Source organism: Porites lutea, chromosome 4 (assembly GCF_958299795.1).
Source record: "Porites lutea chromosome 4, jaPorLute2.1, whole genome shotgun sequence".
Lineage (NCBI taxonomy): Eukaryota > Metazoa > Cnidaria > Anthozoa > Scleractinia > Poritidae > Porites > Porites lutea.
In genome coordinates this window covers 39,654,248-39,717,322 of record NC_133204.1, presented here as the reverse complement: position 1 = coordinate 39,717,322, position 63,075 = coordinate 39,654,248, and the positions used below count along the sequence as shown (strand labels likewise).

Genomic DNA, 63,075 nt, shown 5'->3' with positions numbered 1-63,075 from the left:
AAGGAAATTAATATTAGCCGGCTTGCAAGATATCATTCTATAATCTTCGGCTCGGGACAAGAGCCATTATGGCTCTTGGGTCGGGTGAAACGAAGGCTAGAGTTTCACTGGTGTCTCCAATGCAAGGGATGGTCAACTGGAGGCTGGATTTTTTGTCAACTTCCTCCTCGGTTAACTCACTCAGGGACAAGGTATAAAAATCACCTATCCTTTCTGAAACGGGTTCGAATTTTCCACGCAAACCTTTATTATTCACGGCTAAGAGCGGAAAGGGTGGCAAATTCATCTTTGACTTGCCTGAAACGGCACCAGAGTCTCGGAGAACCAGCGTAAAATTCCCGTATGAGAAAACCGGAATAAGGTAAGAACAAAAAATTCAGTTTACATTGTTAAGGAAAGTGATTGGCTAGAACGCATCACTCTTTACCACTCTTAGCCAATAAGAAAAATCAAAACCAGATCGTAATTGCTCCAAACCGATCTCCAGCGGTTTTGCAGTCGTCCAAACAGGGTGGGGAAAGAAGCGTACAATTTCACTTCGTCATTTAACTTCATACCCAAACGTTCCCAAGAAAAGAAAAGGCGGAAACAAATCCAATAAAATATTCGGGGAAACTTCAAGAGCGTTTATTTAACAAAGTCATCATTAGTGAATAGAACTTCAATGTAGAAATGTTCATACTGCAAAACAACTCAAATGGAGAAAAAAAGGTGAAGACTGCCCTTATAAAATTATAAACTTATCAGATAATGAGATGTGAACATGTTTTCCGCTGTCTGGTGTGAGCCTCAAGGATCAGCGTAAAATGACAGTTCTCTATGCCTAGAGTATGAGAAGAACTTCAACTGTCTTTGAATAAAATACATGTAACAGAGACCATACAGACGCACCATAAAAAGGGGTGAAGTTAAACTTGTAACTTTCCGTAACCGTCAAGATCACTTCGGACAAAATGACTTGTGTACCGACAACACCTTAAAAGGCTACGTTGAATTTGCTCACTGCAAAATCATCGCATATTTTTCCTAACCATGACCTGTGCGAAATTACTTCTCACGACTTTCTTTCGATAAAAAAAAAAAAAAAAAACATCTATCCAATGATGTCTCGCGTCGTTGTGTCGTATTACAGACATTAAACAGAAAACTATTCCCATAGAAATACAAGCGTGATACAAAAAGAACACAGTGGCCCCTGGACAAGACAAGCCTCCGTGAGATTCTAGCCAGTGATGGCTTTACCCCAACCAATCAAAAGACATTCCCTCTGAGGCCTGGTTCAGTAATGTCATGTTACGTACGGCGACTGAATCAATTCGAAACAACAAACAACGACTTTGGATCGGCCTTAATTTACCTACATTTTGAAGCTAAGAGAATGAATTTTTTTCACCCAGAATAAAGATCAGCGTCTGAATTAATTCAGTGGGACTAAATTAAATTTGGGTCGCGCTAAATTCGAATTCAATTCGGTTCTTGTAAAGTATGACGTCTGCACCGGGACAAAGACGAACAATGTTGGGACTGCCAATCAAAGAAAATGACTGAGTCAGGAGCGTCAGGGATCAATCTAAATTCTTCTAGAAGTGCTTGTTAAGAATACCTTAACTGTGTATAATTCGTATATTTGTTTTAAACAAATAGAACAAAAAAATTCAAGTGAGCGCGAGTATTTTTTCACTTGGTGCACAGAAAAAGGAAAAAATTATGAATAAAAGCGACAGCGATAAAGATAAAGATATACAGTGAAACCTTCGGTCCGCTTTATAGAGCTTTAACATTCAGCGGTTACCCTGTACTGTGATTAAGTTCCATGTTGTTATGGAAGCAAAGGAGGAAGCTAAAGAAGCTGTGCTGTACTTTGTGAAAGACTTTTAGGTGAACTTTGATAGAAATTAGCCAAATACTATAGAGGCTGTCCGCTTGATTGGGGGTCCGCTTAACAGAGGTTTCACTGTACTCTTTCATGAAGAACAAGTATGAAAAGTCTGGACTCCCGCCGTTTGTGTACAGAAATTGAATTAAAACACAACGACGACACAACAGAGAGGACAGCAAAATAACGATGCCTCAGCGAGGAAACCGGTCGTTTCGATACAAATCGTTTCGATACGAACTCAAGCAGTAAAATTGCCCAAAAATTTCGTTGACCTAAGTACAGTCTTGTGCTTGAACAAGAAAAACATTTGGGGTGAATATTCTTCGGTTCCTTACGTCAAGTACGTGGAACTATTTACACCTCGACTGAATAAACTTGTAACGAAACGGCTGGTATCGAAGCGACCGGTCACCCTCAGCACAAGTGTCTTTTGCATATTCGGTACATCTCTCGCCGTTTTTTATATAAGAATAATGTGAAACGGTAAATTTAAGTTTTTGTGAAGCGACAGGACGGTAGATTTTACTCTTCAAATTTACACGCCGGACAATTCAGTTACACAACAAAACGCAGACAAATTTAAACAGTTTTCAAATAATTTTAAGGAACTATTTTTTAAGCGAGGTTTTCTCTGCCGCAGCCGTCGTGGTAGCCTAAACCCCCGGACGTAGGTCTCTAATGAGTTCGGAGGTGAAAGAAAAATGACCATACATGTCCATCCACTTTCTGACAAAGCAGTCGAACAACGGCTCGCTGCTACATCATGTCACAGCTCTGAAACTCAAAGAGCAACTCCCCTCTTGTCTTTAAATGCGATGACATTACACGCTTGTCAGTCCAGTTCAAAAAGTCTTTTTCACAGCTCCTCCGTCCCTGACGCTAGTCTACTCCATTCTTCTCCACTTCCGCAGCAACAGCGGGTGCCTCGTCCATTGGTATTTCACCTTCGCCACCATTGAAGGACTAAGAAATTAAAATGTTATTTGTTAAAAACATGGAAAAAAGAAAAACAAACAAACAAACAAAGAGTATCATTAACAGGAATGCTGAACTTCCCTTGTTATTCAGTTGCACACGACAAGTACGGTGAATGAAAAAAAAAAAGGAAACTTGAGTTAGACTCGCCACAGCTAGGGGCGTAGCCAGCCCACAGACCTGTAGGCCTGGGCCAACAAATTTTTGGTTTGATCACTCTACTGCTTGTAATAAATTATGCGTTGTTGGTTAAGAGCTCAAAGTGTTGGTGAGGTCAGTGCTTACTAGTAATGCATGCAATTTTTAGGTTGTGTAGAAATGAAAGTCAGCCAGGTCTACAAATAGTCGAAAAGCTGGTTAATCCCCTGACAGCACATGTAATTAAGGGTTACAAAAAAACTGAACGTTCAATACATTAACTGACTAGCCAGACCGGTTAAGTCGTTAAGGGAATTTCATTATAAACCATGACACCACGACTCTCCCACCAGATCAGTTTGTTTACAGCTGAAAAGTATGCAGGGAAGTGATAGGTAAAAACTCTCGAGAAAACCCTATCTCACTCTAAAATTACCGGTCCGGCCTGCCAGGCTCTAACTTTTGTGAAGCACCCTCAATAGAATTAAAGCAAAAATGGTAAATTTCCGTCTCACTACAAGCTAGCCCAATCGATTTTGAAACGCAAAATTTCCCTCCGTACATAAACCCCCCGTATATAAGCCCCTCCAAAAATAAGCCCCTCTAAAAGGGCCTTTGAAAAATATAAGCCTCGGGGCTTATTTTCGGAATTCTACGGTATGTGGTTTCTTCTTTTCTTGAATAGGGGGGTATCCTGTGCACGACCGAGGAAATTCATTCTTTAAATGGGTATGTTGACCAAATATGGGAAACCATAAACACTGTCACAGGAACTCCAATCATTGGAGCTAATTTTCAGCTGAGTTCAGTGATGACTCAGGTCTTGTCAGGTGCTGTTTTAGTTTTATCTGCTGCAAGATAACTGTACGTAAATACGTCCTCATGAGTCATGGACAGCAAGATTCAGGGGTAATGTAAACTTCCTTCCCTATTTTTTAGTTTTGATCTCGAAGTATTTTTAGAGTTCAGCAAGAGTGAAATTTCAAAATGGCGTATGGTACATAACACTCTAAATTCGAGATTTCTCTGAGAAAAAAAGGTTAAAACAAATCATAGAATAAGAGTTTGTTCTCGTAAATTCAAACTGCCGGTTTAAATTACAGAAAGAAGAGTTCTATGAATTGTTTTAATTTTTTTGTAAAATAACAAAAGTAAATTGAGAGATTCGAAGCAATCTCTAATTTAGGGTGCGTAAGGTGCTATTTTAATAATAAAGAGGGTCTTTTTCTCGCATTAAAAGCGCAGAATCAGGCTTAAGCGTAAACGTACACGGAAATAGAAAATACCATCTATTCACATATATTTTATTTGATCCTTCAAGGTTTTCAACTTTATATTATTTGTAGTTTAGTGCACACATTATTCCCTTGCCCCACTGAGACTCCATCAAGTCAGACCAAAGCAAATCATGCCTTGTTCACATACGTTTATCCATAATAAGGGCTGGCTATATATCTTTTCTCCACATTGTTGAGGGCAATTCCTTTGGTTTTGAATTTACAACACCTATGAGAAAAACATTAAAATACCCATACTTGTGATATCCATTGCATGCAACAACTCTCTTTGGAGGTCACAGTAAGTTTTGTGTAGTAACGCTATAGTACAACTAGCAACAGGCTCGGATCGAGGATAAATACTGGCCAATTTCCTAAATGGACGCCAAAGGCACATGCTTCTAGAGGGGTCCTTCAGACAGGATAAAATTTGGCCAGTTCTATTAAACTCGGATAATTAGCCAAGCAAATGGATGGATTATTATTTTTTTAATGCCCGGAAATTGGAAAAAAGCAGTTGTCCAAACCATTTACCGGACTTCAACTTGGAAAGTTCCTTGTTATTAAAAATATATTTATTATGAAAAAATCTGACCGATTTTCATAAAACGGTGGAAACTGGTGTGGATCTGCACCTGAGCGAGCCTGGTCAACCATGGGAACAACAGAAACAAGAAAATAAAAAAGCAACAGGTTAAAAATTGATAAGGAAAACAAAAACTCTGAATGTACAGCATACTTTTTCTGATATTTCTTTTCCCTTATTGCATGGCTTATGTTATCATCATTTCCTCGATAGCAATCATTGCGACTCCTATTTCTTTGGAAATACCCATTACAATGTAAGAGTCTCAAATATTTAAATACATACATTATTGTTGGCTTATACAGTGCCTGAAAGCACAAAACATCCACAAAATTTGCTGTCAGCGGATTTGGATGTTTTAAGAAAGTTTTACAACTCAATTGTAAAACGCAGTTAATGGAGCATGACGCCCTCAATCAACAACATGTAACGCAGTGTTATGCTATAGCCCTTATCAAATCTCATAGAAGTTTACTCGTGGTGGGTAAAACTACTGGGTAGTACGTAAAATCACGGCTATAGCTGGGAAACTACTGATACAATAGCAATCCTTGTTTTTTGTTGCAGTTGAGGCTAGTTTCTGATGTATCGCTCATTTTGTATGGCTAGTAAAAATAATTTTCCTCATGCATATCTCGTGGAGCACTTTAGGTGCACGTTCTGTTCTGTAGAACAGTATTTTTCATTGGCTTACCTTGTGATAGCACTCGGACTATAAAAGGGCTAGTATTAAAAAGTCCTGTGTCTCATTCCGAGCTGTATTGCGAAGTTGGTTACTTCAACCGTCCTAAAGTTTTGTAATTCCCACCCTTCCCTCCCTTTGGAGGCTTTGTTGCTGTTACTAATAAACACAGGCTCACCGCTTTCTTCCACCTTTGGTTTAAGTCTCACGGCGACTTCCCCAAGCTTTGATTTTAACGCAAACTTTTATATTTGATTGTATTCCAGCACGTGCTGGCGGAGTCGGCTCGTGGTGCTGCTAAGATAAAGTTCCTAGAACAAAATATTTGCCTACGCCGTTCCATTAAGTTGCATGATGCTGGCCGGAGGTTTCAGCTTGTAATGCCGTGGAGTGTTAGGCCGTATCAAGTTTGTTTCTTTCGGACCTACCTGAACTTGTCCGATCCGGCGCATGTAAATTAGCGCCGGGGAGATAAGTAAGGCTTATGGTCACGCTATGGAAGTCGTCCACCACGCCGATCGCAGAGCGGTGTTCCCCCCATTACGCCATCTGTTTGTTGTCTTATTTTAATACACTTTATTGTAAAGTCTAGCTAAAGGAACTACGACATTAACACAAATTAAGGTATAAAATTTCTGTCCAGCAATGATCTGCTGGAGAATACTACTCCTAGCTGTGGGTGGTCCATGAATAGTTGGCTGGAAATTCAAGCTTTGAGAGCAACTGCAAAGACAGTTATAGTGTAAATTCCCAAACACTGCTGAAAGAACGTTGTTTTGCTTAAATTATTTTGCAAGGGTAAGTATTTTTAATTTGTCTTCCAGCTCCAAACTATCAGCTACAGTTCCTGCATTCATTCCTGGGAAGACATACACAGGAGTAACATCTGGCGGGCTTTCCAGTGAGTTGGTTATCAAATCCACTCTTTCACCTTTTGTGCCAGAGTTCCGTCCTTCGGGGTCCTTTGCTCCTCTGTTGTCAGCACCCTATCAACCCACCTGCAGTTTATTACAGCACAACAGTAAACAAGCATATCTCAAGCATCAAAAGGTTGATTTAAAAGAGGTATGTAGGTCAATAATGGAAATGTTCTTGAAAACTTTTACTGCATTGAAAAATGGAAGTGGTTATTTCCAGTGTTACTAGGAAAACCATAAACACCTTAAATATGTCAGGAATGGTTATTGACTTTGATCTCTTGCCAATCATATTCAAGGACTTTCATGCTCCAAAACCACAGACAATTCAACAGTTGTCATTTGGGGTTGATTAAAATTTGCGGTACACCTTGTGACTCCCACAAAATGTAAACTGAAAAAATCCTGAAATTAGCAACAGAATAAATGATGCAGACAAAGGCAAGAATCTCACCCACAAATAACAGTTTCTTTATCAATAATTCTTATGAAGCTTTGTCCTCAGAATAGATGGTTCTAATCTTTACAATTTCCTTGAGTAGTGGTTGGTTTTGTACAAAGTTCCAGCTCAGTCGGTAGAGCATTTGACTACAGAGCTGGAGGTCGTGGGTTTGATTCCTGTGGCTGGACCATTTCTCAGGGTCTCAAAAATAACTGAGAAATGAAGGTACTCCCTTTTCACTTCAAGCGGCTAGACCTTTGCGTATTAACTTGGATGGCAACATAAAATGGCAGTCCCGTCTCCAGTTAGGGATGTAGAAATAGTGTCCCCAATTAGAACTTTCCTGCTAAATACACTAACACTCAAATAAGGTACTTTATTTAAAATTATTGTTTAGCACTGACAGTTGGTATTAACACGCTCTGTCACAAAAGGCAAAAAGGAAAGTCCTAAAATTAATATTGCTTTTGAGCATCCATTACTTTTGGAGGAGACTGATGTTTGGTTTGGTTGCTACTTTTCGAACTCTATGTTATTCTTTTTACAATAACTTTCCACTGTGATGAAATATGCGGCTACATTGTATAACTTTATTATGCACCGTTTTCTGCAGAATGTATCTCATGTAGCACACCAGACAAGTTTCCAAGCTACAGCCAACAAGAGCACAACCAAAGTTAAAAAGCCTGATAGTGCGGAGAAAATTGGAGAGTCCCAAAATGTATCAGGAAGCAACTCAAGTGAATACCTCACAGAAAACTGTGCAAATGTGAGCAACAAAAAAAGACAGAAAAAGAGGGAAAAATCTAATAGTCTCTTTGATTATCAAGGTAATGATGAAAAAACAGATGGAACTACAGAAAAAGCTGTGCATCAGGAGAAAGATGTTTCTCCACAGAAAGTCATAGATGACATGGTCTGTAGTAAGGAAAATGGGGTCACCACTTCACAACCAAACTGTAAATCATTACCTTCCTCTTCTAAAAGTACCAGCTCTTCTGAGGTTAATACTAAGGATGAGAAAGCAAACATATCCTCTACAAATCATGATTCACATAATAATAAAGCACAATATCCAGCTCCCCACTTAACTGTAAGTTTCAGTGACAAAGTGAAGAACTCATCATTAAATATAAACAGTAGTGCGAGCAAACGTGCACTAGGAGACAAATCTTGGGTAAAGAATTTTACTGTGGAAAATTCCAATAAAATTGTTGATACTGTTGATCTAGGGCATAGTTCTAAGATTAATGTTGACAAAGACAAGAGGACATCTAACCTGGGTAGCAAAAAGAGAATGGCTTCAAATAGTGGACGTTTAAGTAGTGCACCTGTTAAACCTCTGGATTCAACTTCAGGGGGAGATGGGGAACATTATCAACAAAAGTACTGTAATTCATCAAACTCAGAGACTTCAAACTTAAAACAAATACCAAGGACAGGAAAGTTCATGGGAAGAAACAACAGTTTTAAGAAAAATGCATGTGATGATGATGATAACTGGAGAGTTAAAAAAGAATTTTTGCCTGTGGCAGATTCTTCAACTTCACAAAAAATAGATTCAGTTAAAAAAGTGAATACCGAAAATCCCAATGTTCAGTCTTGCAAAAAGATAACAAGCCATCAAAAGGGGGAAAAGAGAGTTATGGACGCAAAGAAATATAACAGTGATAATAGCAGAAAAAAGTCCATGGATGTCATGGATAAAATACCCAAGACTTCAAGTAATCAGCAAACGTCTTCTGACAATAATGGTTCAAGTTTGACAGAATCAAGTGCCAAACATCCAGTTACTAAACTTGACAGTGAAGTTGCAATTATTAGCTCTCATGAACCAAAGATAAATCAGTTGCCAGCTGCTTCAGTTAACACTGCTTCATCTAATGTTGCGGCAATGAAAGGTGAATTTCCTGACTTAATGGAGAGCACTAAAATTAAAAGAGTTCCAATTACAGATGGGTTAACAGTTGGTTTTAAAGAGACAGTGACCCCTTCAAAGCCACCTGCTACTCTGTCCTACAGTGCTGTGTTGAGGTCAATACCAAAACCAAAGGTACGTTTTAGACTCTCAGTTTACAACTTTAGTATCCCCAGTAGGCAGAGAGAAGGACATAGTAATGTTTTGTATAATTTTTAGCTATAAACACTGTAGGCCCTTTTCAGCTGGATGCCACACAAACTTTCTCATGGAAAATTTATGGGATACAACTTTAAAAATTTCAGAGATGGAAAGAGCACAATTTTGGGGTTTAAGACTCTTAATTGTTATATTTCCTGACAGTTTGAATTATTGAGAAGTTACATACTGAGCATATCTTTGGAAAAAGAAGTCACTGGATAGTGCACCTTGCAGTTGAGCAATTTTTTGCATACAATCCTACATCACTTTTCATACTCTCCTATGCCCATAAAAGCTTTATCTCATGGGCCAGTCAGTCAGGCCCTCTGACCAATTAACTATCCATGCTCTTCTATCCATAGTATGTTTAAATTGTGTCTTGTCAAAGTAACTTTGACCTAACGTGTTAATTCTTGGCTTACGTGCAAATCTGCATCGCAACTGATAGCTGGTCTCCTTTGCCTAATGTAACGTACGGTAAAGCAGGTAGTCTTGTGACTTTGACTCCTTGTTATAGATTAAGAGACGAGTGATCATAATTTGAAGTGAGAGAAAAGTACATGAACCTGAGCCTTGCTATCTTTTATCCTTGTGATTTAGCAACTAATATAGTCTTTTCTTCTTGGAATAGTCAGTCATGGTCCCTACCGCATGGGAAAATGAAAAACCCACAACACGAGGTGGCCTACTGAAGGTTCCATCTCACTCAGGAGCAGATCAGCCAGAAAGTGAAGCGGGGCAAGAAAATTCACCAACAAAGAAAAAGAAAAAAAAGAAAAAGAAGACAGCAGAGAGTGGGGGGCAATCTCAGGAAGGTGGTTCAGCTAAACGCACTCAGAAACCCATCCAGTTTGACCTTGGAGTTATGCTTGAAAATATATCAGTAAGAATCTTGAAAATCTTGTAACTTTTGCACACCAATTCCCTCTTTTCTCATCCTTTATGTCAATAATGCATTTTAGTGGTGTCTCTGTTGTTTGTTTGTATTCTTTTTAGCATGGTATTTTCATAAAGTATGTTAATTCAGTAACATGTTTGAGGTTTCAGCATCCATCAGTCATAGTTATATGTTTAAGGTTGCTGTTTACAATTTTGTGACTACATATCAAGTTATGATAATGAAAAAGAAGTCATAATTTCCAGTATGTATTTCGGAAATAGTAATTGATTACATTGTCATATGACTTCATACCGATTATTGCAAATTGAAAATACTACACAATGCTAAGAAGTATAACGTAATAGTGAATAAAATATATTAATACATGTTTATGTTGTGGTTCAGTTTATCCTTGGTTTAAGTTTTATTTTATTTTCTCTTTGGGTATGGTGATGTATGCCATAATGAATGAGTTGAAAAAAAATGAAAGTAATATTTAAACCAAGGGTGAATTTCAACCACAACATATATAATAACTAGGGATACAGAAATTAAAAACTGTAGAAGTTAAAATAACAAGGAAGACTGATAATAAGTAGTCAAGCAAGAGTGGTAAATGTTGACATGTTTTGCATTTACCATGAGCTTTCCTAGCCTGATTCTCAGACGTCTGAGGTCGTTCGCGGTCCCTTTCGCTTCCAGGGAGGGAAGCAAAAGGGACCGCGAATGACTCGGACGTCTGAGAATCAGGCTAGAGCCTTCCCTGTTATCATTGCCACAGTTTTAATTTATTTTTACTTATTATTTAATATTCTTTACATTATGTATCTGTATCACATCATCTGTTTGCACTTCTTGGTATAATTTATGTAATATTTTCACAGATTTGTATCCTATCAAGTTACCTGTAATTTATTAATATTTCCACAATTCTTAGAACTTCTTTGTCATTAACTTTATTTTATGGTCACAAAAATAATAGGAAACATCCTTGAACTAATGATAGGTACTGAAGAATCTGAGATACTTTTCGTAAACTCAAGTGTTGTGCCGTTGCTTTGCAATGTTTAAAATGGGTATTTTCTTACCAGAAAACATTCATAGTAACTACATTCTATTTGTGTCTTTTTAATTGTTATTGTTTATTGCCTTACTTTGTTTAGAAGAATAGCCCAGAGAAGACACAGCAAAGTGGCAAGAAGTTGGTGGTAGCTACTGGTGTATTACCAACTCAACTATCAACAGCAGCATCATCTTATGAGGAAAAACCTGCAGTCATTTCACCATTAAAGAAAAGCGAAAACAAGGTAAAAATTCCAAGATGATCACTTTGTATTTTGCAAGCACAAACAACAATATTTAGACAGAATCCATTAGGAAATTGAGTTAATTTTTCAGAGGACAAAAACCTTGTACCAAAATATTTTAAGCCATATTGCATATTGCACAAGAAAGAGAGGAAGACCAGCAACAACATATGTAGACCAGCTGCGAAATGATACTGGTTTGAGCATTGCTGAACTGAAGAGCATCATGGGAAACTGGAAGGAATGGATGAAGCTAGTTAATGGAGTCCGAGTTCATTCGAAATAAGCAACAAAAAATAAGCAAACATTCTTTTTTACACTGTTCAAGGGTTGTAGATGTAATTAGTTACCTGTAATAACACCAAAGACAATTTCTTATGGGGGCCCATGAAAATATATTTCATCTTTGAATTTCACCAGAACTGAGAAAACACTGGTAACATTGTCATGCATAAGATTTCATTTTGTGAAATTTGAGGCTTTTGAAGTTTGTTTTCCTGGGCTCCAATAAGAACCTTTTCTTCAGAATTATTTTATACAACTTATTACATTTATAGCCCTTGAAAAGTGTGAAAAAGAACACAAGAAGTAAGATTGAAATTATTCTGGTACAAGGTTTTTGTCGACTGAAAATTAAAATTACTCAATTTCGCAATGGATTTCTTCGTAATCATGACTTCTCTTTAGATTCCTCATAACAAACTGGATTCAACTGCTCCTGTGATCAAACGAGGCAAAGAGAGAGAAACTCCAGCCAGAAAAAAGCCCAGTGCTCTAAAGAAGGTAATTGCTCACTTGAGAAACTCTAGGAAGAATAAGTACAAGCTTTGGATACTGTGATTTCTGGGCTCATTTGGGTGGGCAAGCGTTTGTTATGATTGGTCGATGGTATTCAAGGCAACTATTAACCAATCATAAGTAACGTTTGTCTGCCTAAATAATCCCAGAAATCATTGCGCCAAAAGATTGTACCCATCTTATAGTTTCTAGAGTGAAAAATTATTTCTTACAATAAAACAGTAATGTCCTTGGTGCTTGTTAAAGCTGCTTCACAATATTATTGCTGGTATTTACTGTCATACGGTCAAATATAAAAATATGAAGCATTCAATGAATGAAGTCAAGAATGTGCGAGATGATTGAATTAAAGATACAAACAATCTCACCAAGATTCAGTTCAGGCAGTTTTTCATGACTATTTGAAATGTTTGAAGAGACAAATTATAAATAATGGTAAGTGACCCTTAATTTTTTTTGTCAGGAAGGGGAAACGTTGGGATTTGAGGGGGGGATGCAAAAATATAGCTTAAACAGGGGGAGGGGGCCAGGCAAAATGTATAGGGCATAAAGGGGAGGTCACCATATAAAATTCCTTTGGTCAACAGCGCTAGCTTGTTATGAAGAATATTATTGGCCATGGGATTTGAGCCAATCAGAAACAAAGGGAAATTTTGAATGCATAATAATAAAACTTATTTTGATACTTTTTAGATATAAAAATGTAAAAGAAATCTGCATCTTTTTAAGTATTTTTCTTGTATACTTGCAAAGAACCCAGTCAATCTGACAATTTTTAAAACTTTGTGTTCTGAAGCTCCCCTTGATATCTTATTAAAATTAAAATTTACAGGAATTGGTAATTTTTGTTTTCATGTTTGATTAAAACCAGAATAGATCATCCATGGCTCAAATTTAACAGGTGCCCAATTGTGGGGGGCAGGTAAAATTCGTTGTGTTCACGTAAAATATTTAGCCCTGTTGCCTCCAGGGCAAGAATCACATCAAAACTGCTAACAGTTATTTTTATTTCATGCTGTATGTTAGATCATACTGAAAGAGAGAGAAGAGAAGAAGAAGGCGAGAGAAACGTCTGAAAGTGGTGATGTGGAAACGTCAAATGACAGTACAAATAGGTAAGAATAAATAAATAAATAATAAATAATAAATAAATAATGATTTGCAGGTAGCACATCCACATAGTGGTTCTTCGTCTACCTGATTCCTGGTCAAATTGGAATTTGGTAGTCGTTCCGGACCCAGTTCTTGAGATAAGGAGGTGGGGGTTGGGCAGTCATCCAGACCCTGAGATAACAGGGGGGGCTTGGTCTCCAAAAAATTTTTTTCGGGCCTCAGTTTGGTCTAAAAGTAAAGGGGGGCTGGCCTCCTCCCCTGGATCTGCCACTGAGTAGTAGTTCATTATTTTTAATAGCTACCCACATAGCATGCAGTTTGTACTTCAAAAAGGATAAAAGAATAGGCAAGGCTTGTAGAAGATACAAATAAAGAGGTCTGTGTAAACAAGGCACAAACATGAGACAATTTGCTTATTTAAAAAAATTGCTCAAAAGATGCATTATTATTTTTATGTCAGTAAGTCTTTGTCAGTTTCTGTCTTTTGATTAATCTAATAGAAGGATTTATTGTCAAGATAATTGACTTTAAACAATAAGTTGTTTCAGAATCACTCTTTTAGGAGGAATACAAGAAGACTTGCTATTTCTCGTTTTTGTTGTTCTCTCTTTAAGAGCATGTGAATCTGAAGGAGAAAATATTGCACACCAAGAAGTACAAGACCAGTCAGAAGGTATAGTTGAATTGATGGCGTCAATCCACATATATTTTACATTTAATATTTGGTTAACACATCGAGAAAAGGGCAACTTTTTTGGTTAGATTGTCTGGGAAATCAACCATCATGTGTCTCATATTGAGTTGTTGGTCATGATTTGTACAGGATTTAATGAGAAAATGCTTTACGTTGGTTTGAGTGTAGTGAATTACACTGTAGAACGTAATTTAATGGTAAATAATGTGATCTTTCATTCACTCAGTATTTTTCAGCACGTTGTCTTTTCCATGGTTTTAATGTATCAATAAATTTCGTGCAAGTGATAGGATGTACATAGTTGTGTTTATTTCACTTTTGTTTAAGTTTTCCTACCTCCATAATCTACCAACACTTTTGAGACCTTTTTCCTTTTGTTGGTCGAAATTTATGGTGATTGATCTACAGTTTTTGCTATCATGAGTGACACAATATCATGAGCAACATTTTTAATTATCTCAGCTGAAACAGCAGAAGAAGTTGAGCCTTCTTCGCCAACAGACCAGGAAATCGCTGCTGAAATACACAGTCGTCGATTTAGAGAGTAAGTTTTAACCAATAACTGTTTTAATGTCGCTTATATAGGCCATGAGAGCCAGAATTCGATATTTTTGTTAAGTTTAAATTTTTTGTTTCAAACGCTAGTGAGAAGTCCAGTTTGCATTTTTGTCAATGTTCAAAGAACTACATCACCAACGAACTCAAGAGGCTTCTCTCGCCTTCCACATTGTTTATTATATTGAATGGAATGTGAATTTGAGCGAATTATCACGAAACTTCGTGTTGGAATTTATGACAACAACAACTAACTGCAGAGTTATGCCCCATTCACACCAAAGCTTAAGCACGTTTAAAAGCTGTTTAGTTAAACATGGTATAAAATTGTTTTTTTCATAAAAGCTGCTTATTAACTTGTGGCTATTGCAAATTATGTTCAAATCACAGAGAATGTTAAAATTCATCTGAATCTTGTTTAAATGTCTGTGCTCCAGTTTTCCATTTATGTTTTTTTTTTTTTTTTTTTGAAACCTGGGTTAATAAAACTTGTTATAATATTTTATTGGTGTGAAGGGGGCATGAGTTTCATTGACTTTTATCTAGTATTTCCTACAAATTTTAGGATCGTAGTTTTACCCCCTGACAAACAGTGTAATTATACTGAAACCGCACTGTGGTACTATCAAAGAGCCTGGCTTACCATTGCAGGCCCCGGTTGTTCAAACGTTGGATAGCGCTGTTCACTGAATAAATCATTATCTATCGGATAAGTATTAGTAGGGAAACCAATTGTATTATCCACTCCGACTGGATAGAGATTTATTCATTAGCTCGCGAATACAGCCGTTTCTCCTTGCTCCTCTCCGCTAAGGACGTTTCCTTCAGACGAAACGTCCCTGGCGCCGAGGAACGAGGAGAAACGGCTGCATTCGCAGGCTATTTATCCATGGGACAGCGCTATCCATCTTTCGAACAACCACAATCCTCGTCACGTTGAGTTGGGACACCCCTTGCAACACCCATATTCCAACAAAAAGTTGTGTTCCAGGTTTCTGTGAATTTTGAATTTCAGGTTTCTGTGCTGCCAACTCGCAAAAATCAACATTGGGAGGGCAGAAAACATCATAGGCGCTGTTAAAGGACGCGTCTTGATATTGTAGCTTGTGTTGAATTTACAGGTACTGTTGGCAGGTCCCTGATAAAGAGGTAGATGCTGTAGCTTCTGAGCTTTTGAGAGAACTTGTGCGGTTCCAAGACAGACAGTTCCATAAAGATCCAATCAAGGTTAAAAGAAAAGTTCTTTCTAGTTCTAGTTTGTGTTCTTAAAGTAATAGCACTTTTCAAGATTTGTCATTGAAACATTTTTCTTTGAATGAGGTGTTTTCCGTCTCAACATGGATGGTAAAAACATTTACTTTATTCATGAATTACAAACTTCAGGTAAAACCCCGAGAAACTACGCCGTAAACGAACAATATATATTTGACTATAAATTTAAGCATACTGCCTTGAAGGGGGAACGTATTTTTTTAACATATATACTAAATCAATGGTAGCCTGCGAAAACATCCGTTTCTCCTCGCTCTTCGCCGCCGGGGACGTTTCGCGAAACGTCCCCATCGGCGAAGAGCGAGGAGAAACGGATGTTTTCGCAGGCTAAGTCAAGGAGGGTGCACACTTTATACATTGTTTGTGTAATTTACAGTTTTAGTTCTTATTGCTCTGTGTTAAGTTTTGGTTTTTGTTTACTTCGCAGGCTAAGGCTAAGAGAAGGTTTGTACTGGGCCTCAGAGAGGTTCACAAACATCTAAAATTAAGGAAGGTTAAGTGTGTGATCATATCTTCCAATGTTGAGCGCATCAAATCGGCAGGTTAGTGACACAAGCTATTTAAGTGGACACGTCAAAATCAAAATTCTCATTTGTCGCCTCTACTCATTTACTTCAGAAGTAGTGAGGAGAAGTTAATACAATACCAAGCAAATTCATCGTGTGTGATCATGTCCGTAATTGTCATAACCACTCTGTTTTACAAAGCATTGCTATTACAAGGAGAAATTTGATACTGATCACTCTTCGAGTTTAAAGGGTTAATACAAATTCAGCTTTATGCCTCAAAACCAATGGTTTTTTGACGGGCATGATCGCTTGCAACAAAGTCTTTGCTTAAAATCTTTCCTTTTTTTGTGAGATCCAGTTTCATTTAGATAGATAGATAGGTACTCTATTAAATACATTGCAGCATAAGCTGAATTGCGTATTTACATAATGGTAATAATTTATACTAACAATTGTAAAAATGGACAATAATTGTAATAGCTAAAACTAAAAACGTATAATAAGAAACCTAAAAATTATTTACAATTCTGCCTGAGGCCATAAAAAAACTGTTCTTAAATCTATTTGTCTTGTAACGAGGCCAAGTGAAAGTGCGCGCGTGCCTTAGATTATAGTTGCTCTTATATGGAGGCGGCAACAACTTTCTTAGCTTGTGGTTCGGGTCGCTCATTATGCTTTCAAACGTGCGCGTGCAAATGTTGTGGTGATGCTCCGCAACCGTTGGTAAACTCATAAGCGCTAAAGCTTGCTGATATTCTATACCAGGACATATGATTCGCATTGCTCTTTTCTGAACGCGTTCTAATTCTTGCGAAAGGTAGGCTGGTAGCGCGTGATGGAAAACTGGCGCAGCATAGTCAGTGACGGAGCGCACGCATGTGATGTAAAAAAGGCATAAATCTTTCTGTGGAACACGAGCTCTTTTTAGCTGAACAAGAAAATAGAGCATCTTAGCTGCCTTCTTAGTAACTTCCGTGATGTGCGCATTCCATGTTAAGTCACCAGTGATAGTAACACCCAAAAGTTTAGCATCTTTAACTAATTTGATGCACTCCTCTCCTGTGACTACTGGAGGAAAGTCACAATCTGATGTAAAACTAATGCAGAGCTCCTTGCATTTGTCTGTGTTTAACTTGACTCTGTTTCTGATTGACCAATTTACTACCTCATTTACAATACCTTGAGCCCCGCTATGCTGTCCTTTCTTTATTACCTCTGATTTAGTCGCTTTTCCCTTCCCTGGTGAAATTATCTCTTAGTAATACCTCCTGTATCAGGAAGTCCCATAGTATGACATACAACCTTTTACCCAGTTTTGTTGATGCCTTAAAGTACTCTTTTTTTGGCCGTTAGCTTATACCTATGTGGAACAGTCTTCCATCCACTGCTGTTAACGCTCCGTCTTTGCCCGTGTTTATGGCCACAGTTAAAAGCTATTTGCCATCACCTATAGTCTGAATTTTAGACGATTACTTTGAGTCGTCTTCTCCTCTCAGCAACGTCTGAATCGACCGGCCGTTAATGCCTTCCAGTGACGTCAACGTCACTACCCGAAAACCGGGTAGTCATTTTGATTGGTTGATTGTCCAAACATTCGCATAATTATGTAAAATTATGAGAAATTTTAGTGGGATTGTCGTTTGATATTCAGCGGATCGCATGCGTGGAGTTGACGAATTTGGACAATCTTTATTGTAAAGAGCAAAATTGTCCTTGTCTTCGAAACTATGAATTGTTAAATTGAACTACGAATGAAGAATCATTGCGGAGAGTCGGTAGTTTTTTCATTTAGAGCCGAGGTCTATTCAGACGTTACTGAAATAGTATAAACGACTTGAAATAATCGACGACTGAAATTCAGGGCCGAGTTGTTCAAAGCTGGGTTAAGATAACCCAGGGTTAGTGCGAGATTTGAATTCAGATTTGAAAGCTTAAAAAGCATTTCAGTTTTAATTCTTTTTGTCCACAAGTTGATGATTGGAAGTTCTAAAAATTACAGAGAAAATTATCCGAGAAAATGCTTTTGAACATAAGAAAAAGAAACCCGGGTTAAGCGCTAATCGGCCTTCGAACAACTGGGCCCAGGCTGCCATCACCTACGCCTAGCAAGTTGTGACAACCCATTACCACAATAAGTCTGTGCTATTAGCCTGTGCCTTAATTTAGGTCGCGTCAATTTCAAATACCTTAATTAACACAAGCCTTAATTTCAAATAATAAGTTACATTGTATTAACTATTTTTTCCCAATAGGAGGTTTAGATGACACGGTTGGTAGCATAATAAGATTGTGCGAAGAAAATCATATTCCAGTGGTGTTTGCTCTTAAGCGCCAGTTGTTGGGAAGAGTTCTGTTAAAGAAAGTTCCAGTCAGTATTGTTGGGATATTCAACTATGATGGGGCACAGGTTAGTTAAGACAAAACACAGCGAGCCCAACGTAGACTCTTTATTGCAAAACATTGTTCTCTAATTTTCTTAGGCCCGGTTCAAACGTCGAATTTCACATGCAGTGATTTTAACTCCTGTTTTAGTCCACTAAAATAATTAAATACGGTAGTTGATTCAGACTTGGGATATAATGGTGCCGAATTTAACTTCATTTGCTGTAAAACTTCCCTTTCTTTAAAACAACTTGTTGTCCAATATGAATAAACGGTTCTATAATTAGTGCATTATATTTGGCACGTGTGAAATTCTTCTACCTCTGAATCAAATGTCGAACCTTATAATTCGAACGTTGGCCTGTTTCAGTCGCAGATTGGGCAAAGTGGTATTTAAATTAAAACTGTCAAATTTACTTAGTTCAGACATGGAATCTCACGTGCACTTAATTCTCGAATTTAATTCGGCACACGTAAATTCGACGTTTGAACTGGGCCTTACGTTAGGAGGCAAATTTTGTTTCTTAAATGCAACAGACATTGTGAGGAATAAAATCAAAAACAATTCTTCTCCCTCGATGTAAATTTTGCTCTCAGGGCAATTTTTTTCCTGCCTTAACCAACGGACAAGTCACAATGTTTTTGCAAAAAAAAAAATAATAATAACTTTATTAATCTCCTCAAAAAGGCTTTTCAGCTTAATTTACAATGTCAAATATCTAGAACTTAGTTTTCCAAAAATACCCTTAAAAAATGCTGTTTTATTTTAACTGTAAATACATCTAAATTAGTGATAGACTGAAACTCGTCTGGGAGACTTTTCCACAGCCTTTGGCCTCTGAAGGTAAACGCGCGCTGACCTGCAGCCGTCCTACCTACAGAGTGGTATATGTAGGCGGTCCCTATTCCTAGTGTTGCAGTTGTGCACTTCCGATCTGGTTTTAATTTCTGACAAAGATATGGAGGTGCAAGTCCATTTAAGCATTTAAATACCATGGTAGCATCCCTAACCTCAAGTTGTTTAATAATTGGCAGCCACTGTAACTGCTTAAGAATAGGTGTAACAAAAATAGAGCGATCAAAACATTTCGTTAACAGAAAAGGCAGAGACCAGGTGACCATCTTCCCGCCAATTATTATGTTTAAACACGAGAAGGATCATTGCAGTTAAAAGAAAGCGTGATAAAAGTTTCATTTCCTGCGTTTGCCATTTCCCGTTTTAAAGGTAAAGAGGAGTAGTGTGTTCGCGCTCATTAAAGGTTTTGCCTGCGAGCACTGGGTTCTCCGGGGCGCTCTGATAAAAACGTAAAAAAATGGCAGAAGCGCGCGAAGAAGCCTCCCACGCAAATGTTCTTTTGGCTCGTCACGCAGTCCTCCCCAAAGTGGGGAAGGAATGCGTGACGAAGCCCCAAGAACGTCTGCGTGGGAGACTACATCAGAAGAAATCCACCTAAAACGAGAACCAAGTCCTTAGTTTTCTTTCGTCTACAAAACGGTAGCTAGGTCAAGCGCCGCGTTTACGTAAAATTTACGGCAAATGACAAACGGTGAAAAGCAGAGAGTCTCATACGAGTGCTAAAGTTTTGTGATAGGTGCCTCTCACTGTGTTCATTGATTTCCTTTCTGTTCTAGGAACATTTCAAAACACTGATGGATCTAACTCAGAAAACAAAGCAGGCCTATGATGAAAAGTGGCAAGAGGCTAAAGAAAAACTTGAGTTACAACAACAAAAGACATTAGGTACTAATCACTTTCTATGTTACTTTAATAAGTTTCATAACCGTTCGCAATCAACGTATCTGCGTCTTACCTCAGTGGCGACCAAGCTAAGGTTGGAGCACAGCTGTGATAGTACCACGTTTCTATTTCAAGTAGCCTAAAGTAGAGAGATTCCTAGGTTTTATTTTCATGTTCTTTGTCTTAACACAGAGACTACCCCCATTATGTGCCCCGCTTTGGGAGCGTCCCCTCCCGCACAGGACACCCAACCAATATAATTTAAACTTAAAAATTATGCAATTGTTGTTCAACGGCGGCGGTCGGTTGTTATTGAAAAAAAGATTATTATTTTTAGCATAGAAGCTATCGGTCAATTCGCTTACCCTGAACGTCCCGCCATAAAAGACAACTGGTTATGTACTCAATACTGAGCACATGCCTTCCAAAAACTCAAGTATTTTTAGTAGACATATTCTTCACCTTATACCGCGTGCCAAAGGCCCGCAAAAGAAAGTGACTTTTAAAAGGTTTCTGCGCTAGCAGCACCCGCCGGGTGGCCCCTGGTGCCTAACTTTTGCTCCCGGCCAAATGCAAGTTCTCAGTTTTTTCGTAGAAGTCATCTGCTGGGCACCCTGGATTTCACAGGTTTAAGAGCATAGAGATCCCTTTCAAGTTTTTCTTAGACAACAGCCTTGGAGTTCACTAAAGAAGTCGTTGAATTACCAGTAATTCGCTAACTTTCCTTCTCTTTTATTATTTTACTAGATGCAAAGAGGCCCGAAATGGAAGTATTATCAGGTGCTAAAGTCCAAGAAGATGTAGATGACATTTCACAGACAGTGGACAAAGCTTTAGGGAAGGAGAATGACCAAGTTCATGACACTGAAAGCAGTGACAATGAGGAGAGAGACAGTGATGAGGAGAACAGTCATGTTCACAGTGAGGAAGAAAACATCATCGTAGAAAATGACTTGGAAATTCAAGAACTGTGAATTTCGTTTTTTTACGACAAGGACGTTATCGTAAATGAATAGTTGACCAATACCCATTTCATTTACCTAAGATCAAGTTGTTTGACATTATTTCAATGCAATGCAATGCCATGCAATTGTGCGTAGTACTAGTATATACCTATGTAGTACCAATAAGTGCTGATGTAGTGCTAATGTGTACCAATGTAGTACTTATGTTAAACAACGTAGTACTAGCATGTGCTATAGTAGTACTAATATAATGATATAATTATACAATGTATGATGAAACGAAGCTAAAAACGGCTGGGAGGGAGACTACCTTTGACCTAAAAAACTAAATTGTAAAGGTTTTGAGAGTGTCTTTAATCATTTTAATTACTCTCAGCAAAGCTAATCACGGTGTAGGGTACAACCAAAACATCTTGTTATTAAACCCTATTTAATCAAATTATATGTGACTCTATTACAGTGCAGTTAAAGCCCTGTATCTCAACATTGAGGTAGTAGTTTAAGTTATGTACCGTATCAATACTCCAATGTAATGTAGGTACTCATTTTTTTCCCACAACAGTAGAGCATTATAACAGAGAAGTGCATTTAAAATGGTCGGTTAATAGAATTTTATATTTCCTGATGTGATATTGATGATACATTGAAGAGATCTGGTAGCCTGTGTAGCAGGCTTTCCTACCCGAGGTTAGCTAAAGGTTTGAATGACAAAAAAAGCAGCGGGGAAGATTCGTTTTTCTTATCCACGCATAGGAACATTTGATCGCAGGCTACGAAATTCCAGTGCAAAGAAACAGATATGTTAGTTCTTTGCTAACTTAAATTTTACGGTGAAGTAAATTTGAACTAAATGTAAACAATCGAAAGGAACTGTATGTACATGTAGCAATGAAAAAAAGAGTGTTGGCATTTTCAATTTCCAGTTTATGTACAAAGAGATAAACCAATAAATTTAAAATCACACACGCTCCATAGTGATGTTTCTATTAGATTACTGAGCAGGGGCGGATCTAGGGGGAGGGTGCAGGGGGTGCGCACCCCCCCCCCCTGAGATGACCTGCGGTTTTCTAATACAACTGGTATTCTGCAAAAAAAAACTATGTGGTTTATTGGTGTTGAAGTAGAGCAAGAGACGAGTGCACCCCCTCCTAAAAAAAATCCTGGATCCGCCCCTGCTGAGTGGTCTCAAAGTAAACCTCTCTTCAATCTCGTATTGAGATCTCTCACGACTTTTCAAACCGACAGTCAGACACCAGTGATAAGTGAGAACGAATTTAACCTTTCCTTTAGTAGAGTCATGTGAATGTTTCTTAATCTCTTACCAAGCAATACTTCACCGTGTGGACGTAAATTTGCTTTACGTTGTGATTTTACTTGAAAACCTGTAAAATCTGTGCATAACTTTTTAAGTGTACATATCTAAGAAGAGGATAAGATTAACAAGTTGAAATCAGACCGTCCCAATTGTAGTTGAATGTTGTTTAGCCTGTGAACAAGTTTTCTCTTGAGATATAGGACAGGGAGAAAGCTTTAAAGCGTGAGCTGACGGGGAGGATGAGCGGCGGCTTCCTTCGTCCCCCACTACGCTACCTCGGGGGCCTTCTCACAAGCTTAATGTTCGGGGTCGGTTTTTCATTTGAACAGACGTCTTGTTTAATTCTTCACGCCTCACGTTTTACTTTTGACTATTTATTTTGAAGGCCAATAACAGTATTTTGAGGTACGGTCACGATTTTCTCATGTAGTTCTCGGGTTGAAAAGGTTCGGCACTGTGTTGTAATAATGAAACTTCTGATCTTGCAAACAATTTGAAATTGAGACGGGGACGTTCACCACTCGTCTTAGTAAGAGACCCCACCAGCCCCCCTACCAGAAGAACGAAAAAGGCAATTGGAGGATAAAAGTCGCGGTGACATGTTGACGTTTGACTGTATTATCAGCCTAGGAACTCCTGTTTAGCTACCTGGATAACCTTGTACTCTGCATTCTCCTGCCATATACTAGCCTACGTGTAGCCGCACCCTCCCCCCGACATAGGGAAGTCTGATATAGTTAACACATTTCAGCCTTAGATATCCCTTGCCTTAAACCACAAATAAACACTGGACTTTTCTACGTGAACAAGTGAATGGCATCCTTATTTAGGCTGAGTTTCTTGACTGTTTCATATGCAGCAATCATGATGATACTTGAAGTTACCCATGACGTGATACTAGCAAGTATTCCTTTTGCTAAAGACCTGGGACCTCCTTTCTTTATAAGATCTTGAAAAGTTATTGTCATTGATTTTCCACCTTCAACCTGAAAGAATAAAACCTTTAGCTTTTAGTTCGACTTCACGAGATCAGTTAATTGATCAGGCTTTGCTGGAATAATTGGTTCAGAATAAACATTTTGAGCACATGTGACTTAAAAAAAAGCCACTGAATCAAAATAAGTATCACTGCTGGTCTCCCATTTTTAAGTCGGAGGAGCATTTGGTGACGAGTCCTAACGGCTCCGTGGAAGACTGGGCATGGATAATAGAAAGACTGGATAGGAAACTTATGTCACGTGGGCTGATTTCTAACGTGGGCTGGTTCGTGCTTCAAGATGGCGTTGACTGGTTTCATCATAGTGGTAGACTTGCTCACAAGTCGAGCTTTTAAGCGCGATCGTACGAGCGCCGAGCGCGAAGCGCGAGCGAGCGAAAGCTCGACGTTCGTGCAGGGTCCTACCACACCAGACCAGAAAACCATGCGAACAACTTTGAAAAAATCTAGAGGTTGAATGGCTCTCGATAATGTGACGTCACGTTTTTCCACTATGTTGGAACCGATCACGTCAGCTAGTTTCCTATCCAGTCTTTCTATTATCAGTGGACTGGGTAACTGCAGCACTTTGAAGCATTTTGCCGGAAATAATACAAACTGGTCTTTACAGGACCGCAGAGAACTATCTGACCCTTCACTCTTAATTAACTTTCTTATAACAGCTTCATGCAAATAAGGTATCTACACTCATTTCTTTCAGTAAAAATACTAAACAATTATTGGATGAGGTTTTTGTGATATCCGGAATAATCAAGGTCTCGGTTAGTGTTATCAGCCGAAGCCGAAGGCTTCGGCTGATAACACTAACCGAGACCTTGATTATTCCGGATATCACAAAAACCGAATCTAATAATTGTTTTATTATACTTTATCTTCAAGTAATTTCTCAATTTCTTGCTGGGTCGATGAAGCGAATCGAGAAGCCATTCTTACTCCGCTGTCCGCGAACTTGACATTGCTGTCCGTGCACTTGACATTGCTCTTGGAAATCATTGATTTCCCCTGCAACCTTCAGATTATTCACTAATATGTAGGTACAGATTAGTGAATAATCTGTAGGTTGCGCTGTTTCCCAGAATTAACCGTAGGCTTTTAGCCAATGAGAAGACAGATGGTGACTACAGTGTATAATACTATAAAATCTTGGATCAATATCGACATCTGAATATAGCCTCTCTTTTAATCCGTTCTTATAAATGGATTTAGCCAAGGCCAAAAGTTAAGCCCTTAAATGATCTTTTAAGAAATGTCTTTCTCAAGCAATTCAACTTTTCCCGCTAGCAGAGAGCAAGCTGAATTCCCACTTTTAAAAAAAGGACCTGAACCCACGATCAATTGAAAACCAATAATTGGTCATGTCAGCGGATAACTTTAAAAAATTCGTCACCTCAATGAGTAGCATACATGATCCCGCGATACAATCATGTGACACTGGTCGGCGGATACTTTTTTACAGATGTCAATTGATCAGTACATGAAAATTACATGAATGTCCAAGTCAAACACAGAGAGTATATGCGCATGCCTTTGACTGCTAACGAGTTTGACATTTCACAACTGCTAACATGAACTGGTGGACGTACGTACGCTCCCCGGCCTACGAACAGTTTTGTCAGAACCAAAATGATAACCAAATTTTCTTACCCATGGTGCTCCGCCCACTAAACAAACTATTAAAGAATTCCGTCTTCAGTCATTACTTATCCCAATACTAAATAAATGTCGTTTATTTTATTCGTCTAGTTTGGCCTGTAATTTTTTCTTCTGTCATTAGTGTAAGTAGCTGTGTTCCGAGCCTTGTATTCCTTTTGTAATTTAGGAGCATGTTCTTTAGGTGTATTGTAATATGTGAAAGTATTTATCCTGCGAACACAGACGTACTTCCGGTAGAGAGAAGCGAAATACGTCTTTGTTCTCAGACTAGAAAGTGTTGTAATAAAAAAAGAAATAAAGAAAAAAAGAAAAACGAAATGCTAGATTGGGTTATATTAGTTGCTTTACATACTCATACATTCTACTTAATATATAGATTGCTTTCACCTATGGCTGTGTGTGTGTGGGTTTTGACCAGTTTTATGTTATTTGCTTATTGTATGCTATCGTTTTTGTTTGTTTAGTACTGTATTAGCATTTTCTCGTTTGTATCCACTTTATTACGAATCCTTTATATTATTCCATCTATTAGGGCAATGTATTTGTTTTACTTTTTTCCCCTTCTTCTCTAGAGTTATTTGTTATTTAATTATTCATTTCTGTAAACTTGTTTAATCTATGGAGAAATAAAAATACTACTAGTAGTATACCCAGGTGCGACCCAGGAAAAAACGCCAGTGACTGTTTTCCAGTAAGGCAAGCACCAAAAGTTGCTGGCAGGGAGGATTTAGGCCAGCCATATCTATCTGGGATTTCAATTTACAGGAGTCCAAGGCGCGCCGTCCTGGAAAACTGCCTGTATCAAAGCTTATCTTTGCAATTTTCTTAACTTAATCGTTTTAAGTTTGCACACCCCTGAGTTTAAAATGACTTCCGGATCTCACAAACAGCCTGCAAAGTATTAGGACGCTATACTGAGCAATCATCTTAATTAAAGATTTTAATTGTGACCGTACAAGGTTATCGTGAGCCACGCATTTCAGTTTCACAGTACCTGCAGTCTCGTTCTAACTATGTCAAAAGGATTTCCAACAACAGCGGCATTCAATCCCGAGAGTCCACCAGACATACTCTGAATCAGTAGATGGGATGAACCATCAGGTGCATAATGCCCAATCACGTCTAAGTACACACCATATGAGCCCCACCACACCGCGCTCCCTAGGGCCCCTGTCAACAAAGAGGCAAGGAATCCTCGGTAAAAGCCCCTCACTCCTTGGTCCTTGAAGACGTCAGTGGAGATGTGAGCTGCACCTTTCAGTTTTGCCTTGGTTTCTCCTTGTCCTTGTATCATTAGCTTCTGTGAGACTACGATGGGATTGGCTAAAAACTGCTCCATAACAGCAGCAAAACCACCGGCTACAAACCCGCGAGAACCGTCGCTAAGGAAAGACATTTTTGAACGCGAAACTTCATAGCTTGTCACGTAAAAATGCCCCGCTAAAACAGATAATTGACTGACCAAGAATCCTCTGTAAAGTCCTTTTAGTCCTTCGGATTTAAGAGTTTTAAATAAAGCATCAAACGTCCCTTTGTACAAGGCATTCGCTCTCTGAACTTGAAGACGAGTTTTTATCACGTCTGTAGGATACAAGACGGCGTTGATACCAATAAAGAACGCGCTACCCAAAGTGTAGTATTTGAGTTTATCAATGTGCTGCCATTCTACCTGCTTCACTTCTTCGGGCATTAAGAAGGGAACAATAAAAACTGTTCACGCGCTAGTCTTACGTCATTGTTACGTCACCAAATGATGCAATACTGTAATTATAGCAATTACAGTAACCCCATTCTACCCCTGAAATTTTGCCGAAAACGCCGTTTGAAGCTGTCGAGCCGTTTTCTAGTCACTTTCTGGCAAAAAAGAACCCAGACTGCCCAAAACGTTGCTACAATTGAAAAGACTATGCTGCCTTCTGTTTCCCGAAGCTAAATTGCTCCTTCTGAAGCTCTCCTTGCCTCTTCTTTTGCATTTCCTCTACGTTTTGTTTCCATTGCTGGGCTTTTACTCGGTCTCATTTCGGTTCATTTAGGTTTTTTAAAAAATTCCGAGATTCATGAGGTTAATTGAACGAAAATACGGGTGGGTTATCATCGTGGTAAGGTTTTTATTCCATACACTCCTTTAAATAATATTTACTTACTGTCCTCAACTTGTTCCCCAATGACTCTTAAATTGCTTTACAACATCAACTGAAAGCTTTTTGGTTGATGGTTAAAATCACGACTCATAACAAATCCTACCAATATTCTGTTATTCAAAAATGATATTCTCTTTTAAACTAAGTTTCTTAACCAGTTCATAACCTAGTATTGTAACAGCACTGCACGGTACTTCAGATAGAGCACTAGCAAACATTCCTTTTGTTAAAGCCATGGGTCCTTCTTTTGTCAGCAAATTCTTGAGGGTTTTCCAAAAAGATTTTCTACCTTCCACCTAAAAATAGCAAAAAAAGGAATTTAAGAAATTCTAATGATAAAACAAATCCAAATATCAGGTAAATTAATGTTTACATAATTTATAAGCACCATGAGTGGGAAGAGGCAAAGCCAAACATACCCAGAGACCCATCACTGATCTGTAAACAGCTGTGAATTAACCTGTCAGTTACTCCATATCTGGGCTGGTGGAGACTTTGTTTACTCCAAAAGAAGTCAACAGTCCATCATTTCTCATCTTGCCCTCCTCCCCCCACCCCTTCTTTGTCTAAAAGCATTTTTCTCTCAATATGCTCTAAAAGGCAGACTGCAATTACTCTAGATCAGAATAGTATATAGGCTACACTTTTTTCTTCTCAGGGGTAGTACAGTGGCTAGAGAAACATGCAAGCAGGTTGAAGATTGTTTCCAGTAAGCAATCATCGTAAGTAAGGTTACTGTGAAAGAAAAAGAGAAAGAAAGAAAGAAAGGCCATGTCTACAATTCATTTGTACATTTTTTACCCCCAAAATGAGGCCCTTTCAGAGTAAAATTCCAAGAAGCGACATGGCCTTGAAACAGCAACATAGGGCAGCAGAAATGGTGACAAATGACAGAAAGATAGGTTGAAACTGTGACAGGGACTGAGAAAAGCCAAAATACAATAGCATACATGCCAACTCTCCCGGATTATCTGGGAGTCTGCCGGATATGGCATCGATCTCCCACTCTCCTGTATGGGTCACCATATCTTGCCGATAAAATCATCTTCTAAGCTTTTCTGTGCCTTTATAGTTTGAGATTTAGCCCATTTTAAGCTCAAAACTTGAATTTTTCTTATTCACAGTACAGTTTTTTGCAGCAACTTGCACGTATTTAGTCACTAACATCAAAACGATGATTGCAAATTTTGATAGTATGTACCTTATGTAAGACTTCATATAATGTCCAAAGTCATTTCATTGGGGGCTGGGACAATTTTTTGGTGGGAGGGCGGGAACAGGGGGGGGGGGGGTAGTGAAAAACGAGAGTCTCCAGATTTTAGGTATTTAAATTGGTTGGAAAAAATGATTGGGGAGGGGAAAAGAGATTTCCACCCTTAGCCTACTTTGGACTGAGCCAAAATTTTGTAACACAGTGAGAGGCACCTGTTCAAGTCAGTACCCTTGAAACATGAAGTTGGCAAAGAACTTCACCTACCTGAAGTCTAACTTTAACAATGTCTAATGGATTCCCAATCACAGTTGCGATTATTCCAGCAAACATTCCAGAAACTCCTTGTATGACAAAATGTGAAGTCCCATCAGGAGCCACTTTACCAAGCAATTCCAAAGACATACCATAAGACGCCCACCAGCTTGCACTCCACATCCCCTCTACAAGTATAGCCGCAGCAAAACCTCGATAAAAACCAGCGACTCCGTGCTGTTTCAAAACCTTTCTAACAATTTTCGGAAACTTAAGAGTGTTTAATTGTTTATTCCGCTGTCCTTGTCCTTCGACCATCAGACGCTGAGATATAACGTCGATTGGATTGCTAAATGTCTGCTCCACAACTGCAGCGAGTCCACCAGCGATAAAGCCACGGACTGCGTTCTGGAGTGTGGAGAACTGTTCTCGGGAAATCTCGTAACTTGTGGCGTACACATGCCCTGTGAGGATACTGACTTGGCTTATTGTGAAACCTTTGTACAGCCCCAGGAATCCTTCGTGTTTCACGGTCTTGTAAATAGCATCGAACGTGTTCCTGTAGAGGCATTTCGAGCGCTGGAGTTGAAGTCTGGTTTTGATGACATCGATAGGATATGTTACAGCATTTGTGCCCAACGTGTAAACATTCAGAAACAAATAATACTTCCTTTTTTCTAGTTGATTCCATTCTATGATATTCACTTTCTCCGGCATTGGCGTAGAAAAACACTGCTACAAATTTTTATTTCCATGTCTGAGAAACCACTAAAGGTAAGAGAATGATCGGAAAGCCAGCATGTTCTTACCGGCCGCCATATTGATTGCGCTGAGTAGCCAGGCGACAATCTGACGAAATCCTATCCGCCCCATCCGCCCTGGTTCAGACGGCCGGGTGAGCGTTGAAAACATGAACAACCCTGCTGGGTTCCTTAAGCAAATCATGCAATTAATCATGCAATCAGCGTACCAAGCACAAACCAATTGCACAGTAATGGAAAAAGGATTATTTTGGGATGTTCCATTTTTTATCCACGCCCCCACTGAAGGATGACTGAAATCCGAACCTTCAAATGTTTGTTGGTGCCCTTTGAAAACAGAAGTCGAAAGGGTTTATTTGTCAGCACCTTTGTCGGCTTCTTTGAAGAAAAAATCCACACCCCCCCTATTTTCCTATTCGAAAACCATCCTTAGGGGACCTTAGGGGCCATTGCAGATAAAAAGTGAAATGTCCTTTTCTTGAGGAACGTAAGATTAAATATTACAGTGGTACCCGGTTAACACAGTCACTAATGGGCCAAAAAAAATTGGCTGTAATTAGGAGGTGACCGCGCGTATCAGTGAGGGTTTCTTTACATGAAAACGTACGGTCATTTTTGCCAGGCGGCCAAAAAAAAGTGGCCGTAATAACGAGGTGACTGTATTACCAAGGTGGCCGTAAGGCGGGGTTCTACTGTATTTAAAGGCCTACAGGTGAAAAGAGAGGCAAACAGCGTCTTTCACCATTTGATGAAGTACAATATTGTGAAATGCATGTGGGGCACCTGTAGTCCTCATCACCAGGTTTACTAGTTTTAAAGAGTTATAGATGTTTTGATTTCATGTTTAACAATGGTTATGATTATCAATTATAAAAAATGTCTTCTGTACTACCATCCCTTAAAGCTTAATCCTGTGAGTTCCATAGACAACTAGGTAAGATGAAAGTACAGTCTTTACTTTCTTGATGTTTCCAGGTATGGAGTTTTGTAATTTCAGAGCAGCTAGCAAAAGAGTAGTGGCCTGAGGAAGAGGAGGATGAGGAGGAGTATGCAGCTCAAAGTAATATCTGAAATATATTATATAGGGTCTGCCACTCCGTAACTGCTATGGGCAGGTGTGGGTAGGCTGCAGCATTCCAGACATTAAGGCATTTAATTCAATACAGTACAGTTTAAAGATTAAGAAAATAGCAATCATGGTAAGTTTCATCCCGATTCTTTTACTGAAGCATTTGCATAAAGCAAACTTGCCTAATTTTATTTCTCCTTGTTGTAAACTTATTATCATACATTACCATACCCCAAAACAAAGGGAAATAAAATTTAAACCAAGGATAAAATTAAACCACAACATATACAGCCATCTTACCATGCTGCAAGAGATATTTCAAGTGAGAGACATCTGTGCCTCAACAACAGTAATGCAATAACATTTACATAATAAATCTTGTAGTCATGAAGTTCCAAATGTATTTAGGAAGGCTTTTGCCTGTTATAGTTAGATTGATAAATTTTAGATGATAAATTTTAGGTATTCCTAAGTATACATTATTGTAATTATTACAGGTAGTTATAGTTGTTAGGCGCATTTGAACATATTCAGATGTTAATTTGCACCTAATAAGAAATAAATTATTATTATTATTATTATTATTATTATATAAATTTCTTCGAGTTGATGCTTTTTTCTACTCTAGTTCTTCTGTGAACGAGTGGCAGCAAAACTCAAATGCTTCTTCTAAAGAATAAGTTCCACAAGAAATGACTGTTCTGTAAACAGTAACTATTGCCGTACAGTCTAACCCACCATAAGCTGACACCCCTTAAAACTGCAAAAAAATGTCTCCTTAGGAGAGGCTAAAAGTGCCAGTGTTACGTTTGTATGTAAATGATACCATGAATAAGGACTCCAAGGGCACTTTCCAAAAGTCAAAACTGACAAATAATATTAGCTTTTTTTACTTAAACCCATCACTGCCATACACACCATTTAGGAATAAACTGATGCAGCAGGATAGTCGTCATTACAGGGCCATAGCATGGGGAGGGGCCACCCCAGTTTTTTGCCCCAAAAAGTCAAAACATGCACACGTAAAAGTTGAAAATAAAAATTCATCTCCCAGAGCACTGAAACAATGATGTTTCCGAAGCTAGGTGAAACATTTTCTGGTTTTAAGATACAGAGACCAGTCAAATGGGTCCTCCAGACCCAAAATCATCTGCTTTTCAAATACAAATGAGCTACCTAAACTCTTTGTGTCCCCTAGTTTCTAAAGGCTTGCTACAGCCCTGGATTGATAGTGGAATTCTCCTTACGACTGGACTGGTCCAGCAAGTCAGTTCTGATGAGTGGTAAGCACTCTATTAATGTTAACAAGGGGTGTCTAATATTTAGAAGAGAGTTGTTGATTGGAAGTAACTTGTCATCTAATCTAAAACAGAAAACTAAATATGACCTTTATATTTAGGCACACAACTTTTTATTGTAAAACATAGGTCACACGCAACACTGCAAGGGACTGGCTTATTAAAGTATGCAATAGCCCAACTTAAAACTTGTGCCAGAACTCTTTGAGTTCAGCAAAACTTGAACAACAAAATCAAATTTCAGCCCTGCTCTACATTTTCTTCTGAAGAACGTATGAATTAGGGTAAAACGCAATGCTGAGTTCTTTTTGTAATTTCTAAGGCTACTTTCACAAAAACAGCGATTAAAACAAAATTTGTTGATAGATTTTTTTAAAACTTCTTTAGTACATTAATTGATCATTGTACTATTAAATCCCCAAATTTCGTGTCGATTGAAAACTTCTAAAGTTGTCTAACACGGGCGCAAAAGTGAGTAAATATTAAAGCAATGTCATATATCTGGCTAAGTTTTTGCTCTGGGACTTCGTATTGTCTCAAGTTTAGCACAACATCAAATTCCCATGCAGCAGGCGAGAATTTACCATGCTTGGTTTCGCTCTGAAATCTTTCCGAAATGTGGAATGCTGTAGCTAGAATGGGAGTAAACAATAGTGAATAGATTTCAGAGGGCAACTAAGCGCAGTAAATTCTTGTGTGCTGCATGGGAATCTACAAATTTTGTTTTAATTGCTATTTTCATGAAAGTAGCCTTAGAAATTATAAAAAGAGCTCAGCATTGCATTTCACTCCCCGATTAATACGTTTTCATGTGTTTCAAAATCGAGCAAGTCTACTTGCGTTCAGTGGCTTTCTATGGTGTATAAGGATCATTTGCAAAATGAATAAGTGATAAAACCTTTTCAGAAACATCCAAAAAGTGGCAAATTTCTCTACATTGAGTCCAATCTTCAGGGCATGCATAATTCATACCCGTTTTATAGAAATTCCAAGATATCTCGAAATTCCTCTTATAGATTTTTGTGGAACTTCTCACAACAGAGGACATTTATCCAAAGAATGCGTAGCGTAAAGCTTTTCAAAAGAAAATGCCAAAAAGGGCTGAAATTCGCTTTAGAGCTCAAACCATTGGGATGTCATTGACCAAAAAATTATACCATAATAAAGTTTAGTCTAAGACAGTGTAATCCATGTATCATAATCGTTTTATAAAACAGATAGATTTGTTTAAGTATATAAGATTCAAAGATGGAGGGTGTGCCTATAAAAATACTAGGTAGAGCCACCTTAAATAAACAAAAAGGAATAGGGTTAGCATAAAGTCATTACTGTTTGACATATATTAGGGGTGATGAATGGTCCATTAAAATTTTTAACTGCTCGCAAAATTTTACCTTTGCTGGATTTGCTCGCAAAATTTAAACGAGTGCTCGCTTGCTCGTGCTCCCAAAATTTTTGCAGTTGCTCGCAAGCTCACTTTCTTGTCAGTATTTCTCGATTAAATCCTTCGTTGGGTTAAAGTGAATGTAGTTCTGTATGTTGCTTAATTCCTATAAATATGGCTATCAAGTTCAGTGGAAATGCACGCAATAAAATCTAAAATAAAATCTAGCTATATATGGTTACATATGGTTGTTATATATGGTTGTTCTTCTTGTGACCCCGGGGGGTGGGGGGGACTCCGCATATGAAAGAGGTGAGGATGCTCGTCGGAAATTTTGAATTAAATCCCTGAAAGAGACCGATCCGGGCGTAGCCCAAGCTTTTTTGACCCCTAAAAGAGACCATGGTAAACACAGTCGACAATACACATATTTTTATATTTTTTCACGTGCAACCCTAAATGAGACCTTCACGGCTAAATATGATGGCATTTTTCCCAGAACACCCTAAGTGAGACCAAAATCTGAAATTTACAGCCCTAAGTGAGACGACGAGCATCCCCAACCCTTTTATATGCGGAGTCCCTCTCTTGGGTTGTGACCTTTGCTTTCTGATCCGTACGAACACGTGTGTGATGAAGTGAAGCGAAAATGTGACGTCATTTGGCATCAAATGCGACTGTAATTGGTTAGATCTCAATAAGCTAGCTTCAAAGAACTTGGTGCGCTTTAAATTAAAACCCTGTTTTAAAATATTTTCTGTTTTATTTTAAAGAAGAGGATGTCCATATGGATTGCTGCAAGCGGCAAATATAAGAAGTGCTCGCTGCTCACAAAGCAAATTTTTTATCTCTGCTCGTGCTCCCAAAAAAATCGCAGTGCTTGGCATGCTCGTGAATGCTCACAAATACCATTCGTCACCCCTTATATTGTTTGTACTCTATCATTTAAATGCTTTAACCATCTTGGCCAATGGACCCCTCTTAACCCTTTGACTCCTGAGCGCACTTTTAGGCGCGCTTCCAAATAAGGTGTACATTTTGTCCCAAAAAAGGCTCCGAAAGGCTCCATATTTTGTCAAATGACACTTTATGTTTCTTATATGAAGTTGTTTATCATATGATTCCATTTCAATCGGTTTTTCGCCATTTTGGACGAACTTTTTGGCAATGTTTCCTCGCTGTGCTAATTATAACCTTTAAAAATGGCGTCAGGTCAAGAATGGAGTTGATAGAACTATATTCGCAGCACCGAATTTTAGCGATGATTCAGGTTAGGTGAAGATTAGTCCGATTAAATGGACGAAGATACTGGTAACAATAAATTCAGAGCTTGAGCATGCAGATACACGCTGTAGGGGCCAAGAAAATGTTGAAGAAAGAGAGCAAGCAGGCGCTTCGGTGGCCACAAAATGTACACTGTCAACTGTAAGAGATGGCTAAAGGCAAAGAGCTCTCCAAACAAACGTTAAGTTAATACATATATATATTTTGAAACCCTGATATGTCTACTTTCTAAATATGTACGATTATAGGTACTTTTACCTCAAAGGGAACTCTTGAGATGTTATTTAGTGTATGTATGTCAAAACTGAAGCAATATGACAGAAAAACTCAGGAGTCAAAGGGTTAAAATATACCTCACAATCAAACTGCTGACCCTCCCTCTAGCCAATCTGAAATAGCCTTGAACCCCCCCCCCCATCCCTTCTTTTTTCCCTCCCACCCATCTACATATAAATGACCGGTCCCTAAATGCAACATCAGACAAGTGGGAGAGAGGAAGGGGAAAGGGATGGCTACTTCCTCAACATCTGAAACAAAGAGTTTTGAAATTCAGATTGGGGAGACAAGTTCAACCCTCCCCCTCTCCCTCGCCGCCTTAAGGGGCTCATCAACCTAACACACTATCAATCATGCTGTTGTACAGCTTAATCGCACAGTCTCCTCTCGCTGGATGCTGAACGAGAGTTGATTCCCTGTATTCACACTTTGTTTCATACATACGAAATTCTTTGTTGTTGGTTACTTTCACACCAGCTTGATCTGCCAGTATACCGATGTACGCGTCATCAATTTTCAAAGGTTTATAAACATCAAAATACGACAGGAACTGTTCCACAACATCGCGAGACAAAACATAGCCTCCGCCACTGCAATATGGTTTATAGACAGTTTCGTTGTATTCTTCAGGCGAGACGGCGTATCTACCATCTCTCATGACAACACTGCCCACCATAATATTGCCGGTGTAAAATTTGTGCTTTGGCGTTGTGTACTTGCTTAAAAAATCCATCATACCGAAAGTGTTGACAAACACGTCGTCGTCTGACTTAAGCAAGTAACTGTAAGAGCAATATTTTACAGACCATTCGAAACCCATTGCAACTTTATAACTCATGTTCCAGAAATGTTCGTAGTAATCAGCTTGAACCATATCACCATAAATTTCAGCTTCCTTCTTAGAAATTTTCATCTCTTGGTCGTTGCTGTTTTTCCCTAAGAGAAACACAGTTTTCCATTTTGTTTTGAGAGAGTAATCAGCTCCCCACGTCTTGCGTATTATGTGGCGCCGGTCGACATTTCCAACATTCGTCGACACCAAAATAAGAAGAAATAATGTGTTCGGACAAATTACTGTACTCAACAATTTTGTGCGATGAATATGATGCTGAAGAATTGGTTGCCTTGTTGTATAATTCGAAGTTAATGAACTGAATCGACTGCTTTGTCCCGCAGTCAAAGCAGATGATCGCTCAACCGAAGAAGAGCCGGTGCCAGTAGGAAAATTCATATTTATAACGTTTATGTCGTTCCACACTCTCCATATTCGAACAGTTAACAGAAACGCTATACAGATAAGGACCAGTGGAAGAGATTTCCTGACGAAACGAATTGACAGTCGCATTAAACTTCCTGTAGTTGCATTGATACTGCTTTCACTGCCTTCCCCACCTTCGACTCTATAAACTGACAAGTGATGGAATGTGTACCGACTATAAAGCCATTTATAGACACGCCCCCCGGATGCGGAAAGAGAGAATATTCCAGCCGTATCCAGAAGAATGTGCAACGTTAGAAGATTAGAAATTTAAAAAGTAACAAGATCTAGAGAATATGATAGGTTAGCAAAGATCTTTCTGTACAAAAAATTTACGACAATAGCAACCTTTGCAATTTAAACAGATATGAACTTCTTACATCGTTGATAACAAAAATTTCTTCGATCTCTCATACGTGATCTCTCGTGGAATCATACCGTAACTGATCACCGCACGAAAAATTTCTTCGATCTCTAGCTACGTGATCTCTCTTGGAATCATACCGTAACTGATCACGGCAAGAAATTCCATAGACAAAAATCTATTTTCATTGTGCCTATTCTCAATGTTTCTCTCAGGTAAAGAAAAACAAGGGGGGTGAAATTCATGGATGATCAAACGTTCACGCCAAGTTATATGTAAGCTTGTGATTAATGATATTCTTATGTCCTTTTTTACATTGTAAAGAGCTTAGAACAGCGATGTATAAGCGCTATATAAATTCCATTATTATTACATTACTAAGTTTTAAACAAAACTTTACCAAACCTAATAAACCAATTTTTACCAAACAAAACTTTACCAGTGAAATTTAAACAAGAAAAGAAAAAAAACTATAACAAGTTTTTTTATTAGTACTATGTAACGTTTTTTTAAAATATGGATTCCCGTAAATTCGTGGTGTATCGCGCTCACCATGTTCGTAAGAGTTAAGGGAACCAATACAAGGCAATCAATGGCTCTTGAAGGCAATATATTCCTTCCCTTCCAGTTGAATGCTTTTTGTCTCTCGACACAAGGATGAAAAATATATATTCAAAACTACTGCATTTTCCCAGTCGGGCCACGTAAATCTCCAGGCGTTGGAATTCATGCTTGGAGCTGATCATTGAGGGGTGACTCGAAAACAATTCCTCCCCCGGTAAAGCTTCGCCACCAACGATCAGTATTTTAACGAAAAAAACATCCTCTGGAACCCATGGTATCGTGTGTACTGACACTTGGAAAATGAGCCTAGAACATGCTCCCGGAGCAAAACCTCTCGTGTGTATCGGTCTTATAAGATCGAGGTTTGGCCATAATACCGCAAACGGCAATTAATCTGCGGTTTGCGGTTAGCGGTTTCACGTTATCCGTCTGCCTTTATTTAGGAATTAAGATTCGCGGGTGGTGGCTGACGGCTGCCGTGTTTGTTTTTATTCATTCGTTCACTTCTATTTTACCTGAGAAATCTTCACTTCAAAGTTACGTTTCTATGAAAAATAATTCAATAATCAGTTAGCGAAAAGGTTCTAAAAAGGAGTATTTTCTCTCAAACGTGCGATTGTGATGTTTTTAGAGTGCTTTGCGGCAAATCAGTTACCTCTAGAGATCTAGCCGTACATACGTTAACCTCAAACCGCAAACCTGACGGCAAGGCTAGTCACGTGATTTATTGACGTTTGCCGGCTCTCCCGTTCGGCAGCGTGCGTGGGAGCAACGACCGGTTTGGGACAACGTCTTCGTTTTTAAAATATAGTCCAAAGGGTCTTTGTGTTCGGTGATTAAATTTTTTCACGAAGCGCTTAGCCTAATTATCGCCATCATCGTCATCATCATCATCGCCATAAACTGATATTCATTATCACCTGTAATGTACTAGAATTTTATGACACTTAAATAAAGGTTTCATCATCTTAAAAGGTGCATGAAGAATATTGAGGTCAGGGTTGGTAGAGTAACTCCGGCACCAAATTCCGCACTGAAGGACCTGAAGAACACTTTACCATTGTTTACCATTGGTAACATACGCACGGTCACGCACGGCCATTTCACAAGGGAGAGCTCCTGGGGACGAGCACGTGAAAATCATCACTTTACACGTGAAGACACGAAGTCCGCTGACCAAAGACGGACATTTCAAGATGGCGGCATAGAAAGCGTCTTCCAGTTACAGTCGATTTGAAAAGAAAAGTTTTTTGCCCTCTTCGGTTTGTTTTCATGAGACAGTATTATTTCAAGTGGATAAAACTGATCCAAAATGCCAGAACAGGTTAGACATATAGAGTGGGAAGAGATGGATAAAAGAAAATTTTATTTCTTTGGTCCAACATTGTTTCTTGGTATTCGTGCGTTGCTTTACCCGGCGAACTTAGTAAAAACCCGTCTCCAAGTACAACGGAAACACGCACTCTATAAAGGATCATTCGACGCCTTCAAAAAAATAGTGCGCTTTGAAGGCATTCGAGGGCTCTATAAAGGATTTCTAGTGAGCAGTTTTGGTCTTTTGGCTGGACAATGTTACATCACAACTCTAGAATTAGTTAAGACAAGAACAAAACATTATAACACAGCTCTTAGAGGGTTTTTGGCTGGGGGAATTGCTTCAATAGTGGGGCAAACTATCACAGTTCCAGTAGACGTTATTTCTCAGAAGCTTATGGTACAAGGCCAGGGGGATGCCACAGGTAAACTGAAAGGAGCCTCTGTCATTATACGTGAGGTCATAAAGACTGGTGGGCCTTTGGGGCTTTATAGAGGTTATTTGATCTCTCTGATGACTTATGCACCTAGCAGCGCCATTTGGTGGTCCTCTTATGGTGCATATACAGCATTAGTCGGCAGTATAGTAATATCAGGAACACCTCATTTGTTGGTTTTGGCCACTGCTGGTTCAATGGCTGGATTAACAACTGCGACACTTACAAATCCCTTGGATATTATGAGAACACGATTGCAGGTTTGTCATTGCTTTATTTGTCATTATACAAGAAATTGAAAGGCTAAGGGGGTAAACTGAGGAACAATGATGGGTAGTTATTGGAAGTGCAAAGTTGAGTGGGTTATGCATTGTGTCATCTCCAAGACGTTTCTTGTCAAATCACATACTTATTGCTAATCACCACAAAATCTCGAACCCAACAAGTCCTCTTTGCACCTCCTCATCACTATTATGCTTGCACTGTCAACCCTGGGTGTCAGCGTGGAAGCAAAGTCATATCTGATAGCCCAAGGCTAGTGGATTTTGCAAAAAATACTATTTTTAACTTGCTTGATGGGCAAGTGATCTTTTTGGGGGAATTACATAAATACTGTAACACAAATTTTAAAATGGGACTGAAATGTTTTTCAAGCTTATCTGACGAGGTGAAATCTGCAAAAACTAGTATCTCATTACATTCCATGCCAGACTAGACATTATATGGTTGGCACAATCCTAGTTTAACGACAAGGCTGCTGCCTAATGGTTGTCCAGGCACCAGAGGCTCCTATGATTGCTCATGAGCGACTAAAACTTTAAACAAGGAGCCTTTACAGGTGACTAAAACTTATGATTCTCATGGCAACAGCCTCTACAGCGCCTGCTTCCACTTTTCTGGAAATTTGAAACTCGAACGAATCAAGTTTCAATCATCTGCTTACTTATTTAGGTTTATTGATCAATGTGCTCCTAGAAATGTGGCTCGGGCTCCTAACTTTTTATTTTAGGAGCCTTAAGGTTTCCCAGAAAATTTTCTTAGGCAGCAGCCTTGAAAGGCAATTAAAAATACATCAGATGTAAGGCTCATGTTGTATAGCTCACTACAATAAATAAAGCAAGGTAGCAATTAACAAGTGGTGTCGTCACACAACGTTTCTCCCCACAAATGGCTGCTGAGAATCAAACCACTTTCCTTTCCCGCCATTTTCTGGAAGGTTTTTGCATTAGGTTTGCGGTACGGTGACTCCTCTTTTATCAGTGCCCCATCATGTGTGAATGACAGAACAATCAAAATTGTCTTGTGAAATCAAGCAATCAATAAGAGTAGTGTTGCCATAGATAAGCAGCAGCAGCAGCAAGAAAGTCAAGCAAATCTGATGCACAACATGATGTGCTGATAAAGTTGCTGGGTATAGTTTCGGGAAGTCACTCATTGATAATTTATAAAATTGCTTTTGTTTGAAAAAGTAGCCTTGAGAGTATAGTCTTCACATGTACAGCAACACAATGAGCACATCCATCACAAGAAATTCATCATACGAATGCAAGTTAAAAAGAGCCAACCGATCCTGGTAAGAGTCTTGTACAGAAGTCGTTCGTATCCAAGTGAAGGTTACTAGGCCTCTCAGATGTTTTTTTCACTAGGAACTCTGTTAATTGCTCAAAGCAAACTTTTCTACTAATTAACCTTTTCATTGCTTGCAGACACAGAGCCTATCCAAATTCAGTCACGATTGATTGATTTGTCTAAACTTGAGTAGTATGTTCGCTTCCGGTTTCCAAGGGCCCAGCACCTCAGGCATTGTCAATGATTGGTTTGTTCAATAAACTACAAACACACAGTGAACGGACTGTGGTTGGATGGATTCTCAGCAGCCATTTGGGGGGAGGAACACTGTGTGACGACTCTAAAAACGGCTATGTAGCAGACTTAATTTTGGACGGTGCTAGTCAAAATGACTTTTTGGCTAGCATAATGCCAGCTATGCCCAAAAATCAACGCTCTTTGCATGGTGATGTAACTGGGAACATAATCTGAAGGGGTGATTGTGTTACCATAGTCTGCTACACAGCCAGTTTTAGTGTCGTCATGCAATGTTCCTCCACACAAACGGCTGCTGAGAACCGAACAACGTTCCTTTCCCTTTGTGTTTGTGGTCTAACGAACAACCAATCATGTGTGAGAAAATTGACAATACGTGAGCCGCAGGGCACTAGCAAGGGGCGCTAGGAAGCGAACACCCTTGGTTTTCAACAAATCAATCAATCACTGCTGAATTTGGATGTGCTCTGTGTCCGCAAGCAACGAAAAGGTTAATTTGCAGAAAAGTTTGTTTTAAGCAGTTAAGGAAGTTCCAAGTGGAAAAAAAGGTTTGATGGGCCTACATGACTCTTACTGGGATCGGTTGGTTCTTCATTTAACGTGCATATGTACTGATATGTGACTGATATGTATGGTGAATTTCATGTGCTGGATGTACTCATTATAGACAAAACTCTCAAGGGTACTGATTAAAAAAAAGCAATCTTATAAATTATCGATGTGCGATTTCCCGAAACTGTACTCGGCAACTTTATAAGCACATCCATGTTGTGCATCACATCTGCTTGACTTGCTTGCTGCTGCTGCTAATCTCATAAATTTTAAATAGGACCCGACTACGACAACACCACTCTAGTTGATTGCTTGTTTTCACGCGATGATTTTGATTGTTCTGTCGTTCACACATGGGGCATCCCATAAAAGCGAAGCTGTGACTGGAGGAGTGACTGTACCGCAAATGAGGTGCAAACACCTTCAGAAAATGGGAGCTGAATAATAATTGGCTAATCGTGAGAAAGGAATGTGATTCGATTCTCAGCAGCCGTTTGTGGGGAGGAGCATTGCATGACGACACTAAAAACAGCTGTGTGGCAGACTAGTGTTACCAGTGTTTAATTAAAAATCCCACAATCATGTCAATACACTTTGACTGAAAATTAGTCAACCCCACATGACTATAAAAGATGTCCAAGGTTTTGATCATCTGTTTCCCTTAAGGTTCATTACATTGGTTTGGTTTTTGGTTTGAATGCAGTACTGATTCTGAAAATTGTCATCTTAAAAATGCTTTTTAAAGGTTGGTGGTGGAAAATCAACATATGTTATACACATGTTTCGCTCCTTACTTCAAGAAGAAGGACCATTTGGACTAACTAAAGGGTTGTCGGCAAGAATCATTGCAATGGTTCCATCAAGTGTTGCCATGGTACTGGGGTATGAAACAGTCAAAAGACTTAGTTTGAAGTCATCAGATGTTGATATACAAGTGCAAGAAGAAGGTTATTTAGAAGCATCATTTTGAAATGTCAGCTGTACAGAATTCCCTTGAAGAGATGTCAGGCTCTTGCCCTTGTAAATCTGCAAACAAGCACCAATAACTCTTCTTTTAGGATATGAATAATAACAATTGTTATTAGCTGTAAATATCAGCTTGCAGTTCTCTCAATATTACTATCAAGCTGAGGGAATACTGTAGAATGAAACCTGTATCACCTGTCACCTACTCCTTTAATGACTTATAGTGCGACAATGAAAACAATAAGATTATAGGGCATCCAAATGACAGAAGGAAAGCAGGGTCCAATGCTAGGTGTCTGTTTTAAAATATATGTCCATCTTGTAATAAGGTGTCAGTTAAAAGAGTTGGCTATATTTTATCACACTTTTTATTTTCTTTGCGGTTTTAACAAAGCTACGACATGAAATTGCCTTTTTTTATATTTAAAGGAGGATGTAACCAAGCGGCGACAAAATAATAATTATTTTATCTCTCTTTCTGACCTGGATATGGTTCCTCAGAATTAAATTCTAGAAGGGTTCACCTACATTTGAAAAAGTAAGTCGTTGTAAAGACTGACAGAACACAAACTGTTGCTTGTTAATAGGTTTATCAGTTGTTTTCTAGTTATTAGTCCAGAGTGTTTTACTGTTTAATGTGTTAGAATGATATCATCGTTTATTTATACTGGGATCACTGCTAGAAGGGAGCTCATCATGTCAGGTTTCCACTGTGTGATAATAGGGTGCTAACCTGTGATGAACAAAATTGGCAGACAGCCGCTAAAGAAAAAGGGGAAAAGGGTTGCCTGATCACAGGGTAAAAGGATGCTATATTTGCTTGAATAAACACTGCCACAAGATAAGCTCCTTACTTTAGAGGACATATGTTGAGAAGCCCCACCCCTAAATAAGAGCAATAGAGTTGATGGGACAAAACAAATGGAAGCAAAAATATGTAGCACCATGTTATTTGTGAATCGGATAGTTAAGAAAAACACCCCCCCCCCCCCCCCCTTAGAGTGAGGGCCACACTGGAAAGTCAAAGAACTTAATAAGTGCTTTGACATTATTTATTCGAAGAAATAATGATAAATTGTGTCTGTGTGACTTTTTACATTGCAACATTTTACATATAGCACATTCCAAACAAAATGTAGCAGTAATGGGTATAAAAAGAGATGTCATAGTTACTCAACATTATGCAAGTACTGTCGTAGACATTAAATAGTGACAATTTGGGAACATTTCTCTAATTTATTGTTTTTACTTTGTACCTGACAAATATAATATTGTAATTTTACCAAGATTGCTGTACTGGGGAAACAGTATTACTGATAGAAGATCTACCAGGAATGACAAGAATACAATATTATTTGTCCCGTCTGTAAGGTTTTCTAGTAACATTTCAAGCAGCACCTCAGACATGTTTCTTTAAGCATTTATGTTTTCTAGCATGGTGTATGTAAGGAAGTGTTTCATTGTGGACGCTGGACACCATTTGATAAATATTGTACAACTCTAAAACGAGACCTATATTGTGACCTGTGGAATGTGACCTGCATAAAATACCTGCCGCGTTAACTGCCGCTTAAAAGCTCCCCTACTTATAATTTATAATACACCCCAGTCACCTGTAAACAAAAAAATACATGCAATAATAACGCCCTCCCCCCCTCCCTTCACCTGTAAACAAAAAAATACATGCAATAATAACGCCCTTCCCCCCTCCTTTGGATGGGGGGGAGGGCGTTATTATTGCATGTATTTTTTTGTTTACAGGTGACTGGGGTGTATTATAAATTATAAGTAGGGGAGCTTTTAAGCGGCAGTTGACGCGGCAGGTATTTTTTGCAGGTCACATTCCAATGAATTTCCAATATACGCTTCCATCCACAGCGTCTTGTTTTCCCAGAAATTCCAACCTTCACGATTTAACGTGTTACCTCCCGCTCTCCCGATTTTTATCAGATTCTCCCGATTTATCATGAAATTGAGAAAACAAGGAGAAAAATTGCTTATGTATGTATGTATGTATCAACTTTATTTAAAGACGGTAACGCTAAACAGTAAACTGACAAAGCTGCAGCCCTCATTATGAAACAATTACAATTAAAAATATACATAGATTAATCTAAAAATTACAATTCAAAGTACAACAGTAAAGTGTAAAATTAAACGTTGTGAATAGGAAGTTATCAAATAAGAAATTACAACAAAGAAAATTAAGAAGATGCATAAAAGTCAGTTAAGGCCTTTTTAAAACTATGTACACATTCAATCTTCTTGAAAGAATTTGGCACTGCATTCCACAATGTTGTAGCCCTCACACCAAATGTATTCCCCGGCCCCCGCCTCGGTTTCACGCCTTTCATATTTTTAAAAATTTGATTATCCCTAGGTTGATATAACAAAAGCTGTAATAGAGAGGAGACGTCGTTACGTCAATTGCCATAGTAGCAAAAATTTTGGATGACAACAAACCGAAAAAACAGCTAAAAGTCTATTCACACTTTTTCAAACTTCACCGATCTTATTCAATTTATTTTAATATGGCAAATCTCGGCAAAATTTTCTTTGGGACAGTATCTATCGTTATCTAAGAAAAAGAAAGCGACAATTTTTGTTTTGTGTTCACCAGTGTTCGCCTAATCCATAAAGCAGGCGCGTGAAATTTGGACGTTTCATGTCCTAGTGGTACAACGACGACAAAGAAATGTACAAAATAGCGTGATGCATCAGCAAAGTAGCCAGCGTAGCAATCGTTTCCGTGCTGTTTCGAGAGTCAAAGACCGCGCAACAAAGACCACGCGAAAAATTGGCTGTCGTTTCATTTCTCGCGCGGCCAAAACCTAAAATCTCGTTCATCGGTCTTTCTTTGCTCCGAAACAGCACGGAAACGCTTGCTAAGCAGGCTACCAGCAAGTTGTTGTTTGTTTGCCGTTCTCCTTGCCGTCGCCGTCGTCGTTGGTTTTGTTGTCATCCAGAAATAGTGCTACCACGGTAACGAGACGTCACACTTCTCCTCTCTATTTGCACACGAAAGGGAAACCCTAAAGGATTCTGGTAGAAGTAATGAAATGACGTCATCGTCCAAATAGATTTTTGCCTTAGTTCTTTTTTGCTCTTTTCTCTTTAGCCCCTTCCTCATCGCCGGTGACATTTTACTCCCGCAATAGTCTCCTCTCTATCTCCTTTCTAAAGGACCTAAAGCTACCACACGGACTTTTTTGCAGGATAAGCCAGGGCCCACTTGCTTGAGAGTTGAGATTATAGAAATCTGTATTTAAAAAATCTGTGGCAACGGGGAAGATTTTTTCCTCCGAAAAAATTGGCTGTGCCGGACAAAATACAGTTTGATCCTTCCTTCCTTCCTTGGTCTCAACTTTTCGGGGAAAATTATTTTGGCGGCAAAGCCACCATTCACCTCCGGTTTAATTACTCACTGCATCTAGCCAGAGTTCTCCTGACACCCTCCTGAATTCGCTCGTAGGCTGAAAGACAAGAAGACAAGTGCGTATGCCAGCAGTCATGGAGGTTCAACAGGTTACCTTTACGCCATTTAATGGTAGAACGGGGGAGACTATTTTGAGATCAGCCTTCTATATCAAACTATGATATAGAAACTCAAGGGCAACAAAGAAAATCTGAAAAAACGCTAAAAATTAACAAGATGTTCGTCCTTTTTTGCTAATGTTATATGATCACAGATCTTGAATTAGAGGGGAACCGGGAAAGTACCTATTTACGCAAAAGTATTCTTGATAGCTTTTTTGATACTCCATTTCTTTACCAGTCTTTTTTAATTTCAGTTGATTGTATGTTAAATTACTAATCTTTGTTAATCCGAGTGCAGTTTTTTTCCTTTCTTAATGTTAACTATTGAACACTGGGTATAGCTTGTCATTTTATAAGTGCCATTTATATTCCAGCGTCTCTGACACGGAGCCATTATAGATTGCAGGATAGACAAATATTGATTTTCTATGGTCTTGTAGATTAAATTCACCTGCTGCCTGAACAATGTTTATCATACAGCTCCGTCTTAAATTAACGAGTTAACAAAATCTGGCAGGTGTTTAAAGGAATCATCGGTGATAATGGCCCAAAGCATAGGTAACATCATCGAAGCCTTTATCCTGTCTATCATTTGCATCGTGTCAGTTCTTGGAAACTTAACTGTGTTTGTAATCTTCACGAGACGGCATGCTTTTCGCACTGTCACAAACGGGTTTCTTCTTAACCTTGCATTTGCCGACTTACTAGTTTCCGTTCTCAACATGCCGATTACAGTAGTCACAATTGTCAAACAGCGATGGATATTTGGAAAAAACGCCTGCGTTTTACTGGGATTCACTACATTGCTGTCGTTTGTTTCGTCCGTGATGTGGCTTGCTATGATTGCAATCAACAGATATTATTACGTAGTAAAGTGGAAAACGTACTCTGTTGCATTTAGACCAAGACGATCTGTTGTGTTTGGAGCGATTGTTTGGTCAATGTCGTTGTTATTATCCCTTGCTCCAATTTTTGGTTGGGGGGAATTTCGCTACATCCCTGGAAAATCATTCTGTTTTGTTTACTGGCCATCTGACGTTTATTACATGTACTTCATGTTGACGGTATGTTTTTTCGGTCCTCTAAGCGTTATGTCTATTTCATACTTCAATATTTTCAAATATACAAGGGTAGCCCGACAGAGCCTTAATCAGCACAGGGATGTGACAAACGAAGAAAAAACTGCGCAAGAAAATGGCCAAATCAGAAGAGGCTTTAAAGTGACGCCGGAAGAAGTTAAAATTACCAACACTATACTCGTTGTTGTTGCTTGCTTCATGTTTTGTTGGGCACCTTTTGCCATGACCATTTTTACTGATGTTTACTATAATCGCCCAATTCCAAGAATAATTGATATTAGCACATTGTTGTTAGGTTACGCTAATAGCATGTGTAATCCTGTCATTTACGGAATAAGGAATCAGTCCTTCAGACGAGAACTTAGTCGTTTATTCAGGCGCTGTTATGCACCTTCTCATACAGTTCCAGCAGTGAAAGTGGTGCCAGCAGATCGTTCACAATGCCCAGTAAACATTGACCAGTCTCTAGAAGGAGCAGAATCATCAAAGTTGTATTTTAAATCTTCAAGTGACGAGGCTACAGCCATATCAACATGTAATTTTGAGGGTTGAATTTGAAGAACTCTGTTTAAGCTAAAAACTTTACAGAGGCCAAAATATCATGTGCCACTGAATACAGTGGCAGAAATTTTGAAAGATACTGTAATCATATGTAAGCTTAAGTGTGCTGCAAAGCCGGGCTTACTAAACCTCTTCATTGCAGGTGCAGTATGATGCTGAAATGTAAAATAAAGTACAAAATATCCACTCGTCTCAATTATATTACAGTCCCAAATATTTTTTTGTGGTGGTAATCCACCTGTTTTTAAAGACATCTCAAGTTTAAAGGGGCTGTGTTCATAGGCTCAAGAAAGGAAGTTTTTGAGCGACGCTCTTAAACCGTAAGTGGACCTTTTGCATTGGTTAAGAATGCAAAACGGCATCCCATATTTTCGGGGAAATCGTCTGTATACGAATAAAGCTGAGACTTTCTTAGCAAGACAAATTTGGTAGCGTCAATTTAAGGAGGACAGACGGCAAAATGGTGTTACTCGAAATATTAAAATGAAAAAGGACATACCTCCCAATAACGCGTCTTTACCCGTTAAGGAATTTGATGTTGGCAAAGGATTAGTTGTAAATTTAAAAGGTACATCTTCGTATCAAACAAGTATCTTTCCTAAAGCACTAATCAGTGTTACAATCAATAAAAATGAACTTTAAAAAGCTGTTAGGCTAACAAGTTTTATTTTAAAAAGTGCAAACGCAATCCGCTTAAATCTTCTTTCATGTTTGTCCATCCGTGCCTTTTGTTGTATTTTGTGTGTTATTTATACCTTCCTTAATTTTTTTGAGCCGTTGCTTTAATGTTTTACTCAAATTGGTGGCAGTTTTCATTCAGTCTGATAAACTTCAATGAACTTCATGACCGCCTTTAATATCCACAATGAGCTCAAATACCACTGAATTTGAAAGACCTCCGCTATTGATATATTTGAAAATATCAGTATTAACGTCACTTCAGGTTGACCCAACGACAATTTTCGGAAAATATCTGTTCGGAAGACGATTTGAGATCTAGAATTTTCGGAACATTTTTTCCAAAATTTCTTGCTTGTCTACCTCTGCTAGGATTTTCGAACATCTAAAAATGGTATAATTGCGCATTTTTAACGGATTTTTACCCTAAAAAGGTCACCTACAATTTTCGGGAGCCTTTTTTCTGGCTGAAATTTTCGAAAAGGTAAGTTTTGATCCCTATAATTTTCGAATCACTAGACTTTCAGCTAAGAAATCCAAACAGATGAAAAATTTTTAGGAGATAAAAATATGCCTATACCTACCTTTTTGATACTAAAATACGTTGAACAATGCTATGTTCAAGTGGTTTTGAACTATATTCTCGTTGGGTGCCCCTGTCACTTGTCCAGTTCTTCTGATCTTACTCAGCAAACCTTGTCAATGTTACCTTTTGTTTAGAATAAACTTATCATTTCTTATAGCAGAGCAAGCTAAGTTGCCTTCTTTTTTTATAAAAGCGTCCTTAGGGAGTGTTGTTAGTGTGAATCTGAAGGGCGATCCCGCACCGATTTGAAAAATTGTTTTTGATTAGCCGGAACAACAATAGGGATTGTCACATAACAATGCCCCTATCCCTGAAAACAATGGAAGTGCAGATTGAAGGGGACCAGTGAATTAAGAGGTTTAGAACGGTGCAGCTCTACTGAATCTGATCCCCTCTGTCGCTCAAATTGTTTACTGTATGGCTAGATCTCGTTTTTTGGGTAATGGCGATTGATTCCTAAATGGTACTGAACGAAGATCGCTATGATGCTCCAGGCTGGAGGAACTTTGTATATTTACAAGTAAGCGAGTGGTTTGTTTGTTCCGTCATGTTTTTTTCGATTATGTTTTTACTGAAACTCCACGACTTATCATTCTGACAATTGACCGTGAAACTTGGAACTGACTACCCCTGGTTTTTTTTTGTGGCATTACAATGTGAGCTAGTAATTTAAGTTAAGTAGATCATTTAGCTGAAAGTTACTGAAAGCTTCGCTTTTAGGTTTGTTTTTATGGAAGATGGTAGTGCTTAATCTTGTAAGCGCTGGTAAACTTTGCTCCTCACACCCACTAAATAAGTCGTTCCCCGGATACTTTGATATTCGAGCCCCATATAATGATAGATTTTTGTGTACGCGCTCGGTCCGTTTTTTTTTTAGTCGTTGACTTACCAATAGCCTGGGACCAGGCTCCGGATTGGGTGAAAGAAAAAAAAAATGAAGATAAATTGGACAGTGAAGCGAGCCGAGCGGTAGCCTGGGGAGGGGAAAGGTTTTTTTTTTTTGCTGTTTCACACTGTTTTTTTTTTGTTTTGCCTTTTTTCCTCCACTCATGTGGAGCCTTGTCCCAGGCTAACTTACTACCACAATATCTGCAAACTATTGACGCCTTGATCTTGAATGTAAACAACAATTGCTTTCAGGCCTTTCAGACGCTTTCTATGTGGTACTGTGTTTATCATTTGCATACTGAGACATTCATCATTCTACCAGTCTTTTATAATATTTGAAATCTAAATCCAAAATTATAAAGAAAACAGTTCGACAACGTCCATTTCTCTGATTGGTTAAAACTGACTTGAGTATGAATGCATTTTCACTAAGTATATGTATCCGTAAGAATATAAGGTCATTAAATAATAAAAAAAAAGACGTAGCGTTGTTAATCTGATCTAAATGAAGTCGAAAGCTTGTCAGTGATTCTTGGACATTTTAAGGAAACCTTAACTAGAAAATCTTGTTATTTTCCCGGGTGGGTGTTGTGTTGTATCTTTGTTTTCAGTGTTTTCTCGATTTGTTCTGCTTTTTACTCGCAAGTTGTCCATCCAAGTCAGCTGATTGTAAATCGCCGGAGTTTCAGCTGATCTGACTCTCGCACCCTCCTAGAGAGAGGTGTCGAGCTTGTGAATATACTACAATGGTACATTTTTGTCCCCTTTACTGAATTACAGTGTACTGTGCTGTGTATGTCATCAGCTCACCTATGTTCAACTTAATTATTTGTTCAAGGCACACTTTGTCTTTCACAGACTTATGGGACATTTATAACGCAAATTGAGATTTACATTGTTACATGCACCAGACTATATAAGATTGCTGAACTTTATTTTCACATCTGAATCAATATATATCATGGAGAAACACTTCCTGAATCGTTTTCCAGATTTATAAGGGAAGTGCTTTGTTAAGCTGGTCGATTCAGGTGCACTGGCAAAAAAATAAATAGCGAGTCGATTAAAAACAATTTCGCTCTTGTTTGATCATCAAGTTAATCATCTCACTGAGTAGATTCATACAAGCTTTTCAGGTAAGTTGAATTTCAATCGCTACTTGCAACGTACTTACTAACATTTTTCCAGCGTTTTAATAATAAGTTTGGATTTAGTATTAGTCTTTGCATTCGCTTGCATATTTTTTTGCCATCAATGTTGAAAAAACTAAGTTAGCTCACTGTTTTCTTTTCTTTTACAGATCCGACAACAACTACAACAACTACAACGTAGCTGAAAGGTAAGCAACTAAAACGCAATCACATTCTTGACTTGTCGTAGTAACCGCGCGCAAGTCTTTTTAGTCTGACCGGGCTTTTTCAGTGGATATTGACGTTTACGACGGATCCATCCTGAAATTTCCTGCTAGTGATTTCCAACAAGATCAGGTGTGTGCAAATTGTACCGGTACACCTCTGGACTCTTCCTAACGCGGACCGTGACCTCACAAAGTGAAGACGGACTGACTTTGTCCTAACCTGCGATCACGCTTTTGCTTTTTTATCAAAAAGCGACAAAGGATCGACCGCCTGATCGCAGGTTAACTTTGTCGTTATCAGAATTAATTAGAGTTCAGACTAAGCCTGTTCTGCGAACAGTCAGTATCTTTTTGAAAGTTAGTGGCGTGCCAAGCGATTTTTCTTTCGCGTGCCTCACTTGACTAACTGGTAAGAACAAAAAGCAGGGGCGCCAGTGGCCTTTTTTTCCCGTAAACACTGTGCCTTGCCGACAACACTAGAGATGGGTAAAATAAACAACTAACTACTGCATTTTCCTGCGTATTAATTTACAGAAAATATCCTGCGGAGAACGCTGGAAATGGCATTTGCCAGACCCTAAATTTAGAAATTTTGTGTCGAGCATGCTCCCAGACCCACCTAAGTTGGGCCGCTTTCGGCGCTACAACTTTTCCTCCCCACGTGCGTACACCTTCAAAATCTCACTCTACGCCCCTGTGAAGAGGCCCCTGTTTAGTATAGCCTGCGAGCAAGCTCTCCATTTAGGGGATATCGTGAAAAGCACACGCGCGAGTGGCAAGCGAGGGGAGACGCGACAGCTTCGCTCGTCCAAATGGAGGGCTTGCTGGCAGGTTATGCTCAGCAGTATAAATAACGACGCAGCTATCTGGTGCCTCGGCACATCTCAAATTCTGGTGATTGCTCTACTTGCTAGTTTTTTTTTACATATTTTTTTCGATAGATGAAGTCTGCAGTGATTTTTTCAATCCTTTGCTCCTTGATCATTGCTGTGAGCTCTGCTGACACCGACCAAGATAACAACGCCTGTTATAACAAGTGCAACAATGACCACGGAAAATGTGTCAACGACTGTTACATTAGTGGAAACAACAGCTTTTCTTGCCTCTGGAAATGTAGAAATATTTATTATGCATGTACCAGGAAATGCTACATTAACGTAAACAAAACCCCATATTAATGAAAAATATTGACTCTGCTTTGTGTGATATGAAATGAGCGAAGAGGCATTAAAGGAATTTAACCAACCTGCTTTTTGAGTGTAGCGTTTCGTTTTGTTAAATTTTGATTAAATTTTATTAAATTTTAATTTTAATTTTAATTTTTTTTTGTATTAAAATACAAGGTCATTACATAAGCAGCCTGATTCATTCAGTCATTGACGTTGGCCATGCATACAATACGAACATCCCATCCATAAACGACCACCTAATTCTAGAGTTCAAAAGAGCCTTGACCGGATTCGCTCCGCTCACTTAAAAACTCATGAGGTCGACTTGTGGCTAGCCTCCCACGCAGAGGGAGGCTAACTTGGGGCAAGTCTAACCCAATTCCCTTGAGGAAAAATTGGTTGCTTTGACCCTCTTTACGAGAGTCGAACCTCAGGAGGCCGACACAACAAAACCGATCTGGGCTCGGAAAAATCTTCTTTGACGGCCTGACACTTGCCAATAGCCATAAGAATACAAAACAATTAATATAAAAAAAGTATCGTTGCTTACAAGAGGTTAAAATCGATAGAGCTCAGAGTAACACTCATACTTTTTGGGCTAAAAAGTGGTCCTAGGGTCACCGCAGCTGTTTACGAAAGGTACCCCTTTCGGGCAGAGCCTCCCCGTGTAGACTATGATTGAGTTATATATTTTTTAGTATATAAGTTAAAACGGAGTTAGGGTTTACTCAAAATTATTATTTTATAGAACAAACAAAGTGACACACGTACACCGACCCAAGGCCTGAACGCATACACACGCTGCGAGCCAAATCAACTAGGAAGAGGCAGACTTGGACAGCTGTTTCGCCCCTATTGGTTCTCATCAGCATGGCATAGCCTGGATACAGATGTCCCTGTAGGCTAGAGTGTCATAGCTGTCAGGCCTACGAACGGACAAAACTGTGTATCATGCCCGCATTTACTGGCCAGGCCGTCTGAGGCCGTGGGTATGTGTATGTGTGTCACTTGCTATTAAGCCCAGCAGTTCGACAGCAAAAATGTCTTTATATGCTAGAGAGTTAAATCTGTTGACACCCCAACATCAGGCCCCAGTTGACCAATAGGAGAAAACTCTTCCACTGGATAACGCAGATCAAAATGGCAGAGAGGAACACCACCGGCCTCTGCCACCGGAAGTCGCGTTGAGTCCTCTCTCTCCGTGCACTTTGGCGTTCTTTGCAAAAATGCGCGCAATTCCGTTTTAAAAACAAGAGAAGAGTTAACCTCCGTTGCTAAAACTGAAGGGATAATCCAGCTTGAAAACTTTTGGCCCTCATACGAAATTTTTTCAGACTGTCTGCCAAAATTTCCGGAAATTTTATTGGTTCATTCATATGGTACACTATATGATTCCATACATAGAATACGCGCCCTGAAACGTACGGGACTTTGATAATCTCAGGAAAGGTGATAGTTTCTTGATTTCGAGCTGGGGGATTGATGAACTTTGAAAGGTAGGAGATGAAATGGTTTACCATTGTAATAGGTGCAATCTTTTTCAATGATATCGCAATTAACCAGTGAATGGGAGTTTTACCCAGCTAGGTAGTGTCGACACACAAACATGGGAGTTTTGATATACAAACATGGGATATCAAACTGGCGGCGCGCTTGAGGTCCTTCATGCAATCTAAATTTTGATGGTTTATTTGGGCCTTACAGTGACAGTTCTAGCGTTCCTTTAGCTGTATAAATAACGTGTTAATCGAAAGGGTCACGGTTTTTATTGTTAGCGAGATTTCTGAGGCTGCAAATTTACGGACACATGGCGGTTTCAAAGCCTTCGTGCAGCGTTATATTCCGGCCGATATACGATTTATTTCTTATACGTATATCACAATATGCAATGTTGTTGCTTGTGAATGCTTGTAAGGAAGAGTAAAAGGCCTTTAGGTTGCTTTCACAGGATTTAATCCGTCAACATGAACGGGAACGACAACGAACAACGAACATGTTTTTTTCCCATAATTCAATGGACTGGATGCAGGGGTGCAAAAGGCGTGCACGCAACAACAACAACAACAACAGTACTATTCCCACTTGGTAACATGTATTACCTACATTATTTATGTTGCAAATCTTAAATCACAATATAGGCTTAAATTGAAGAACATGTTTTTGTCTATATTCCAGACATGAATGTATGTAAGCAGCTGTAAGTCTGTAGATGTGACGATCGACATATTTAAATATGAAGAGGGTTTTTTCATTGTTGTCAAAATGATTAAAAGGGGAGAAAAAGTAATTTGTGTTTGACTTCATTTAAAACAATTTAAACATTCCTAACCCACTTCCCCCTGTTGACTGGTGTATAAAATTTTAACAAATGGAACCTAGACTGGTCAACACCCTTTACAATCAAAGTAGTAATTAGCAATTAAAACTAGGGAGTCTAAAAGATAGTAATGCTGCAGAACATTCTGTTGATACTAGCATTAGTTAGGCTGTGAGACTTAAAAAAATCGAAAATGACATTGAATGTCCTATTTACATGAAAGCAATAATTACCATCAGTCTATAGAAAGAACTTGTGGGAACGTTGTTTGGAAAATGATCATTACGACAAGTGGTTATCAACTCTGGTTTTCCCACAGTAAATTGTAGCAAATGATAGAAAGTCAGATTGTTTATCCATATATTTAATATAGAGTGTACTATCTTTTCCCTGGAAACACGATGGTCATCTTGCTGTTTATTGCACTTTATTAAATAAGTATATATTTAAAGAAAATGACAATACAAAAAAACAGGAAAACAAAGAAAGAAGGAAAGAAAGAGTTGTGTAGGACTCGAACCCAGCACCCTCGGCTCGGGGCGACTACACCTAACCACTACACCACAGAGGCTGATTACGTAATCTTGTGGAAAACTCTTTAATTTAATACCTTTTGCATGATACTTCCGCCGCCAAGATGATCAAGCTGCATTAACTGAGCTATTAAAAAAGTAAGAAAACGATGCAAATGCATATTCCTTGGCAATGAATGAATGAAAGAACATAATAATGCTTTACAAACTTTACAAAATGATGATACACGTCCTCGTCTGCAAAGTAGGACACAAAACATACATTTTGTTATCTCGATTTCCGCTGTTATTTTGAAGCTAATGGTCACAATCACATCCATTTTCAGCTCATACAGGTTCTTAAGAATAGCATGGCATGACACTTTCTCACTTTCACATCACCTTCTAGCAAGCTGGAATTTGCATATCCCCAGTGTTGCGGGGTCGAAGAGCAAACGCTCATCTTCTTGTCAAGTTTAACGCCTGGGCGAGTCTCAGAGGCTCTTGAATTGAAATCCAATCCCCAAGTTAACCATCGTACTCATCTGAAAGACTCCTGCTTGTCTTAAATTTGTTAAGACCTCTAACCGTGCTGTAGAAAATTTGCCACAAAGAAAACTCTGAGTCTGGGCAGTGAACCATGCCCGCTCTCACCCACCGAACTTCATCGTGTTTTTATTTGAGTTGTTCGTGGTGTAATGCATTCTGGTAAAAAGAAGTGCAGTGCACTCTGGTGAAATGCAATGCATTCTGGTAAAAAGTGTGGTTATATGCAATTCATTCTGGTAAAAAGTGATGAATTTGAGAATTCATCCCCCCCTTATATATTTCCCTTAAATCCTGATTATGTTGCTGCTCTCTCCCTACGGTCGCTCCGCAGCAACAACAATTTAAGAAATGTTCAGTGTTCATTGACCAGGAAAATTAATTAACAAGTTTATCAATCCGTGCTTGTCTTCATAAGTAGGTTTTCATTTCAGAGAGGTTCCCATTTCAGGCAGGTTTCCAATTCAGAGAAGTTGCCGTTGTAGGCAGGTTTCCATGTTGCAGAGTTGAGGGTGAGTGCTGAGGCGACGGGGGGCTGTTCCTCAACAATGGTGGAGATCTTTGGCGGAGCTGTCAATGTCCAATGTGATCAACCCTGGCCCCAGGTTAAGAGAGCTGTCTTTTCATAGACAGAGGTTGGTGCTTTTTCACAAGTAATTTTATAAACATTTAAGAATAAAAATCAACAATAAAAATTTTGAATGACGTTTCGATGACTCGCTCATCTTTTTCAAATTCTAAAAAGTTAGATTGTTAAAAGTTCTTTATATATTAAGAATGCGTGTGAAGTCTTGTTGCACGTGATTAAAAACTACAATGTGGAATGTAGTGAGTGTTAATTAGGTACTAAATAGTTTCGCTTTTATTGAGTCTGATTGAGTGTTCAGTTTGGGTTTCTTTTCCTGGATAAAAAGCATTTCGTAGATCAGGCATTCAAATTTCCCACGACATTTCTTCAGTATAGTGAATTGTTCAGTGAGGTCTTTGTTCTTCTGATTGTGAGAGTCACGCAGGTGTTTTCCAATAGCTGAGTGCTTGTGTTCATCAATGCATTGGAAAAGGTGTCGGCGAGTATAACCAACATAATCCGCATCACACAGATCACATTTGAATTTGTAAACAACGCATTGTTGATTTATTATGGTGGTTTGGCTTCAGCTACTCTGATGTCGTCGGCAATTTTCTTGCTTATAAAGACAGACAAATTTCAAAGTGCAACTTTGCATTTTGCGTTTGTCCATTTTACTTGTGGCATGTGCAGGCTTCTCATTAGTCGAGCTCCATGGCTGCTCGAATTGAACACCCTTTGATGTTGCTGTATGGATGAACTAACAGGCCTTACTTCATGACTGGTAACCTGAAAATTCTGATCATCAGCATCACCTGAAATTAGGAAAGGTACAAAGGTGATGGGACTTTGTCCTCATTTTGACTATGATTTTCAGAGGTGTGCAAACTTACCCAGAAACCCAACAATTATGGTCTTAAAATTTCATTAGGAAGTCAAGATGGCCAAGGATGGCTTGGATGGAAGTGGATTTTAAATTATTTGTTTGGATTTTGAAAACGTGACAGCCAATCAATTTTATTATACCAGTCTCTCTGGCTCTCTCTTGATTCTAAAAGAAAGATGTATAATGGTAAAGAGGGGAACTTCACAATGACTACAATTAGTTACATTCAAGGTTTTGTTGCACATTATTAAAAAAGTATTTCTATAACAGCTGAGAAGTTGATTGGGCAGCATGCATATTGCATTATACGCAATACACTCATGGATGTCGCATGTGAATAGTGTTTAAAATATGAATGTTGAAATTGTGAATGTTGAATTATAGAAGTTGAATATTGGATTAAGGAATAAGCATTAATTCAAAGCACCAGAGTTGCATAGAAAAGCTTGAAATTTGAGGGGGGATATAACGTCATATTTCAGGGCTTGCCTTTCAGAAAAAAATCTTGGAGCCAGCTGGCCTCTAAGTTTTCATTTTTGGTCACCAGGACAAGTATTCTAGTCGCCAAAAATTATCTTCAAGAAAAAAAAATAGAATACAATGTACTAAACGTCTTTAAATAAACCTCAACAAAATCGTCAATAAGTTACAGAAAGTCAAACCTGAATATTGGCCGTCTTAAGACAGTGGACAAGGCCATCATTTGAACCATCCCATTCCAGTTGTTTGTAAGGCATGTATTGTGTGCTTCTGCGCGAATAGCTTCAACGGGATTTTTTGAGTTTGTCATTTCTTTCTCACCTGCTTCTGTTAGGATAGTTGAGGAGACAGTAGCCTCCGAATAGGGGGTCTCTTTTTCTACTTCCAAGAACCTGTCTTGAATAGTTTGTATGTAGAGTTCTGAGAAGAAGAAAACTGTTCCAGCAACGAGTAGTCTTATCACATCACTTAGCGATTCGTTTCCTGCCAACAACAGTGAAGCAGCATTAAACACACAGTTGGCATTCCCTGTAGTTTTGAGAGCAATGCAACTCTTCAGTTCCACTTCTCTTGGGATAAGTGCAGTTGAGAATTCATCCTTTCTCAGCGCAGACATGTGGTAGTTAACACGCTGGTCAATGAAAGACAATTTAAACTTTTTTTCACATTCAAAAACAACTTTCTTAGCACCCTCTACATTTCCTTCTATTATACATCTCCTCAACGTCTCTAAATCATCCCGTAATCCATCCTCAATTTCCATTGCTCACCTTAAATCTTTTCTGAACAGTGATACAAGGAAGAAAGCAGTGCAAGCCCAAGGCAAAATTCCTGCTTATTTCACTTGCAATGTTATCATATATACAAAAAAATGCTTTCATATATAAAGCTGGTTTGCCTTTTAGAAAAGTTTACTATTCTCATCCATGTAGATTTCACTTTGAGTTTCCTACCAAGTAAATAAATAACCAAAAGTGAGAAACGAACATGATTTCATTGGCTTCATGCAAGAACACGAAAGTATCAGAGTGTTAAATTCAATAAGAAATTTTAAAACTAAATTAAAATATCTTGGGGGCCAGCCTGGTGACCAGGCGTGAAAAGTTAGTCGTCACTGAATAAAATCTAGTCGCGTTGGCGACCCCACGGGTCACAACATTGAGCCCTGTATTTGTGGCCCATGGCCAAAACCCTTTTTTCAGTGATGACTAATCGTATCATTCTTTGAAAGGCTGGAGGGAAAGAGGAAGAGAAATCCTTCTGTCCTGTTCTTTTGGTCTTCTTGGTTTTTTTGCCTGTCTGAATTTTCCCTTTTTTCCTCCTGTTTGAAAGCAAGTTTATGCAGGCTATGTCTTAATAACCATGCAGCATTTAATTGTTAACACTATTACTGTGCCACATTGTACCTTTTTCTGACTTTTTATGGAGGTTGTACTGTACTTTAACAAAGAACTATGAATGAGTCCAGTTTCTTGTATTTCAATTGAATGAATATGAAGTTCAACAATACATTATGAAACTGTTTTTTTAATGTTTATAGGAGATCAGTGTATATCATAAGTTTGAAAAACTCCATGTACATGTAGTAGTCTCTCATATTTAAAATGGCTAACTGTAAATGAATGATAAGAGTGTCTACAGGTTCAAATGTGAGGAAACTGTAACAAAAATTCGTTAAATATCCATTTTAGTATAGGTTACTTGGTGCAAGGTTCTGAATCACAACATTTTGAAAACTTCTAATAATATCTTGCAAATCGTCTGGTATCATTACAAAGCAACTCTGTGAAAACAGCTAGTGAACAACATTTATGTGCTGTAGGCTAAGATTTGGAAAATGGCACTTTGTAAGCAAAATGAACAAAAACATGGTGGAACGGTGTAGTGATGCAACAAAACACTATCAAGACTCAGGGGCAGATCCAGGATTTTTTTTAGGAGAAGGTGCACTCGTCTCTTGCTCTACTTCAACACCAATAAACCACATAGTTTTTTTTTTTTGCAGAATAGCAGTTGTATTAGAAAACCGCAGGTCATCTCAGGGGGGGGGGGGTGCGCACCCCCTGCACCCTCCCCCTAGATCCGCGCCTGAGACTTGCACTGTCCTACACATGTGTTATAATAGGATTTGTGTCAAGTGCAAGACAACAATGTTTCAGCTTTCAGTTTTTATATTTTAATGTGATCAATGTTGATGAGTTTGTGGGATTGTGTGTCGTCACTTAACTTTGCCATGTGAATGTCCAGCAACTTCTCAAGGAGTCCATCTTCTGCTTCTTTGTGTAATCTGGATGGTGCAAACAACTTGCTGACTATTTACTGACCGTAAATGATGAGGTTAACCTTTTTGTTTCCTTCCTCTTGGTTTTTAACACACATTCTGAGGCTCCATTGGACGTTGCAAGCAGTTGACTTCTGTGACATCTTGCAGTTTTCACAGAATGCGACCTTCCTTTTACTTTCTTCATACAGTGACAGCATGAGCTGTACTTATTAATAATCTATTTATTCCTAGAATATGTGCAGTAATCTCTTTGGAGGTTGAGATCTCATCAAGTGTAGGAAGTGGGGTTGTGACGGGTTCCACTTGTTCTATTCTAAACTGTGTTTGCTGCTTTAGTGTGTTAAGGTATTTCTGATCAGCATTTCCTTTCACTCTCAGTTTATTAAAAAGATAGGTGCAACCTTGCTTTACATGGTCTGCGGCAACTTACCTAGAGAAAAAAAGAAGCAGCAGAAATCAAGAGAAGCAGCCTAGATCCTCGTCACACGGGGCTTGAAATTAACACTCGCAAACTCGCAAAATGTAAATCGTAATCTGTGAGTGAGAAAAATATCCACTGGCAAACGTTTGCAAGTTAGAATCTTCCATGTCTCCCAGACAAAGGGAGAGAATTTGCTAGTGGTCTCACCAGTTTGCCAGTGGAAAACAATCTCATTAACAAAACTTTGCAAGTGCACTTAAAAGTTTTTGTCAAGCCCTGTCACGCTTTTCTTTTGAGAAGCAGTTGAAATTGTGGCAATGAATTCATGAGTGCGCATTACGTCATAGTGGGGCAATGATGTATGTATTACATAAATTTAAAATGGCAATGAAAACGGCACAAATATGTGACCAACCATAGGAATGTGAAGAATCTGGCAGAAAGTGCCTCTACGTGCTTGGTAGCCTCGCTACAAAATTGGTAACCGCGCTAGAAGAATAAGTTGTGTTCTCCTTCATTGAACGCAACTATAATCCTACGTCAAAAACCGAATGCCTTTCCTTGGCACCTGATCACTGCTGGAACTACTTTCTCCAGGTGTTGAATGTATTTTTGACACTTCTGCGGGGTGATGCTGTCCCAAAACTGTTTAATGCCAAGTACCAGCTCTTCCTTGTTCGAAGGCTTTATCAGTTGTCACAGAAAGCCTTTTAGTTTGTGCCAGAGATTCTCTATGGGATTTAAATCAGGGAATCTGCTGGTGTAGGCCACCAATTAATTCCATTATCAGCTATGAACTGCTTTGCAAGATTACCTGGAAAATGATGGAAGTCAAAGCACTTGTATATCAGCAACACTAACTAAAAATGCTTGGCAAGTGCTTGTAATAAACACTCTCTCAATTAACTAATTAAATACTCTAGCAACATGCCCAAGCAAGTTACTTGCTTTATCCTGAAATAAAATGAAAATCCTAACCACAATCACAACAGCACTAGTCAGTACTATGTAAAACGAGTATTTTAATTTAGCTGGCAAACATCATCAACCAACGGTTTCACTTACTAGTATTTTTCGGGTCAGTATCCTGCAAAATAAGCAGTCATTGACCAGAAAAGTCTCCTTGACAAAGGGAAGCAGGGTATTTTGGAGGATCTCTTCTACATAAAAGAACCTGTGCAGAATTGCCCCAAAAATTAATTGGTGTGGCTCCTTTCATCGAAATTTCCGCCCAGATATGGACTTTGTAGGGGTGCTTGGGGGGTCAGCTTCATCTTCTTTGGCCGACCAATTTTTCTGAAGCACAATTTAATGTCTCTTAAGCCAAATGCTGCTCTCATCAGTAAAGATGAAGTTTTGTAACAGTTCATTGTTTCAGCGTATTCTGTTGGGAACTCCAATCTTTTGACTCGGTTTTCTTCTTTCACAATCTGGCAATACCATGGCCCAGATCTTCGCCATCCTAACTTGAATCTTGTTCACTTAATGGTTCTCAAAGGTAACTGAACTTTGAATTTGTCATACAGCAACTTCTGTGGAGCTAAACAGTAGGAAAATGCCTGTTAAGTTATTCTGTCTACACAAACCAAAGTAGATAAAAAAATGCAATAATGTATAATGAATGTCTAGTTCGTCTTCACGTAGTTCGCGTTTACTTTCCACAGATGATTGGAATTGAACAAGACTTACCCGGTGCAGTCAGCTCAACATTTTCCTCCATTCTTGTGTTTATGACTTCCAAGTGTTCATTTACCACTTTTGACTTCGGGCCGGGGTTTGGTTTGTCCACTGTGGCATTGAAAAAGGAGTTGCCTTAAAAAACTAATGAGAAACACGCAAATTATTTTGCGTGTATTTTTATGTGTATTTTTTTACCCATGTGTTTAGTGCATGTTTTTCTTGTGTAATTTGCGTGCAATAGGGCAGATTTACATACATGAAACGCACATGTAATACTGCAATGCCCGTGGCCTGTACTGTACTATTGTGTGCTGTCTCACACAATACATTTTCACAAACAATAATAGAGTTCAAACCTGTTGGGTGACATTACTGATGAAAAAGTCACAGAACCCACTGCTGGTTTTTGGCAAAGCCTCATTGCAATAAAGCAAAGCAAGACAGGCATTTATATCCTTCGGAGATGTGTTGTTCCAAGCTTGAAAATGAGAAAATGTCTTCAGTTCCACAGGCATGTCTAAATACCTGTAAATCAGCTTGAAAGCCTTATTTGGCAAAAAAGATCATTGTTGCTTTGGCTTTTTGAACCTCTTGCTTCTTCTTCCAGTTCTTCCAATTCAGAGTCACTATTGCCAAAAATAGCATCCAGAGTCTCTTTAAAAGTAAAGTGATGTCTACCACATGTAAATGCCCAAAAAATTGTATTTCTTGGGTCAAATTTGAGTGAAATCTAGTTTGTTTTAATGAGCTATTATTCTAGCATGTGTGTTTTGATTCCTTTGATCTAAGAAGCTATTTCATGATTCATTCATTTTCATTGTAATGTTTGGACAACTTAAGTTGCCTGTAGTGGTGCATGGGTAAGGCAACCAAAGTCACCCACAGCAGTGAAAGGGTTAAAACAACTTATTCATTCGCCTGCGAACAACAAACTTTGAGATTTGGTCAGCAGCTCGCAATTTATGAATTCTTTGGTGACCAGCTGGTCACAATTTCAGACTGTGCATTGGAAAATGGCAAAGCATTTAAATGCTGTCTCTGATGGGAGAAGACAATGTTTGTATTTTATATCACTACATCCATTTAACCTTTTCCTGAGCTGCGTGAATACACAGGAATCAAGTACTTAAATCATGGACTACATGTAGTTTCCCATCCATGGGAGAGAAATGGATGCAGTTGCCATGGGGCTGCTGTGTTAAGGGTTCTGTGTTAATGACAAAATGAGAAAGGTGCTTCCCTTGGGTGCCTACGTCTTTCCTCATCTTCCCCTAGCATCACACCACTAACACTTGAAAAGTTCTGCCTGGTGCAGACTGCCAGGTGCATTCTAGCTATAAGCGCCACGGTCTGGTCAATTATTGCTGATCGAGCTT

At 38.8% G+C, this 63,075-nt stretch overlaps 6 protein-coding genes across 7 annotated transcripts; 3 read left to right on the top strand and 3 right to left on the bottom strand.

Moving 5' to 3' along the window:
• Positions 1-3,760: 3,760 nt before the first annotated feature.
• On the top strand, positions 3,761-22,191 carry LOC140933551 (uncharacterized). 2 transcript variants are annotated; one of them, XM_073383148.1, is made up of 14 exons: positions 3,761-3,901; positions 6,362-6,602; positions 7,510-8,949; positions 9,647-9,898; positions 11,059-11,202; positions 11,890-11,985; positions 13,027-13,115; positions 13,728-13,786; positions 14,270-14,351; positions 15,484-15,589; positions 16,062-16,176; positions 18,396-18,550; positions 20,158-20,266; positions 21,011-22,191. In XM_073383148.1, the coding sequence occupies exons 1-14, from the start codon at positions 3,882-3,884 to the stop codon at positions 21,235-21,237; spliced, it is 3,135 nt and encodes a 1,044-aa protein (XP_073239249.1). In that variant the 5' UTR covers positions 3,761-3,881; the 3' UTR covers positions 21,238-22,191. The 2 variants fall into 2 exon arrangements, with proteins under 2 accessions (XP_073239249.1, XP_073239250.1); XM_073383149.1 differs by lacking the exon at positions 6,362-6,602 and having other exon boundaries at positions 3,810-3,901.
• Positions 22,192-22,954: 763 nt separating this feature from the next.
• Positions 22,955-26,883, bottom strand: LOC140935686 (solute carrier family 25 member 44-like). Its single transcript, XM_073385254.1, has 2 exons — positions 26,188-26,883; positions 22,955-23,529 (listed from the first exon to the last, which is right to left on the bottom strand). Exons 1-2 carry the CDS (start codon positions 26,881-26,883, stop codon positions 23,341-23,343), a joined length of 885 nt encoding a protein of 294 aa, XP_073241355.1. The 3' UTR covers positions 22,955-23,340.
• A 401-nt stretch (positions 26,884-27,284) lies between these two features.
• Positions 27,285-29,621, bottom strand: LOC140935685 (solute carrier family 25 member 44-like). The gene is made up of 2 exons (XM_073385253.1): positions 28,812-29,621; positions 27,285-27,630 (listed from the first exon to the last, which is right to left on the bottom strand). Exons 1-2 carry the CDS (start codon positions 29,514-29,516, stop codon positions 27,448-27,450), a joined length of 888 nt encoding a protein of 295 aa, XP_073241354.1. The 5' UTR covers positions 29,517-29,621; the 3' UTR covers positions 27,285-27,447.
• Positions 29,622-30,797: 1,176 nt separating this feature from the next.
• On the bottom strand, positions 30,798-36,273 carry LOC140933549 (beta-1,3-galactosyltransferase 5-like). The gene has a single exon (XM_073383147.1). It carries the CDS (start codon positions 36,214-36,216, stop codon positions 35,203-35,205), a length of 1,014 nt encoding a protein of 337 aa, XP_073239248.1. The 5' UTR covers positions 36,217-36,273; the 3' UTR covers positions 30,798-35,202.
• A 2,022-nt stretch (positions 36,274-38,295) lies between these two features.
• Positions 38,296-42,217, top strand: LOC140933548 (solute carrier family 25 member 44-like). Its single transcript, XM_073383146.1, has 2 exons — positions 38,296-39,068; positions 41,930-42,217. The coding sequence occupies exons 1-2, from the start codon at positions 38,370-38,372 to the stop codon at positions 42,152-42,154; spliced, it is 924 nt and encodes a 307-aa protein (XP_073239247.1). The 5' UTR covers positions 38,296-38,369; the 3' UTR covers positions 42,155-42,217.
• Positions 42,218-46,203: 3,986 nt separating this feature from the next.
• Positions 46,204-47,491, top strand: LOC140935684 (G-protein coupled receptor 161-like). Its single transcript, XM_073385252.1, has one exon. The coding sequence runs from the start codon at positions 46,230-46,232 to the stop codon at positions 47,316-47,318; it is 1,089 nt and encodes a 362-aa protein (XP_073241353.1). The 5' UTR covers positions 46,204-46,229; the 3' UTR covers positions 47,319-47,491.
• The last annotated feature ends 15,584 nt before the right edge of the window (positions 47,492-63,075 follow it).

Excerpts from the sequence above, each read along its gene's own strand:
- LOC140933551 (XM_073383148.1), top strand. The coding sequence starts at position 3,882 with ATGGACAGCAAGATTCAGGG. Across the intron at positions 9,899-11,058 it reads TTATGCTTGAAAATATATCA|AAGAATAGCCCAGAGAAGAC; the intron begins GTAAGAATCTTG and ends TACTTTGTTTAG. Across the intron at positions 16,177-18,395 it reads TGAGCGCATCAAATCGGCAG|GAGGTTTAGATGACACGGTT; the intron begins GTTAGTGACACA and ends TTTTCCCAATAG.
- LOC140935686 (XM_073385254.1), bottom strand. The coding sequence starts at position 26,883 with ATGCCCGAAGAAGTGAAGCAGGTAGAATGGCAGCACATTGATAAACTC. Across the intron at positions 23,530-26,187 it reads TAGTTAGAACGAGACTGCAG|GTTGAAGGTGGAAAATCAAT; the intron begins GTACTGTGAAAC and ends TTATTCTTTCAG.
- LOC140935685 (XM_073385253.1), bottom strand. The coding sequence starts at position 29,516 with ATGCCGGAGAAAGTGAATATCATAGAATGGAATCAACTAGAAAAAAGG. Across the intron at positions 27,631-28,811 it reads TTGTTAAAGTTAGACTTCAG|GTGGAAGGTAGAAAATCTTT; the intron begins GTAGGTGAAGTT and ends TGCTATTTTTAG.
- LOC140933549 (XM_073383147.1), bottom strand. The coding sequence starts at position 36,216 with ATGCGACTGTCAATTCGTTTCGTCAGGAAATCTCTTCCACTGGTCCTT.
- LOC140933548 (XM_073383146.1), top strand. The coding sequence starts at position 38,370 with ATGCCAGAACAGGTTAGACATATAGAGTGGGAAGAGATGGATAAAAGA. Across the intron at positions 39,069-41,929 it reads TTATGAGAACACGATTGCAG|GTTGGTGGTGGAAAATCAAC; the intron begins GTTTGTCATTGC and ends TGCTTTTTAAAG.
- LOC140935684 (XM_073385252.1), top strand. The coding sequence starts at position 46,230 with ATGGCCCAAAGCATAGGTAACATCATCGAAGCCTTTATCCTGTCTATC.